Below are 72,089 nucleotides of genomic sequence, written 5' to 3' on the forward strand. Positions count from 1 at the left end.
GGAATCACGTGGTAATCATATGGGAATCACGTGTCAATCACGTGGGAATCACGTGGGAATCATATGTCAATTACGTAGGAATCACGTTAGAGTCACGTGGGAATCACGTGGGAGTCACGTGTCAATCACGTGGGAATCACGTGGGAATCACGTGTCAATCCCGTATGAATCACGTGTGAATCAGGTGGGAATCGAGTGTCAATCACGATGGAATTACGTGTGAATCACGTGGGAATCACATTGGAGTCACGTGGGAAAAACGTGGGTATAACGTGGTAATCACGTAGGAATCACGTGGGAATTACGTGTCAATCACGTGGGAATCTTGTGAGAATCACGTGTCAATCACTAGGGAATCACGTAGTAATCACGTGTCAATCACGTGGGCATCACATGGGTATCACACGGGAATCATTTGGGAATCACGTGTCAATCACGTTGGAATCACGTGGGAATCACTTTTGAATCACGTGGGAATCACGTTTCAATCACGTGGGAAACACGTTTCAATCCCGTGGGAATCAGGTGGGAATCACGTGGGAATCACGTGTCAATCACGTGGGAATCACGTGTCAATCATGTGGGAATCACTTGCGTATCACGTGGGAATCGCGTGTCAATCACGTGGGAATCACGTGGGAATCTCGTGGGAATCACGTGTCAATTACGATGGAATCACGTGGGAATCAAGTGGTAATCATGCGTCAATCACGTGGGAATCACGTGGGAGTCACGTGGGAAGCACATGGGAATCACGTGGTAATCACGTGGGCATCAGGTTGGAATCACGTGTCAATAACGTGGGAACGATGTGGGAATCTCGTGTCAATCACGATGGATTTACGTGTGAATCACGTGGGAATCACGTGACAATCATTTGGGAATCACCTGAGAATCACGTGTTAATCACGTAGGAATCACATGGGAATCACGTGGGAATGACCTGTCAATAACGTGGGAATCACGTGGGAATCACGTGTCAATCACGTGGGAATCACGTTTCAATCACGTGGGAATCACGTGTCAATCATGTGGGAATCACTTGCGAATCACGTTGGAATCATGTGTCAATCACTTGGGAATCACCTGGGAATCACGTGGGAAGCACGTGGGAATCACGTGTCAATCATTTCGGAATCACATGGGAATCACGTGATAATCACGTGGGAATCACGTGTCAATCACGTGGGAATCACGTGAGAATCACGTGGGAATCACGTGGGAATCACGTTTCAATCACTTGGGAATCACGTGGGAATCACGTGGAAATCATGCGTCAATCACGTGGGAAACACGTGGGAGTCACGTGGGAATCACGTGGGAATCAAGTGGGAATCACGTGGGTATCACTTGTCAATCACGTGGGAGTCATGTGGGAGTCACGTGTCAATCATGATGGAATCACGTGGGAATCAAGTGGTGATCATGCGTCAATCACGTGGGAATCACTTGGGAGTCACGTGGGAATCACATGGAAATCACGTGGTAATCATGTGGGAATCACGTTGGAATCACGTGTCAATATCGTGTGAATCATGTGGGAATCACGTGTCAATCACGATGGAATTACATTTGAATCACATGGGAATCACGTGTCAATCACGTGGGAATCATGTGGGAATCACGTGTCAATCACGTGAGCATCAGGTGGGCATCACATGGGAATCATTTGGGAATCACGTGGGAATCACGGGGGAATCACGTGGCAATCACATGTCAATCACGTGGGAATCACGTGGCAATCACGTGGGAATGACATGTCAATCCCATGGGAATCACGTGGAAATAAGGTGGGAATCACGTGGGAATCACATGGGAATCACGTGGGATTCTCGTGGGAATCACGTGTAAATCACGTGTCAATCATGTGAGAATCAAGTGGGAATCACGTGGAAATCACGTGTCAATTACGTGGGAATCAGGTGTCAATCACGTTGGAATCACGTGGGAATCATATGAGAATCACGAGTCAATCACGTGGGAATCACGTGGGAATCACGTGTCAATCACATGGGAATCACTTGGGAATCACGTTGGAATCATGTGTCAGTCACTTGGGAATCACGTGGGAATCACGTGATAATCACGTGGGAATCACGTGTCAATCAAGTGGGAATTACGTGAGAATCACGTGGGAATAACGTGTCAATCATGTGGGAATCACGTGGGAATCATGCGTCAATCACGTGGGAATCATGTGGGAGTCACGTGGGAATCACGTGGGAATCAAGTGGGAATCACGTGGGTATCACGTGTCAATCATGTGGGAGTCATGTGGGAGTCACGTGTCAATCACGATGGAATCACGTGGTAATCAAGTGGTGATCATGCGTCTATCATGTGGGAATCACGTGTCAATCACGAGGGAATCACGTGGGAATCACGTGTTAATCACGTGGGAATCACTTGGGAATCACGTATCAATCACGTGGGAATATCGTTCAAATCACATTTAATCACGTGGAAATTACATGGGAATCTCGTGTCAATCAAGTTGGAATCACGTGGGAATGACGTGTCAATCACGTTGGCATCACGTGGGAATCATTTGGGAATCACGTGTCATTCACGTTGGAATCATATGGGAATCACGTGGGAGTCACGTGGGAATCACGTGTCAATCACGTGGGAATCACGTGGGAATAACGTGGGAATCACGTGTCAATCCCATAGGAATCACGTGGGAATCATGTGGGAATCACGTGTCAATCACGTGGGAATTACGTGAGAATCACGTGGGAATCACGTGTCAATCACGTGGGAATCACGTGGGAATAATGTGGGAATCACGTGTCAATCCCATAGGAATCACGTGGGAATCATGTGGGAATCACGTGTCAATCACGTAGGAATCACGTGTAAATCACGTGGGAATCACGTGGGAATCACGTGGGAATCACGTGTCAATCACGTGGGAATCACGTGGGAATCACGTGACAATCATTTGGGAATCACCTGGGAATCACGTGTTAATCACGTGGGAATCACGTGGGAATCACGTGGGAATCACGTGGGAATGACGTGTCAATCACGTGGGAATCACGTGGGAATCACGTGTCAATCCCATAGGAATCACGTGGGAATCACGTGGGAATCACGTGTCAATCACGTAGGAATCACGTGTAAATCACGTGGGAATCACGAGTGAATCACGTGTCAATCACGTGGTAATCACATGGGAATCATGCGCCAATCACGTGGGAATCACGTGGGAGTCACGTGGGAATCACGTGGGGATCACGTGACAATCACGTGGGAGTCATGTGGGAATCACGTGTCAATCATGATAGAATCACCTGGGAATCAAGTGGAAATCATGCGTCAACCATGTGGGAATCACATGGGAATCACGTGCTAATCACGTGGGAATCACGCTTGAATCACGTGTCAATATCGTGGGAATCATTTCGGAATCGAGTGTCAATCACGATGGAATTACGTGTGAATCACGTGGGAATCACGTGTCAATCACGTGATAATCACGTGGGAATCACGTGGGATTCACGTGGGAATCACGTGCCAATCACGTGTCAATCACGTGAGAATCAAGTGGGAATCACGTGGAAATCTCGTGTCAATCACGTGGGAATCACAAGGGCATCATATGTCAATCACGTTGGAATCACGTGGTAATCATATGGGAATCACGTGTCAATCACGTGGGAATCACATGTCAATTACGTGGGAATCACGTTAGAGTCACGTGGGAATCACGTGGGAGTCACGTGTCAATCACGTGGGAATCACGTGGGAATCATGTGTCAATCCCGTATGAATCACGTGGGAATCACGTGGGAATCACGTGGGAATCACGTGGGAATCATGCGTCAATCACGTGGGAATCACATGGGAGTCACATGGGAATAACGTGGGAATCACGTGGTAATCACGTAGGAATCACGTGGGAATAACGTGTCAATCACGTGGGAATCATGTGGGAATCACATGTCAATCACGAGGGAATCACGTAGTAATCACGTGTCAATCACGTGGGCATCACATGGGTATTACACGGGAATCATTTGGGAATCACATGTCAATCACGTTGGAATCACGTGGGAATCACTTTTGAATCACGTGGGAATCATGTGTCAATCACGTGGGAAACACGTTTCATTCCCGTGGGAATCAGGTGGGAATCAGGTGGGAATCAGGTGGGAATCACGTGGGAATCACGTGGGAATCACGTGGGAATCACGTGGGAATCACGTGTCAATCATGTGGGAATCACTTGGGTATCACGTGGGTATCGCGTGTCAATCACGTTGGAATCACGTGGGAATCTCGTGGGAATCACGTGTCAATCACGATGGAATCACTTGGGAATCAAGTGGTAATCATGCGTCAATCACGTGGGAATCACGTGGGAGTCCCGTGGGAATCACATGGGAATCACGTGGTAATCACGTGGGAATCAGGTTGGAATCACGTGTAAATAACGTGGGAATCATGTGGGAATCACGTGTCAATCACGATGGAATTACGAGTGAATCACGTGGGAATCACGTGACAATCATTTGGGAATCACCTGGGAATCACGTGTTAATCACGTGGGAATCAAGTGGGAATGATGTGTCAATCACATGGGAATCACGTGGGAATCACGTGGGAATCACGTGTCAATCACGTGGGAATCACGTTTCAATCACGTGGGAATCACGTGTCAATCATGAGGGAATCACTTGGGAATCACGTTGGAATCATGTGTCAATCACTTGGGAATCACGTGGGAATCACGTGGGAAGCACGTTGGAATCACGTGTCAATCACTTGGGAATCACATGGGAATCACGTGATAATCACGTGGGAATCACGTGTCAATCACGTGGGAATCACGTGAGAATCACGTGGGAATCACATGGGAATCACGTGTCAATCACTTGGGAATCACGTATGAATCATGTGGGAATCACGTGTCAATCCCGTATGAATCACGTGGGAATCACGTGGGAATCACGTGGGAATCAAGTGGTAATCATGCGTCAATCACGTGGGAATTACGTGGGAGTCCCGTGGGAATCACATGGGAATCACGTGGTAATCACGTGGGAATCAGTTTGGAATCACGTGTAAATAACGTGGGAATCATGTGGGAATCACGTGTCAATCACGATGGAATTACGTGTGAATCACGTGGGAATCACGTGACAATCATTTGGGAATCACCTGGGAATCACGTGATAATCACGTGGGAATCACATGGGAATCACGTGGGAATGACGTGTCAATCACGTGGGAATCACGTGGGAATCACATGGGAATCACGTGTCAATCACGTGGGAATCACGTTTCAATCACGTGGGAATCACATGTCAATCATGAGGGAATCACTTGGGAATCACGTTGGAATCATGTGTCAATCTCGTGGGAATCACGTGAGAATCACGTGGGAATCACATGGGAATCACGTGTCAATCACTTGTGAATCACGTGGGAATCACGTGGAAATCATGCGTCAATCACGTGGGAAACACGTGGGAGTCACGTGGGAATCAAGTGGGAATCAAGTGGGTATCACGTAACAATCACGTGTGAGTCATGTGGGAATCACGTGTCAATCATGATGGAATCACGTGGGAATCAAGTGGTGATCATGCGTCAATCACGTGGGAATCACGTGGGAGTCAGGAGGGAATCACATGGAAATCACGTGGTAATCATGTGGGAATCACGTTGGAATCACGTGTCAATATCGTGTGAATCATGTGGGAATCACGTGTCAATCACTTTGGAATTACGTTTGAATCACGTTGGAATCACGTGTCAATCACGTGGGAATCATGTGGGAATCACGTGTCAATCACGTGAGCATCATGTGGGCATCACGTGGGAATCATTTGGGAATCACGTGGGAATCACGGGGGAATCACGTGGGAATCACATGTCAATCACGTGGGAATCACGTGGCAATCACGTGGGAATGACATGTTAATCCCGTGGGAATCATGTGGGAATAAGTTGGGAATCACGTGTCAATTACGTGGGAATCACATGGGAATCACGTGGGATTCTCGTGGGAATCACGTGTAAATCACGTGTCAATCATGTGAGAATCAAGTGGGAATCACGTGGAAATCACGTGTCAATTACGTGGGAATCAGGTGTCAATCACGTTGGAATCACGTGGGAATCATATGAGAATCACGAGTCAATCACGTGGGAATCACGTGGGAATCACGTGTCAATCACGTGGGAATCACTTGGGAATCACGTTGGAATCATGTGTCAATCACTTGGGAATAACGTGGGAATCACGTGATAATCACGTGGGAATCACGTGTCAATCAAGTGGGAATTACGTGAGAATCACGTGGGAATAACGTGTCAATCATGTGGGAATCACGTGGGAATCATGCGTCAATCACGTGGGAATCATGTGGGAGTCACGTGGGAATCACGTGGGAATCAAGTGGGAATCACGTGGGTATCACGTGTCAATCATGTGGGAGTCATGTGGGAGTCACGTGGGAATCACGTGGGAATCAAGGGGGAATCACGTGGGAATCATGCGTCAATCACGTGGGAATCATGTGGGAGTCACGTGGGAATCACGTGGGAATCAAGTGGGAATCACGTGTCAATCACGTAGGAATCACGTGTTAATCACGTGGGAATCACGTGGGAATCACGTGTCAATCACGTGAGAATCATGTGGGAATCACGTGCGAATCACGTGACAATCATTTGGGAATCACCTGGGAATCACGTGTTATTCACGTGGGAATCACGTGGGAATCACGTAGGAATCACGTGGGAATCACGTGGGAATGACATGTCAATCACGTGGGAATCACGTGGGAATAACGTGGGAATCACTTGTCAATCACGTGGGAATCACGTGGGAATCAAGTGGGAATATCGTTTCAATCACATGGGAATCACGTGTCATTCACGTGGGAGTCATGTGGGAATCACGTGTCAATCATGATGGAATCACGTGGGAATCAAGGGGTAATCATGCGTCAATCACGTGGGAATCACGTGGGAGTCACGTGGGAATCACATGGGAATCACGTGCTAATCACGTGGGAATCACGCTGGAATCACGTGTCAATATCGTGGGAATCATGTGGGAATCGAGTGTCAATTACGATGGAATTACTTGTAAATCACGTGGGAATCACGTGTCAATCACGTGTGAATCATGTGGGAATCACGTGCCAGTCACGTGGGCATTACGTGGGCATCACATGGGAATCATTTGGGAATCACGTGGGAATCACGTGGGAATCACGCTGGAATCACGTGTCAAAATCGCGGGAATCATGTGGGAATCGAGTGTCAATTACGATGGAATTACTTGTGAATCACGTGGGAATGACATATCAATCACGTTGGAATCACGTGGGAATCACGTGTCAATCACGTGTCAGTGATGTGAGAATCAAGTGGGAATCACGTGGAAATCACGTGTCAATCACGTGGGAATCACGTTTCAATCCCGTGGGAATCAGGTGGGAATCACGTGGGAATCACGTGTCAATCATGTGGGAATCACGTGTCAATCATGTGGGAATCACTTGCGTATCACGTGGCAATCAGGTGTCAATCACGTGGGAATCACGTTGGAATCTCGTGGGAATCACGTGTAAATCACGATGGAATCACGTGGGAATCACGTGGGAATCACGTGTCAATCACGTGGGAATCATGTGGGAATCACGTGTCAATCACGTGAGCATCATGTGGGCATCACGTGGGAATCATTTGGGAATCACGTGGAAATCACGGGGGAATCACGTGGCAATCACATGTCAATCACGTGGGAATCACGTGGCAATCACGTGGGAATGACATGTCAATCCCATGGGAATCACGTGGGAATAAGGTGGGAATCACGTGGGAATCACACGGGAATCACGTGGGATTCTCGTGGGAATCACTTGTAAATCACGTGTCAATCATGTGAGAATCAAGTGGGAATCACGTGGAAATCACGTGTCAATTACGAGGGAATCAGGTGTCAATCACGTTGGAATCACGTGGGAATCATATGAGAATCACTAGTCAATCACGTGGGAATCACGTGGGAATCACGTGTCAATCAAGTGGGAATTACGTGAGAATCACGTGGGAATAACGTGTCAATCATGTGGGAGTCACGTGGGAATCATGCGTCAATCACGTGGGAATCATGTGGGAGTCACGTGGGAATCACGTGGGAATCAAGTGGGAATCACGTGGGTATCACGTGTAAATTATGTGGGAGTCATGTGGGAGTCACGTGTCAATCACGATGGAATCACGTGGTAATCAAGTGGTGATCATGCGTCTATCACGTGGGAATCACGTGTCAATCACGTGGGAATCATGTGGGAATCACGTGGGAATCAGGTGGGAATCACGTGACAATCATTTGGGAATCACCTGGGAATTACGTGTTAATCACATGGGAATCACGTGGGAATCACGTATGAATCACGTGGAAATCACGTGGGAATGACGTGTCAATCACGTGGGAATCACGTGGGAATCACGTGGGAATCACGTGTCAATCCCATAGGAATCACGTCGGAATCACGTGGGAATCACGTGTCAATCACTTAGGAATCACGTGTAAATCACGTGGGAATCACGTGTGAATCACGTGTCAATCACGTGGGAATCACGTGGGAATCATGCGCCAATCACGTGGGAATCACGTAGGAGTCACGTGAGAATCACGTGGGAATCACGTGGGAATCACGTGGGGATCACGTGACAATCACATGGGAGTCATGTGGGAATCACGTGTCAATCATAATGGAATCATGTGGGAATCAAGTGGTAATCATGCGTCAACCACGTGGGAATCACATGGGAATCACGTGCTAATCACGTGGGAATCACGCTGGAATCACGTGTCAATAGCGTGGGAATCATATGGGAATCGAGTGTCAATCACGATGGAATTACGTGTGAATCACGTGGGAATCACGTGTCAATCACGTGGGAATCACATGGGCATCATGTGTCAATCACTTTGGAATCACGTGGTAATCATATGGGAATCACGTGGGAATCACGTGGGAATCACGTGGGAATCACGAGTCAATCCCGTATGAATCACGTGTGAATCAGGTGGGAATCGAGTGTCAATCACGATGGAATTACGTGTGAATCACGTGGGAATCACATTGGAGTCACGTGGGAATAACGTGGGTATAACGTGGTAATCACGTAGGAATCACGTGGGAATTACGTGTCAATCACGTGGGAATCATGTGGGAATCACGTGTCAATCACTAGGGAATCACGTAGTAATCACGTGTCAATCACGTGGGCATCACATGGGTATCACATGGGAATCATTTGGGAATCACGTGTCAATCACGTTGGAATCATGTGGGAATCACTTTTGAATCACGTGGGAATCACGTGTCAATCACGTGGGAAACACGTTTCAATCCCGTGGGAATCAGGTGGGAATCACGTGGGAATCACGTGGGAATCACGTGTCAATCACGTGGGAATCACGTGTCAGTCATGTGGGAATCACTTGCGTATCACGTGGGAATCGCGTGTCAATCACGTGGGAATCACGTGGGAATCTCATGGGAATCACGTGTCAATTACGATGGAATCACGTGGGAATCAAGTGGTAATCATGCGTCAATCACGTGGGAATCACGTGAGAGTCACGTGGGAATCACATGGGAATCACGTGGTAATCACGTGGGAATCAGGTTGGAATCACGTGTCAATAACGTGGGAATCATGTGGGAATCTCGTGTCAATCACGATGGAATTACGTGTGAATCACGTGGGAATCACGTGACAATCATTTGGGAATCACCTGAGAATCACGTGTTAATCACGTAGGAATCACATGGGAATCACGTGTGAATGACGTGTCAATCACGTGGGAATCACGTGGGAATCACGTGTCAATCCCATAGGAATCACGTGGGAATCACGTGGGAATCACGTGTCAATCACGTAGGAATCACGTGTAAATCACGTGGGAATCACGTGTGAATCACGTGTCATTCACGTGGGAATCACGTGGGAATCATGCGCCAATCACGTGGGTATCACGTGGGAGTCACGTGAGAATCACGTGGGAATCACGTGGGAATCACGTGGGGATCACGTGACAATCACGTGGGAGTCATGGGGGAATCACGTGTCAATCATAATGGAATCATGTGGGAATCAAGTGGTAATCATGCGTCAACCACGTGGGAATCACATGGGAATCACGTGCTAATCACGTGGGAATCACGCTGGAATCACGTGTCAATATCGTGTGAATCACGTGGGAATCACGTGTCAATCACGTGGGAATCACATGGGCATCATGTGTCAATCACGTTGGAATCACGTGGTAATCATATGGGAATCACGTGTCAATCACGTGGGAATCACGTGGGAATCATATGTCAATTACGTGGGAATCACGTTAGAGTCACGTGGGAATCACGTGGGAGTCACGTGTCAATCCCGTATGAATCACGTGTGAATCAGGTGGGAATCGAGTGTCAATCACGATGGAATTACGTGTGAATCACGTGGGAATCACATGGGAGTCACGTGGGAATAACGTGGGAATAACGTGGTAATCACGTAGGAATCACGTGGGAATAATGTGTCAATCACGTGGGAATCATGTGGGAATCACGTGTCAATCAATAGGGAATCACGTAGTAATCACGTGTCAATCACGTGGGCATCACATGGGTATCACACGGGAATCATTTGGGAATCACGTGTCAATCACGTTGGAATCACGTGGGAATCACTTTTGAATCACGTGGGAATCACGTGTCAATCACGTGGGAAACACGTTTCAATCCCGTGGGAATCAGGTGGGAATCACGTGGGAATCACGTGTCAATGACGTGGGAATCACGTGTCAATCATGTGGGAATCACTTGCGTATCACGTGGGAATCGCGTGTCAATCACGTGGGAATCACGTGGGAATCTCGTGGGAATCACGTGTCAATTACGATGGAATCACGTGGGAATCAAGTGGTAATCATGCGTCAATCACGTGGGAATCACGTGGGAGTCACGTGGGAATCACATGGGAATCACGTGGTAATCACGTGGGAATCAGGTTGGAATCACGTGTCAATAACGTGGGAATCATGTGGGAATCTCGTGTAAATCACGATGGAATTACGTGTGAATCACGTGGGAATCACGTGACAATCATTTGGGAATCACCTGAGAATCACTTGTTAATCACGTAGGAATCACATGGGAATCACGTGGGAATGACCTGTCAATAACGTGGGAATCACGTGGGAATCACGTGTCAATCACGTGGGAATCACGTTTCAATCACGTGGGAATCAAGTGTCAATCATGTGGGAATCACTTGCGTATCACGTTGGAATCATGTGTCAATCACTTGGGAATCACGTGGGAATCACGTGGGAAGCACGTGGGAATCACGTGTCAATCATTTCGGAATCACATGGGAATCACGTGATAATCACGTGGAAATCACGTGTCAATCACGTGGGAATCACGTGAGAATCACGTGGGAATCACGTGGGAATCACGTTTCAATCACTTGGGAATCACGTGGGAATCACGTGGAAATCATGCGTCAATCACGTGGGAAACACGTGGGAGTCACGTGGGAATCACGTGGGAATCAAGTGGGAATCACGTGGGCATCACTTGTCAATCAAGTGGGAGTCATGTGGGAGTCACGTGTCAATCATGATGGAATCACGTGGGAATCAAGTGGTGATCATGCGTCAATCACGTGGGAATCACTTGGGAGTCACGTGGGAATCACATGGAAATCACGTGGTAATCATGTGGGAATCACGTTGGAATCACGTGTCAATATCGTGTGAATCATGTGGGAATCACGTGTCAATCACGATGGAATTACATTTGAATCACATGGGAATCACGTGTCAATCACGTGGGAATCATGTGGGAATCACGTGGGAATGACATGTCAATCCCATGGGAATCACGTGGGAATAAGGTGGGAATCACGTGGGAATCACATGGGAATCACGTGGGATTCTCGTGGGAATCACGTGTAAATCACGTGTCAATCATGTGAGAATCAAGTGGGAATCACGTGGAAATCACGAGTCAATTACGTGGGAATCAGGTGTCAATCACGTTGGAATCACGTGGGAATCATATGAGAATCACGAGTCAATCACGTGGGAATCACGTGGGAATCACGTGTCAATCACGTGGGAATCACTTGGGAATCACGTTGGAATCATGTGTCAATCACTTGGGAATAACGTGGGAATCACGTGATAATCACGTGGGAATCACGTGTCAATCAAGTGGGAATTACGTGAGAATCACGTGGGAATAACGTGTCAATCATGTGGGAATCACGTGGGAATCATGCGTCAATCACGTGGGAATCATGTGGGAGTCACGTGGGAATCACGTGGGAATCAAGTGGGAATCACGTGGGTATCACGTGTCAATCATGTGGGAGTCATGTGGGAGTCACGTGTCAATCACGATGGAATCACGTGGTAATCAAGTGGTGATCATGCGTCTATCACGTGGGAATCACGTGTCAATCACGTGGGAATCATGTGGGAATCACGTGGGAATCACGTGGGAATCACGTGACAATCATTTGGGAATCACCTGGGAATCACGTGTTCATCACATGGGAATCACGTGGGAATCACGTATGAATCACGTGGAAATCACGTGTGAATGACGTGTCAATCACGTGGGAATCACGTGGGAATCACGTGGGAATCACGTGTCAATCCCATAGGAATCACGTGGGAATCACGTGGGAATCACGTGTCAATCACGTAGGAATCACGTGTAAATCACGTGGGAATCACGTGTGAATCACGTGTCATTCACATGGGAATCACGTGGGAATCATGCGCCAATCCCGTGGGTATCACGTGGGAGTCACGTGAGAATCACGTGGGAATCACGTGGGTATCACGTGGGGATCACGTGACAATCACGTGGGAGTCATGTGGGAATCACGTGTCAATCATAATGGAATCATGTGGGAATCAAGTGGTAATCATGCGTCAACCACGTGGGAATCACATGGGAATCACGTGCTAATCACGTGGGAATCACGCTGGAATCACGTGTCAATATCGTGTGAATCACGTGGGAATCACGAGTCAATCACGTGGGAATCACATGGGCATCATGTGTCAATCACGTTGGAATCACGTGGTAATCATATGGGAATCACGTGTCAATCACGTGGGAATCACGTGGGAATCACGTGTCAATCACGTGGGAATCACTTGGGAATCACGTTGGAATCATGTGTCAGTCACTTGGGAATTACGTGGGAATCACGTGATAATCACGTGGGAATCACGTGTCAATCAAGTGGGAATTACGTGAGAATCACGTGGGAATAACGTGTCAATCATGTGGGAGTCACGTGGGAATCATGCGTCAATCACGTGGGAATCATGTGGGAGTCACGTGGGAATCACGTGGGAATCAAGTGGGAATCACGTGGGTATCACGTGTAAATTATGTGGGAGTCATGTGGGAGTCACGTGTCAATCACGATGGAATCACGTGGTAATCAAGTGGTGATCATGCGTCTATCACGTGGGAATCACGTGTCAATCACGTGGGAATCATGTGGGAATCACGTGGGAATCAGGTGGGAATCACGTGACAATCATTTGGGAATCACCTGGGAATTACGTGTTAATCACATGGGAATCACGTGGGAATCACGTATGAATCACGTGGAAATCACGTGGGAATGACGTGTCAATCACGTGGGAATCACGTGGGAATCACGTGGGAATCACGTGTCAATCCCATAGGAATCACGTCGGAATCACGTGGGAATCACGTGTCAATCACTTAGGAATCACGTGTAAATCACGTGGGAATCACGTGTGAATCACGTGTCAATCACGTGGGAATCACGTGGGAATCATGCGCCAATCACGTGGGAATCACGTAGGAGTCACGTGAGAATCACGTGGGAATCACGTGGGAATCACGTGGGGATCACGTGACAATCACATGGGAGTCATGTGGGAATCACGTGTCAATCATAATGGAATCATGTGGGAATCAAGTGGTAATCATGCGTCAACCACGTGGGAATCACATGGGAATCACGTGCTAATCACGTGGGAATCACGCTGGAATCACGTGTCAATAGCGTGGGAATCATGTGGGAATCGAGTGTCAATCACGATGGAATTACGTGTGAATCACGTGGGAATCACGTGTCAATCACGTGGGAATCACATGGGCATCATGTGTCAATCACTTTGGAATCACGTGGTAATCATATGGGAATCACGTGGGAATCACGTGGGAATCACGTGGGAATCACGAGTCAATCCCGTATGAATCACGTGTGAATCAGGTGGGAATCGAGTGTCAATCACGATGGAATTACGTGTGAATCACGTGGGAATCACATTGGAGTCACGTGGGAATAACGTGGGTATAACGTGGTAATCACGTAGGAATCACGTGGGAATTACGTGTCAATCACGTGGGAATCATGTGGGAATCACGTGTCAATCACTAGGGAATCACGTAGTAATCACGTGTCAATCACGTGGGCATCACATGGGTATCACATGGGAATCATTTGGGAATCACGTGTCAATCACGTTGGAATCATGTGGGAATCACTTTTGAATCACGTGGGAATCACGTGTCAATCACGTGGGAAACACGTTTCAATCCCGTGGGAATCAGGTGGGAATCACGTGGGAATCACGTGGGAATCACGTGTCAATCACGTGGGAATCACGTGTCAGTCATGTGGGAATCACTTGCGTATCACGTGGGAATCGCGTGTCAATCACGTGGGAATCACGTGGGAATCTCATGGGAATCACGTGTCAATTACGATGGAATCACGTGGGAATCAAGTGGTAATCATGCGTCAATCACGTGGGAATCACGTGAGAGTCACGTGGGAATCACATGGGAATCACGTGGTAATCACGTGGGAATCAGGTTGGAATCACGTGTCAATAACGTGGGAATCATGTGGGAATCTCGTGTCAATCACGATGGAATTACGTGTGAATCACGTGGGAATCACGTGACAATCATTTGGGAATCACCTGAGAATCACGTGTTAATCACGTAGGAATCACATGGGAATCACGTGTGAATGACGTGTCAATCACGTGGGAATCACGTGGGAATCACGTGTCAATCCCATAGGAATCACGTGGGAATCACGTGGGAATCACGTGTCAATCACGTAGGAATCACGTGTAAATCACGTGGGAATCACGTGTGAATCACGTGTCATTCACGTGGGAATCACGTGGGAATCATGCGCCAATCACGTGGGTATCACGTGGGAGTCACGTGAGAATCACGTGGGAATCACGTGGGAATCACGTGGGGATCACGTGACAATCACGTGGGAGTCATGGGGGAATCACGTGTCAATCATAATGGAATCATGTGGGAATCAAGTGGTAATCATGCGTCAACCACGTGGGAATCACATGGGAATCACGTGCTAATCACGTGGGAATCACGCTGGAATCACGTGTCAATATCGTGTGAATCACGTGGGAATCACGTGTCAATCACGTGGGAATCACATGGGCATCATGTGTCAATCACGTTGGAATCACGTGGTAATCATATGGGAATCACGTGTCAATCACGTGGGAATCACGTGGGAATCATATGTCAATTACGTGGGAATCACGTTAGAGTCACGTGGGAATCACGTGGGAGTCACGTGTCAATCCCGTATGAATCACGTGTGAATCAGGTGGGAATCGAGTGTCAATCACGATGGAATTACGTGTGAATCACGTGGGAATCACATGGGAGTCACGTGGGAATAACGTGGGAATAACGTGGTAATCACGTAGGAATCACGTGGGAATAATGTGTCAATCACGTGGGAATCATGTGGGAATCACGTGTCAATCAATAGGGAATCACGTAGTAATCACGTGTCAATCACGTGGGCATCACATGGGTATCACACGGGAATCATTTGGGAATCACGTGTCAATCACGTTGGAATCACGTGGGAATCACTTTTGAATCACGTGGGAATCACGTGTCAATCACGTGGGAAACACGTTTCAATCCCGTGGGAATCAGGTGGGAATCACGTGGGAATCACGTGTCAATGACGTGGGAATCACGTGTCAATCATGTGGGAATCACTTGCGTATCACGTGGGAATCGCGTGTCAATCACGTGGGAATCACGTGGGAATCTCGTGGGAATCACGTGTCAATTACGATGGAATCACGTGGGAATCAAGTGGTAATCATGCGTCAATCACGTGGGAATCACGTGGGAGTCACGTGGGAATCACATGGGAATCACGTGGTAATCACGTGGGAATCAGGTTGGAATCACGTGTCAATAACGTGGGAATCATGTGGGAATCTCGTGTAAATCACGATGGAATTACGTGTGAATCACGTGGGAATCACGTGACAATCATTTGGGAATCACCTGAGAATCACTTGTTAATCACGTAGGAATCACATGGGAATCACGTGGGAATGACCTGTCAATAACGTGGGAATCACGTGGGAATCACGTGTCAATCACGTGGGAATCACGTTTCAATCACGTGGGAATCAAGTGTCAATCATGTGGGAATCACTTGCGTATCACGTTGGAATCATGTGTCAATCACTTGGGAATCACGTGGGAATCACGTGGGAAGCACGTGGGAATCACGTGTCAATCATTTCGGAATCACATGGGAATCACGTGATAATCACGTGGAAATCACGTGTCAATCACGTGGGAATCACGTGAGAATCACGTGGGAATCACGTGGGAATCACGTTTCAATCACTTGGGAATCACGTGGGAATCACGTGGAAATCATGCGTCAATCACGTGGGAAACACGTGGGAGTCACGTGGGAATCACGTGGGAATCAAGTGGGAATCACGTGGGCATCACTTGTCAATCAAGTGGGAGTCATGTGGGAGTCACGTGTCAATCATGATGGAATCACGTGGGAATCAAGTGGTGATCATGCGTCAATCACGTGGGAATCACTTGGGAGTCACGTGGGAATCACATGGAAATCACGTGGTAATCATGTGGGAATCACGTTGGAATCACGTGTCAATATCGTGTGAATCATGTGGGAATCACGTGTCAATCACGATGGAATTACATTTGAATCACATGGGAATCACGTGTCAATCACGTGGGAATCATGTGGGAATCACGTGGGAATGACATGTCAATCCCATGGGAATCACGTGGGAATAAGGTGGGAATCACGTGGGAATCACATGGGAATCACGTGGGATTCTCGTGGGAATCACGTGTAAATCACGTGTCAATCATGTGAGAATCAAGTGGGAATCACGTGGAAATCACGAGTCAATTACGTGGGAATCAGGTGTCAATCACGTTGGAATCACGTGGGAATCATATGAGAATCACGAGTCAATCACGTGGGAATCACGTGGGAATCACGTGTCAATCACGTGGGAATCACTTGGGAATCACGTTGGAATCATGTGTCAATCACTTGGGAATAACGTGGGAATCACGTGATAATCACGTGGGAATCACGTGTCAATCAAGTGGGAATTACGTGAGAATCACGTGGGAATAACGTGTCAATCATGTGGGAATCACGTGGGAATCATGCGTCAATCACGTGGGAATCATGTGGGAGTCACGTGGGAATCACGTGGGAATCAAGTGGGAATCACGTGGGTATCACGTGTCAATCATGTGGGAGTCATGTGGGAGTCACGTGTCAATCACGATGGAATCACGTGGTAATCAAGTGGTGATCATGCGTCTATCACGTGGGAATCACGTGTCAATCACGTGGGAATCATGTGGGAATCACGTGGGAATCACGTGGGAATCACGTGACAATCATTTGGGAATCACCTGGGAATCACGTGTTCATCACATGGGAATCACGTGGGAATCACGTATGAATCACGTGGAAATCACGTGTGAATGACGTGTCAATCACGTGGGAATCACGTGGGAATCACGTGGGAATCACGTGTCAATCCCATAGGAATCACGTGGGAATCACGTGGGAATCACGTGTCAATCACGTAGGAATCACGTGTAAATCACGTGGGAATCACGTGTGAATCACGTGTCATTCACATGGGAATCACGTGGGAATCATGCGCCAATCCCGTGGGTATCACGTGGGAGTCACGTGAGAATCACGTGGGAATCACGTGGGTATCACGTGGGGATCACGTGACAATCACGTGGGAGTCATGTGGGAATCACGTGTCAATCATAATGGAATCATGTGGGAATCAAGTGGTAATCATGCGTCAACCACGTGGGAATCACATGGGAATCACGTGCTAATCACGTGGGAATCACGCTGGAATCACGTGTCAATATCGTGTGAATCACGTGGGAATCACGAGTCAATCACGTGGGAATCACATGGGCATCATGTGTCAATCACGTTGGAATCACGTGGTAATCATATGGGAATCACGTGTCAATCACGTGGGAATCACGTGGGAATCATATGTCAATTACGTGGGAATCACGTTAGAGTCACGTGGGAATCACGTGGGAGTCATGTGTCAATCCCGTATGAATCACGTGTGAATCAGGTGGGAATCGAGTGTCAATCACGATGGAATTACGTGTGAATCACGTGGGAATCACATGGGAGTCACGTGGGAATAACGTGGGAATAACGTGGTAATCACGTAGGAATCACGTGGGAATAACGTGTCAATCACGTGGGAATCATGTGGGAATCACGTGTCAATCAATAGGGAATCACGTAGTAATCACGTGTCAATCACGTGGGCATCACATGGGTATCACACGGGAATCATTTGGGAATCACGTGTCAATCACGTTGGAATCACGTGGGAATCACTTTTGAATCACGTGGGAATCACGTGTCAATCACGTGGGAAACACGTTTCAATCCCGTGGGAATCAGGTGGGAATCACGTGGGAATCACGTGGGAATCACGTGTCAATGACGTGGGAATCACGTGTCAATCATGTGGGAATCACTTGCGTATCACGTGGGAATCGCGTGTCAATCACGTGGGAATCACGTGGGAATCTCGTGGGAATCACGTGTCAATTACGATGGAATCACGTGGGAATCAAGTGGTAATCATGCGTCAATCACGTGGGAATCACGTGGGAGTCACGTGGGAATCACTTGGGAATCACGTTGGAATCATGTGTCAGTCACTTGGGAATCACGTGGGAATCACGTGATAATCACGTGGGAATCACGTGTCAATCACGTGGGAATCACTTGGGAATCACGTTGGAATCATGTGTCAATCACTTGGGAACAACGTGGGAATCACGTGATAATCACGTGGGAATCACGTGTCAATCAAGTGGGAATTACGTGAGAATCACGTGGGAATAACGTGTCAATCATGTGGGAATCACGTGGGAATCATGCGTCAATCACGTGGGAATCATGTGGGAGTCACGTGGGAATCACGTGGGAATCAAGTAGGAATCACGTGGGTTTCACGTGTCAATCATGTGGGAATCACTTGCGTATCACGTGGAAATCGCGTGTCAATCACGTGGGAATCACGTGGGAATCTCATGGGAATCACGTGTCAATTACGATGGAATCACATGGGAATCAAGTGGTAATCATGCATCAATCACGTGGGAATCACGTGGGAGTCACTTGGGAATCACATGGGAATCACGTGGTAATCACGTGGGAATCAGGTTGGAATCACGTGTAAATAACGTTGGAATCATGTGGGAATCTCGTGTCAATCACGATTGAATTACGTGTGAATCTCGTGGGAATAACGTGACAATCATTTGGGAATCACCTGAGAATCACGTGTTAATCACGTAGGAATCACATGGGAATCACGTGGGAATGACCTGTCAATAACGTGGGAATCACGTGGGAATCACGTGGGAATCACGTGTCAATCACGTGGCAATCACGTTTCAATCACGTGGGAATCACGTGTCAATCATGTGGGAATCACTTGCGAATCACGTTGGAATCATGTGTCAATCACTTGGGAATCACCTGGGAATCACGTGGGAAGCACGTGGGAATCACGTGTCAATCATTTCGGAATCACATGGGAATCACGTGATAATCACGTGGGAATCACGTGTCAATCACGTGGGAATCACGTGAGAATCACGTGGGAATCACGTGGGAATCACGTTTCAATCACTTGGGAATCACGTGGGAATCACGTGGAAATCATGCGTCAATCACGTGGGAAACACGTGGGAGTCACGTGGGAATCACGTGGGAATCAAGTGGGAATCACGTGGGTATCACTTGTCAATCAAGTGGGAGTCATGTGGGAGTCACGTGTCAATCATGATGGAATCACGTGGGAATCAAGTGGTGATCATGCGTCAATCACGTGGGAATCACTTGGGAGTCACGTGGGAATCACATGGAAATCACGTGGTAATCATGTGGGAATCACGTTGGAATCACGTGTCAATATCGTGTGAATCATGTGGGAATCACGTGTCAATCACGATGGAATTACATTTGAATCACATGGGAATCACGTGTCAATCACGTGGGAATCATGTGGGAATCACGTGTCAATCACGTGAGCATCAGGTGGGCATCACATGGGAATCATTTGGGAATCACGTGGGAATCACGGGGGAATCACGTGGCAATCACATGTCAATCACGTGGGAATCACGTGGCAATCACGTGGGAATGACATGTCAATCCCATGGGAATCACGTGGAAATAAGGTGGGAATCACGTGGGAATCACATGGGAATCACGTGGGATTCTCGTGGGAATCACGTGTAAATCACGTGTCAATCATGTGAGAATCAAGTGGGAATCACGTGGAAATCACGTGTCAATTACGTGGGAATCAGGTGTCAATCACGTTGGAATCACGTGGGAATCATATGAGAATCACGAGTCAATCACGTGGGAATCACGTGGGAATCACGTGTCAATCACATGGGAATCACTTGGGAATCACGTTGGAATCATGTGTCAGTCACTTGGGAATCACGTGATAATCACGTGGGAATCACGTGTCAATCAAGTGGGAATTACGTGAGAATCACGTGGGAATAACGTGTCAATCATGTGGGAATCACGTGGGAATCATGCGTCAATCACGTGGGAATCATGTGGGAGTCACGTGGGAATCATGTGGGAATCAAGTGGGAATCACGTGGGTATCACGTGTCAATCATGTGGGAGTCATGTGGGAGTCACGTGTCAATCACGATGGAATCACGTGGTAATCAAGTGGTGATCATGCGTCTATCATGTGGGAATCACGTGTCAATCACAAGGGAATCACATGGGAATCACGTGTTAATCACGTGGGAATCACTTGGGAATCACGTATCAATCACGTGGGAATATCGTTCAAATCACATTTAATCACGTGGAAATTACATGGGAATCTCGTGTCAATCAAGTTGGAATCACGTGGGAATGACGTGTCAATCACGTTGGCATCACGTGGGAATCATTTGGGAATCACGTGTCATTCACGTTGGAATCATATGGGAATCACGTGGGAGTCACGTGGGAATCACGTGTCAGTCACGTGGGAATCACGTGGGAATAACGTGGGAATCACGTGTCAATCCCATAGGAATCACGTGGGAATCATGTGGGAATCACGTGTCAATCACGTGGGAATTACGTGAGAATCACGTGGGAATCACGTGTCAATCACGTGGGAATCACGTGGGAATAATGTGGGAATCACGTGTCAATCCCATAGGAATCACGTGGGAATCATGTGGGAATCACGTGTCAATCACGTAGGAATCACGTGTAAATCACGTGGGAATCACGTGGGAATCACGTGGGAATCACGTGACAATCATTTGGGAATCACCTGGGAATCACGTGTTAATCACGTGGGAATCACGTGTCAATCCCATAGGAATCACGTGGGAATCATGTGGGAATCACGTGTCAATCACGTAGGAATCACGTGTAAATCACGTGGGAATCACGTGAGAATCACGTGGGAATCACGTGTGAATCACGTTTCAATCACTTGGGAATCACGTGGGAATCACGTGGAAATCATGCGTCAATCACGTGGGAAACACGTGGGAGTCACGTGGGAATCACGTGGGAATCAAGTGGGAATCATGTGGGTATCAATTGTCAATCACGTGGGAGTCATGTGGGAGTCACGTGTCAATCATGATGGAATCACGTGGGAATCAAGTGGTGATCATGCGTTAATCACGTGGGAATCACTTGGGAGTCACGTGGGAATCACATGGAAATCACGTGGTAATCATGTGGGAATCACGTTGGAATCACGTATCAATATCGTGTGAATCATGTGGGAATCACGTGTCAATCACGATGGAATTACATTTGAATCACATGGGAATCACGTGTCAATCACGTGGGAATCATGTGGGAATCACGTGTCAATCACGTGAGCATCAGGTGGGCATCACGTGGGAATCATTTGGGAATCACGTGGGAATCACGGGGGAATCACGTGGCAATCACATGTCAATCACGTGGGAATCACGTGGCAATCACGTGGGAATGACATGTCAATCCCATGGGAATCACGTGGGAATAAGGTGGGAATCACGTGGGAATCACATGGGAATCACGTGGGATTCTCGTGGGAATCACGTGTAAATCACGTGTCAATCATGTGAGAATCAAGTGGGAATCACGTGGAAATCACGTGTCAATTACGTGGGAATCAGGTGTCAATCACGTTGGAATCACGTGGGAATCATATGAGAATCACGAGTCAATCACGTGGGAATCACGTGGGAATCACGTGTCAATCACGTGGGAATCACTTGGGAATCACGTTGGAATCCTGTGTCAGTCACTTGGGAATCACGTGGGAATCACGTGATAATCACGTGGGAATCACGTGTCAATCAAGTGGGAATTACGTGAGAATCACGTGGGAATAACGTGTTAATCATGTGGGAATCACGTGGGAATCATGCGTCAATCACGTGGGAATCATGTGGGAGTCACGTGGGAATCACGTGGGAATCAAGTGGGAATCACGTGGGTATCACGTGTCAATCATGTGGGAATCACATGGGCATCATGTGTCAATCACGTTGGAATCACGTGGTAATCATATGGGAATCACGTGTCAATCACGTGGGAATCACATGGGCATCATGTGTCAATCACGTTGGAATCACGTGGTAATCATATGGGAATCACGTGTCAATCACGTGGGAATCACGTGGGAATCATATGTCAATTACGTGGGAATCACGTTAGAGTCACGTGGGAATCACGTGGGAGTCACGTGTCAATCACGTGGGAATCACGTGGGAATCACGTGTCAATCCCGTATGAATCACGTGTGAATCAGGTGGGAATCGAGTGTCAATCACGATGGAATTACGTGTGAATCACGTGGGAATCACATTGGAGTCACGTGGGAATAACGTGGGTATAACGTGGTAATCACGTAGGAATCACGTGGGAATTACGTGTCAATCACGTGGGAATCATGTGGGAATCACGTGTCAATCACTAGGGAATCACGTAGTAATCACGTGTCAATCACGTGGGCATCACATGGGTATCACACGGGAATCATTTGGGAATCACGTGTCAATCACGTTGGAATCACGTGGGAATCACTTTTGAATCACGTGGGAATCACGTGTCAATCACGTGGGAAACACGTTTCAATCCCGTGGGAATCAGGTGGGAATCACGTGGGAATCACGTGGGAATCACGTGTCAATCATGTGGGAATCAGGTGTCAATCATGTGGGAATCACTTGCGTATCACGTGGAAATCGCGTGTCAATCACGTGGGAATCACGTGGGAATCTCGTGGGAATCACGTGTCAATTACGATGGAATCACATGGGAATCAAGTGGTAATCATGCGTCAATCACGTGGGAATCACGTGGGAGTCACTTGGGAATCACATGGGAATCACGTGGTAATCACGTGGGAATCAGGTTGGAATCACGTGTAAATAACGTTGGAATCATGTGGGAATCTCGTGTCAATCACAATGGAATTACGTGTGAATCACGTGGGAATAACGTGACAATCATTTGGGAATCACCTGAGAATCACGTGTTAATCACGTAGGAATCACATGGGAATCACGTGGGAATGACCTGTCAATAACGTGGGAATCACGTGGGAATCACGTGGGAATCACGTGTCAATCACGTGGGAATCACGTTTCAATCACGTGGGAATCACGTGTCAATCATGTGGGAATCACTTGCGAATCACGTTGGAATCATGTGTCAATCACTTGGGAATCACCTGGGAATCACGTGGGAAGCACGTGGGAATCACGTGTCAATCATTTCGGAATCACATGGGAATCACGTGATAATCACGTGGGAATCACGTGTCAATCACGTGGGAATCACGTGAGAATCACGTGGGAATCACGTGGGAATCACGTTTCAATCACTTGGGAATCACGTGGGAATCACGTGGAAATCATGCGTCAATCACGTGGGAAACACGTGGGAGTCACGTGGGAATCACGTGGGAATCAAGTGGGAATCACGTGGGTATCACTTGTCAATCAAGTGGGAGTCATGTGGGAGTCACGTGTCAATCATGATGGAATCACGTGGGAATCAAGTGGTGATCATGCGTCAATCACGTGGGAATCACTTGGGAGTCACGTGGGAATCACATGGAAATCACGTGGTAATCATGTGGGAATCACGTTGGAATCACGTGTCAATATCGTGTGAATCATGTGGGAATCACGTGTCAATCACGATGGAATTACATTTGAATCACATGGGAATCACGTGTCAATCACGTGGGAATCATGTGGGAATCACGTGTCAATCACGTGAGCATCAGGTGGGCATCACATGGGAATCATTTGGGAATCACGTGGGAATCACGGGGGAATCACGTGGCAATCACATGTCAATCACGTGGGAATCACGTGGCAATCACGTGGGAATGACATGTCAATCCCATGGGAATCACGTGGAAATAAGGTGGGAATCACGTGGGAATCACATGGGAATCACGTGGGATTCTCGTGGGAATCACGTGTAAATCACGTGTCAATCATGTGAGAATCAAGTGGGAATCACGTGGAAATCACGTGTCAATTACGTGGGAATCAGGTGTCAATCACGTTGGAATCACGTGGGAATCATATGAGAATCACGAGTCAATCACGTGGGAATCACGTGGGAATCACGTGTCAATCACATGGGAATCACTTGGGAATCACGTTGGAATCATGTGTCAGTCACTTGGGAATCACGTGGGAATCACGTGATAATCACGTGGGAATCACGTGTCAATCAAGTGGGAATTACGTGAGAATCACGTGGGAATAACGTGTCAATCATGTGGGAATCACGTGGGAATCATGCGTCAATCACGTGGGAATCATGTGGGAGTCACGTGGGAATCATGTGGGAATCAAGTGGGAATCACGTGGGTATCACGTGTCAATCATGTGGGAGTCATGTGGGAGTCACGTGTCAATCACGATGGAATCACGTGGTAATCAAGTGGTGATCATGCGTCTATCATGTGGGAATCACGTGTCAATCACGAGGGAATCACGTGGGAATCACGTGTTAATCACGTGGGAATCACTTGGGAATCACGTATCAATCACGTGGGAATATGGTTCAAATCACATTTAATCACGTGGAAATTACATGGGAATCTCGTGTCAATCAAGTTGGAATCACGTGGGAATGACGTGTCAATCACGTTGGCATCACGTGGGAATCATTTGGGAATCACGTGTCATTCACGTTGGAATCATATGGGAATCACGTGGGAGTCACGTGGGAATCACGTGTCAATCACGTGGGAATCACGTGGGAATAACGTGGGAATCACGTGTCAATCCCATAGGAATCACGTGGGAATCATGTGGGAATCACGTGTCAATCACGTGGGAATTACGTGAGAATCACGTGGGAATCACGTGTCAATCACGTGGGAATCACGTGGGAATAATGTGGGAATCACGTGTCAATCCCATAGGAATCACGTGGGAATCATGTGGGAATCACGTGTCAATCACGTAGGAATCACGTGTAAATCACGTGGGAATCACGTGGGAATCACGTGGGAATCACGTGTCAATCACGTGGGAATCACGTGGGAATCACGTGACAATCATTTGGGAATCACCTGGGAATCACGTGTTAATCACGTGGGAATCACGTGGGAATCACGTATGAATCACGTGGGAATCACGTGGGAATGACGTGTCAATCACGTGGGTATCACGTGGGAATCACGTGTCAATCACGTAGGAATCACGTGTAAATCACGTGGGAATCACGAGTGAATCACGTGTCAATCACGTGGGAATCACATGGGAATCATGCGCCAATCACGTGGGAATCACGTGGGAGTCACGTGGGAATCACGTGGGGATCACGTGACAATCACGTGGGAGTCATGTGGGAATCACGTGTCAATCATGATAGAATCACCTGGGAATCAAGTGGAAATCATGCGTCAACCATGTGGGAATCACATGGGAATCACGTGCTAATCACGTGGGAATCACGCTTGAATCACGTGTGAATATCGTGGGAATCATTTGGGAATCGAGTGTCAATCACGATGGAATTACGTGTGAATCACGTGGGAATCACGTGTCAATCACGTGATAATCACGTGGGAATCACGTGGGATTCACGTGGGAATCACGTGCCAATCACGTGTCAATCACGTGAGAATCAAGTGGGAATCACGTGGAAATCTCGTGTCAATCACGTGGGAATCACAAGGGCATCATATGTCAATCACGTTGGAATCACGTGGTAATCATATGGGAATCACGTGTCAATCACGTGGGAATCACATGTCAATTACGTGGGAATCACGTTAGAGTCACGTGGGAAGCACGTGGGAGTCACGTGTCAATCACGTGGGAATCACGTGGGAATCACGTGGGAATCACGTGGGAATCACGTGGGAATCATGCGTCAATCACGTGGGAATCACATGGGAGTCACATGGGAATAACGTGGGAATCACGTGGTATCACGTAGGAATCACGTGGGAATAACGTGTCAATCACGTGGGAATCATGTGGGAATCACATGTCAATCACGAGGGAATCACGTAGTAATCACGTGTCAATCACGTGGGCATCACATGGGTATCACACGGGAATCATTTGGGAATCACGTGTCAATCACGTTGGAATCACGTGGGAATCACTTTTGAATCACGTGGGAATCATGTGTCAATCACGTGGGAAACACGTTTCATTCCCGTGGGAATCAGGTGGGAATCAGGTGGGAATCAGGTGGGAATCAGGTGGGAATCAGGTGGGAATCACGTGGGAATCACGTGTCAATCATGTGGGAATCACTTGGGTATCACGTGGGTATCGCGTGTCAATCACGTTGGAATCACGTGGGAATCTCGTGGGAATCACGTGTCAATCACGATGGAATCACGTGGGAATCAAGTGGTAATCATGCGTCAATCACGTGGGAATCACGTGGGAGTCCCGTGGGAATCACATGGGAATCACGTGGTAATCACGTGGGAATCAGGTTGGAATCACGTGTAAATAACGTGGGAATCATGTGGGAATCACGTGTCAATCACGATGGAATTACGAGTGAATCACGTGGGAATCACGTGACAATCATTTGGGAATCACCTGGGAATCACGTGTTAATCACGTGGGAATCACATGGGAATCAAGTGGGAATGATGTGTCAATCACATGGGAATCACGTGGGAATCACGTGGGAATCACGTGTCAATCACGTGGGAATCACGTTTCAATCACGTGGGAATCACGTGTCAATCATGAGGGAATCACTTGGGAATCACGTTGGAATCATGTGTCAATCACTTGGGAATCACGTGGGAATCACGTGGGAAGCACGTTGGAATCACGTGTCAATCACTTGGGAATCACATGGGAATCACGTGATAATCACGTGGGAATCACGTGTCAATCACGTGGGAATCACGTGAGAATCACGTGGGAATCACATGGGAATCACGTGTCAATCACTTGGGAATCACGTATGAATCACGTGGGAATCACGTGTCAATCCCGTATGAATCACGTGGGAATCACGTGGGAATCACGTGGGAATCAAGTGGTAATCATGCGTCAATCACGTGGGAATTACGTGGGAGTCCCGTGGGAATCACATGGGAATCACGTGGTAATCACGTGGGAATCAGTTTGGAATCACGTGTAAATAACGTGGGAATCATGTGGGAATCACGTGTCAATCACGATGGAATTACGTGTGAATCACGTGGGAATCACGTGACAATCATTTGGGAATCACCTGGGAATCACGTGATAATCACGTGGGAATCACATGGGAATCACATGGGAATGACGTGTCAATCACGTGGGAATCACGTGGGAATCACATGGGAATCACGTGTCAATCACGTGGGAATCACGTTTCAATCACGTGGGAATCACATGTCAATCATGAGGGAATCACTTGGGAATCACGTTGGAATCATGTGTCAATCTCGTGGGAATCACGTGAGAATCACGTGGGAATCACATGGGAATCACGTGTCAATCACTTGTGAATCACGTGGGAATCACGTGGAAATCATGCGTCAATCACGTGGGAAACACGTGGGAGTCACGTGGTAATCAAGTGGGAAGCAAGTGGGTATCACGTAACAATCACGTGTGAGTCATGTGGGAATCACGTGTCAATCATGATGGAATCACGTGGGAATCAAGTGGTGATCATGCGTCAATCACGTGGGAATCACGTGGGAGTCAGGAGGGAATCACATGGAAATCACGTGGTAATCATGTGGGAATCACGTTGGAATCACGTGTCAATATCGTGTGAATCATGTGGGAATCACGTGTCAATCACGATGGAATTACGTTTGAATCACGTTGGAATCACGTGTCAATCACGTGGGAATCATGTGGGAATCACGTGTCAATCACGTGAGCATCATGTGGGCATCACGTGGGAATCATTTGGGAATCACGTGGGAATCACGGGGGAATCACGTGGGAATCACATGTCAATCACGTGGGAATCACGTGGCAATCACGTGGGAATGACATGTCAATCCCGTGGGAATCATGTGGGAATAAGTTGGGAATCACGTGTCAATCACGTGGGAATCACATGGGAATCACGTGGGATTCTCGTGGGAATCACGTGTAAATCACGTGTCAATCATGTGAGAATCAAGTGGGAATCACGTGGAAATCACGTGTCAATTACGTGGGAATCAGGTGTCAATCACGTTGGAATCACGTGGGAATCATATGAGAGTCACGAGTCAATCACGTGGGAATCACGTGGGAATCACGTGTCAATCACGTGGGAATCACTTGGGAATCACGTTGGAATCATGTGTCAATCACTTGGGAATAACGTGGGAATCACGTGATAATCACGTGGGAATCACGTGTCAATCAAGTGGGAATTACGTGAGAATCACGTGGGAATAACGTGTCAATCATGTGGGAATCACGTGGGAATCATGCGTCAATCACGTGGGAATCATGTGGGAGTCACGTGGGAATCACGTGGGAATCAAGTGGGAATCACGTGGGTATCACGTGTCAATCATGTGGGAGTCATGTGGGAGTCACGTGGGAATCACGTGGGAATCAAGTGGGAATCACGTGGGAATCATGCGTCAATCACGTGGGAATCATGTGGGAGTCACGTGGGAATCACGTGGGAATCAAGTGGGAATCACGTGTCAATCACGTAGGAATCATGTGTTAATCACGTGGGAATCACGTGGGAATCACGTGTCAATCACGTGAGAATCATGTGGGAATCACGTGCGAATCACGTGACAATCATTTGGGAATCACCTGGGAATCACGTGTTATTCACGTGGGAATCACGTGGGAATCACGTAGGAATCACGTGGGAATCACGTGGGAATGACATGTCAATCACGTGGGAATCACGTGGGAATAACGTGGGAATCACTTGTCAATCACGTGGGAATCACGTGGGAATCAAGTGGGAATATCGTGTCAATCACATGGGAATCACGTGTCATTCACGTGGGAGTCATGTGGGAATCACGTGTCAATCATGATGGAATCACGTGGGAATCAAGGGGTAATCATGCGTCAATCACGTGGGAATCACGTGGGAGTCACGTGGGAATCACATGGGAATCACGTGCTAATCACGTGGGAATCACGCTGGAATCACGTGTCAATATCGTGGGAATCATGTGGGAATCGAGTGTCAATTACGATGGAATTACTTGTGAATCACGTGGGAATCACGTGTCAATCACGTGTGAATCATGTGGGAATCACGTGTCAATCACGTGGGCATTACGTGGGCATCACATGGGAATCATTTGGGAATCACGTGGGAATCACGTGGGAATCACGCTGGAATCACGTGTCAAAATCGCGGGAATCATGTGGGAATCGAGTGTCAATTACGATGGAATTACTTGTGAATCACGTGGGAATGACATATCAATCACGTTGGAATCACGTGGGAATCACATGTCAATCACGTGTCAGTGATGTGAGAATCAAGTGGGAATCACGTGGAAATCACGTGTCAATCACGTGGGAATCACGTTTCAATCCTGTGGGAATCAGGTGGGAATCACGTGGGAATCACGTGTCAATCATGTGAGAATCAAGTGGGAATCACGTGGAAATCACGTGTCAATTACGAGGGAATCAGGTGTCAATCACGTTGGAATCACGTGGGAATCATATGAGAATCACGAGTCAATCACGTGGGAATCACGTGGGAATCACGTGTCAATCACGTGGGAATCACTTGGGAATCACGTTGGAATCATGTGTCAGTCACTTGGGAATAACGTGGGAATCACGTGATAATCACGTGGGAATCACGTGTCAATCAAGTGGGAATTATGTGAGAATCACGTGGGAATAACGTGTCAATCATGTGGGAATCACGTGGGAATCATGCGTCAATCACGTGGGAATCATGTGGGAGTCACGTGGGAATCACGTGGGAATCAAGTGGGAATCACGTTGGTATCACGTGTAAATTATGTGGGAGTCATGTGGGAGTCACGTGTCAATCACGATGGAATCACGTGGTAATCAAGTGGTGATCATGCGTCTATCACGTGGGAATCACGTGTCAATCACGTGGGAATCATGTGGGAATCACGTGGGAATCAGGTGGGAATCACGTGACAATCATTTGGGAATCACCTGGGAATTACGTGTTAATCACATGGGAATCACGTGGGAATCACGTATGAATCACGTGGAAATCACGTGGGAATGACGTGTCAATCACGTGGGAATCACGTGGGAATCACGTGGGAATCACGTGTCAATCCCATAGGAATCACGTCGGAATCACGTGGGAATCACGTGTCAATCACTTAGGAATCACGTGTAAATCACGTGGGAATCACGTGTGAATCACGTGTCAATCACGTGGGAATCACGTGGGAATCATGCGCCAATCACGTGGGAATCACGTGGGAGTCACGTGAGAATCACGTGGGAATCACGTGGGAATCACGTGGGGATCACGTGACAATCACGTGGGAGTCATGTGGGAATCACGTGTCAATCATAATGGAATCATGTGGGAATCAAGTGGTAATCATGCGTCAACCACGTGGGAATCACATGGGAATCACGTGCTAATCACGTGGGAATCACGCTGGAATCACGTGTCAATAGCGTGGGAATCATGTGGGAATCGAGTGTCAATCACGATGGAATTACGTGTGAATCACGTGGGAATCACGTGTCAATCACGTGGGAATCACATGGGCATCATGTGTCAATCACTTTGGAATCACGTGATAATCATATGGGAATCACGTGGGAATCACGTGGGAATCACGTGGGAATCACGTGTCAATCCCGTATGAATCACGTGTGAATCAGGTGGGAATCGAGTGTCAATCACGATGGAATTATGTGTGAATCACGTGGGAATCACATTGGAGTCACGTGGGAATAACGTGGGAATAACGTGGTAATCACGTAGGAATCACGTGGGAATTACGTGTCAATCACGTGGGAATCATGTGGGAATCACGTGTCAATCACTAGGGAATCACGTAGTAATCACGTGTCAATCACGTGGGCATCACATGGGTATCACACGGGAATCATTTGGGAATCACGTGTCAATCACGTTGGAATCATGTGGGAATCACTTTTGAATCACGTGGGAATCACGTGTCAATCACGTGGGAAACACGTTTCAATCCCGTGGGAATCAGGTGGGAATCACGTGGGAATCACGTGGGAATCACGTGTCAATCACGTGGGAATCACGTGTCAGTCATGTGGGAATCACTTGCGTATCACGTGGGAATCGCGTGTCAATCACGTGGGAATCACGTGGGAATCTCATGGGAATCACGTGTCAATTACGATGGAATCACGTGGGAATCAAGTGGTAATCATGCGTCAATCACGTGGGAATCACGTGGGAGTCACGTGGGAATCACATGGGAATCACGTGGTAATCACGTGGGAATCAGGTTGGAATCACGTGTCAATAACGTGGGAATCATGTGGGAATCTCGTGTAAATCACGATGGAATTACGTGTGAATCACGTGGGAATCACGTGACAATCATTTGGGAATCACCTGAGAATCACGTGTTAATCACGTAGGAATCACATGGGAATCACGTGGGAATGACCTGTCAATAACGTGGGAATCACGTGGGAATCACGTGTCAATCACGTGGGAATCACGTTTCAATCACGTGGGAATCACGTGTCAATCATGTGGGAATCACTTGCGAATCACGTTGGAATCATGTGTCAATCACTTGGGAATCACGTGGGAATCACGTGGGAAGCACGTGGGAATCACGTGTCAATCATTTCGGAATCACATGGGAATCACGTGATAATCACGTGGGAATCACGTGTCAATCACGTGGGAATCACGTGAGAATCACGTGGGAATCACGTGGGAATCACGTTTCAATCACTTGGGAATCACGTGGGAATCACGTGGAAATCATGCGTCAATCACGTGGGAAACACGTGGGAGTCACGTGGGAATCACTTGGGAATCAAGTGGGAATCACGTGGGTATCACTTGTCAATCACGTGGGAGTCATGTGGGAGTCACGTGTCAATCATGATGGAATCACGTGGGAATCAAGTGGTGATCATGCGTCAATCACGTGGGAATCACTTGGGAGTCACGTGGGAATCACATGGAAATCACGTGGTAATCATGTGGGAATCACGTTGGAATCACCTGTCAATATCGTGTGAATCATGTGGGAATCACGTGTCAATCACGATGGAATTACATTTGAATCACATGGGAATCACGTGTCAATCACGTGGGAATCATGTGGGAATCACGTGTCAATCACGTGAGCATCAGGTGGGCATCACGTGGGAATCATTTGGGAATCACGTGGGAATCACGGGGGAATCACGTGGCAATCACATGTCAATCACGTGGGAATCACGTGGCAATCACGTGGGAATGACATGTCAATCCCATGGGAATCACGTGGGAATAAGGTGGGAATCACGAGGGAATCACATGGGAATCACGTGGGATTCTCGTGGGAATCACGTGTAAATCACGTGTCAATCATGTGAGAATCAAGTGGGAATCACGTGGAAATCACGTGTCAATTACGTGGGAATCAGTTGTCAATCACGTGGGAATCACTTGGGAATCACGTTGGAATCATGTGTCAGTCACTTGGGAATCACGTGGGAATCACGTGATAATCACGTGGGAATCACGTGTCAATCAAGTGGGAATTAAGTGAGAATCACGAGGGAATAACGTGTCAATCATGTGGGAATCACGTGGGAATCATGCGTCAATCACGTGAGAATCATGTGGGAGTCACGTGGGAAACACGTGGGAATCAAGTGGGAATCACGTGGGTATCACGTGTCAATCATGTGGGAGTCATGTGGGAGTCACGTGTCAATCACGATGGAATCACGTGGTAATCAAGTGGTGATCATGCGTCTATCATGTGGGAATCACGTGTCAATCACGAGGGAATCACGTGGGAATCACGTGGGAATCACTTGGGAATCACGTATCAATCACGTGGGAATATCGTTCGAATCACATTTAATCACGTGGAAATTACATGGGAATCTCGTGTCAATCAAGTTGGAATCACGAGGGAATGACGTGTCAATCACGTTGGCACCACGTGGGAATCATTTGGGAATCACGTGTCATTCACGTTGGAATCATATGGGAATCACGTGGGAGTCACGAGGGAACCACGTGTCAATCACGTGGGAATCACGTGGGAATAATGTGGGAATCACGTGTCAATCACGTGGGAATTACGTGAGAATCACGTGGGAATCACGTGTCAATCACGTGGGAATCACGTGGGAATAACGTGGGAATCACGTGTCAATCCCATGGGAATCACGTGGGAATCATGTGGGAATCACGTGTCAATCACGTAGGAATCACGTGTAAATCACGTGGGAATCACGTGGGAATCACGTGGGAATCACGTGACAATCATTTGGGAATCACGTGGGTATCTCGTGTCAATCACGTGGGAGTCATGTGGGAGTCACGTGTCAATCACGATGGAATCACGTGGGAATCACGTATGAATCACGTGGGAATCACGTGGGAATGACGTGTCAATCACGTGGGAATCACGTGGGAGTCACGTGGGAATCACGAGGGAATCAAGTGGGAATCACGTGGGTATCTCGTGTCAATCACGTGGGAGTCATGTGGGAGTCACGTGTCAATCACGATGGAATCACGTGGGAATCAAGTGGTAATCACGCGTTAATCACGTGGGAAAATAGTGTCAATCATGAGGTAATCACGTGGGAATCACGTGTCAATCACGTGGGAATCAGGTGGGAATCACGTGGGAATCATGCATCAATCACGTGTGAATCACATGGGAGTCATGTGGGAATAACGTGGGAATAACATGGTAATCACGTGGGAATCAAGTGGGAATCACGTGTCAATCACGTGGGATTCATGTGGGAATCACGTGTCAATCACGATGGAATCACGTGGTAATCATGTGGGAATTACATGTCAATCACGTGGGAATCACGTGTCAATCACGTGGGAATCACGTGTCAATCACTTGGGAATCAGTTGGGAATAACGTAGGAATCAGGTATCATTCACGTGAGAATCACGTGGGAATCACGTATCAATCACGTTGGAATCACGTGGGAATCATGTGGGAATTACATGTCAATCACGTGGGAATCACGTGTCAATCACGTGGGAATCACGTGTCAATCACGTGGGAATCACGTGGGAAACACGTGGGAATCACGTGTCAATCACGTGGAAATCATGTGGGAATCACGTGAGAAATACGTGGGAGTCACGTGTCAATCACGTGGAAATCACGTGGGAATCACGTAGGAATCACGTGTCCACCACGTGGGAATCACGTGGGAATCATGCGTCAATCATGTGGGAATCACGTTGCAGTCACCTGGGAATGTCGTGGAAATCAGGTGGTAATCACATGGGAATCACGTGGGAATCACGTGTCAATCACGGGGGAATCACGTGGGAATCACGTGAGAATGTCGTGTCATTCACGTGAGATTCAATGTCAATCACGTTGGAATCACTTGGGAATCACGTGGGTATCATGGGTCAATCACGTGGAAACACGTGGGAATCATTTGGGAATCACGTGTCAATCACATGGGAATCTCGTGGGAATCACGTGTCAATCACGTGGGAATCACTTGGCAATCACGTATCAATCACGTGGGAATCACATGGGAATCTCGTGTGAATCTAGTTGGAATCACGTGGGAATGACGTGTCAATCACGTGGGAATCACGTGGGAATCACGTGTCAATCCCATAGGAATCACGTGGGAATCACGTGTCAATCACGTTGGAATCATATGGGAATCACGTGGGAATCACGTGGGAATAACGTGTAAATCACGTGGGAATCACATGTCAATCACATAGGAATCACGTGGGAATCACGTGGGAATCACGTGTCAATCACGTAGGAATCACGTTTAAATCACGTGGGAATCAATTGGGAATCACGTGTCAATCACGTGGGAATCATGTGGGAATCACGTGGGAATCACGTGTCAATCCCATAGGCATCACGTGGGAATCACGTGGGAATCACGTGTCAATCACGTAGGAATCACGTGTAAATCACTTGGGAATCACGTGCGAATCACGTGACAATCATTTGGGAATCACCTGGGAATCACGTGTTATTCACCTGGGAATCACGTGGGAATCACGTAGGAATCACGTGGGAATCACATGGGAATGACGTGTCAATCACGTGGGAATTACGTGGGAATAACGTGGGAATCACGTGTCAATCACGTGGGAATCACGTGGGAATCAAGTGGGAATATCGCGTCAATCACGTGGGAATCACGTGTCATTCACGTGGGAGTCATGTAGGAATCACGTGTCAATCATGATGGAATCACGTGGGAATCAAGGGGTAATCATGCGTCAATCACGTGGGAATCACGTGGGCGTCACGTGGGAATCACATGGGAATCACGTGCTAATCACGTGGGAATCACGCTGGAGTCTCGTGTCAATATCGTGGGAATCATGTGGGAATCGAGTGTCAATTACGATGGAATTACTAGTGAATCACGTGGGAATCACGTGTCAATCACGTGGGAATCATGTGGGAATCACATGTCAATCACGTGGCCATCATGTGTGCATCACGTAGGAATCATTTGGGAATCACGTGGGAATCACGTGGGAATCACGTGGGAGTCACGTGGGAATCACGTGGGAATCACGTGTCAATCACGTGGGTATCACGTGTCAATCACGTAGGAATCACTTGGGAATCACATTGGAATCATGTGTCAATCACTTGGGAATCACGTGGGAATCACGTGGGAAGCACATGGGAATCACGTGTCAATCACTTGGGAATCACATGGGAATCACGTGATAATCAGGTGGGAATCACGTGTCAATCACGTGGGAATCACGTGAGAATCACGTGGGAATCACGTGGGAATCACCTGTCAATCACTTGGGAATCACGTGGGAATCACGTGGAAATCATGCATCAATCATGTGGGAATCACGTGGGAGTCAGGTGGGAATCATGGGGGAATCAAGTGGGAATCACGTGGGTATCACGTGTCAATCACGTGGGAGTCATGTGTCAATCACGATGGAATCACGTGGGAATCAAGTGGTGATCATGCATCAATCACGTGGGAATCACGTGGTAGTCACGTGACAATCATTTGGGAATCACCTGGGAATCACGTGTTAATCACGTGGGAATCACGTGGGAATCACGTATGAATCACGTGGGAATCACGTGGGAATGACGTGTCAATCACGTGGGAATCACGTGGGAATCACGTGTTAATCACGTGGGAATCACGTGGGAATCACGTATGAATCACGTGGGAATCACGTGGGAATGACGTGTCAATCACGTGGGAATCACGTGGGAATCACGTGTCAATCCCATAGGAATCACGTGGGAATCACGTGGGAATCACGTGTCAATCACGTAGGAATCACGTGTAAATCACGTGGGAATCACGAGTGAATCACGTGTCAATCACGTGGGAATCACGTGGGAATCATGCGCCAATCACGTGGGAATCACGTGGGAGTCACGTGGGAATCACGTGGGGATCACGTGACAATCACGTGGGAGTCATGTGGGAATCACGTGTCAATCATGATAGAATCACCTGGGAATCAAGTGGAAATCATGCGTCAACCATGTGGGAATCACATGGGAATCACGTGCTAATCACGTGGGAATCACGCTTGAATCACGTGTCAATATCATGGGAATCATTTGGGAATCGAGTGTCAATCACGATGGAATTACGTGTGAATCACGTGGGAATCACGTGTCAATCACGTGATAATCACGTGGGAATCACGTGGGATTCACGTGGGAATCACGTGCCAATCACGTGTCAATCACGTGAGAATCAAGTGGGAATCACGTTGGAATCACGTGTCAATCACGTGGGAATCACAAGGGCATCATATGTCAATCACGTTGGAATCACGTGGTAATCATATGGGAATCACGTGTCAATCACGTGGGAATCACATGTCAATTACGTGGGAATCACGTTAGAGTCACGTGGGAATCACGTGGGAGTCACGTGTCAATCACGTGGGAATCACGTGGGAATCATGTGTCAATCCCGTATGAATCACGTGGGAATCACGTGGGAATCACGTGGGAATCACGTGGGAATCATGCGTCAATCACGTGGGAATCACATGGGAGTCACATGGGAATAACGTGGGAATCACGTGGTAATCACGTAGGAATCACGTGGGAATAATGTGTCAATCACGTGGGAATCATGTGGGAATCACATGTCAATCACGAGGGAATCACGTAGTAATCACGTGTGAATCACGTGGGCATCACATGGGTATCACACGGGAATCATTTGGGAATCACGTGTCAATCACGTTGCAATCACGTGGGAATCACTTTTGAATCACGTGGGAATCATGTGTCAATCACGTGGGAAACAGGTTTCATTCCCGTGGGAATCAGGTGGGAATCAGGTGGGAATCAGGTGGGAATCAGGTGGGAATCACGTGGGAATCACGTGGGAATCACGTGGGACTCACGTGTCAATCATGTGGTAATCACTTGGGTATCACGTGGGAATCGCGTGTCAATCACGTTGGAATCACGTGGGAATCTCGTGGGAATCACGTGTCAATCACTATGGAATCACGTGGGAATCAAGTGGTAATCATGCGTCAATCACGTGGGAATCACGTGGGAGTCCCGTGGGAATCACATGGGAATCACGTGGTAATCACGTGGGAATCAGGTTGGAATCACGTGTAAATAACGTGGGAATCATGTGAGAATCACGTGTCAATCACGATGGAATTACGAGTGAATCACGTGGGAATCACGTGACAATCATTTGGGAATCACCTGGGAATCACGTGTTAATCACGTGGGAATCACATGGGAATCAAGTGGGAATGATGTGTCAATCACGTGGGAATCACGTGGGAATCATGTGAGAATCACGTGTCAATCACGATGGAATTACGAGTGAATCACGTGGGAATCACGTGACAATCATTTGGGAATCACCTGGGAATCACGTGTTAATCACGTGGGAATCACATGGGAATCAAGTGGGAATGATGTGTCAATCACTTGGGAATCACGTGGGAATCACGAGGGAAGCACGTTGGAATCACGTGTCAATCACTTGGGAATCACATGGGAATCACGTGATAATCACATGGGAATCACGTGTCAATCACGTGGGAATCACGTGAGAATCACGTGGGAATCACATGGGAATCACGTGTCAATCACTTGGGAATCACGTATGAATCACGTGGGAATCACGTGTCAATCCCGTATGAATCACGTGGGAATCACGTGGGAATCACGTGGGAATCAAGTGGTAATCATGCGTCAATCACGTGGGAATTACGTGGGAGTCCCGTGGGAATCACATGGGAATCACGTGGTAATCACGTGGGAATCAGTTTGGAATCACGTGTAAATAACGTGGGAATCATGTGGGAATCACGTGTCAATCACGATGGAATTACGTGTGAATCACGTGGGAATCACGTGACAATCATTTGGGAATCACCTGGGAATCACGTGATAATCACGTGGGAATCACATGGGAATCACGTGGGAATGACGTGTCAATCACGTGGGAATCACGTGGGAATCACATGGGAATCACGTGTTAATCACGTGGGAATCACGTTTCAATCACGTGGGAATCACATGTCAATCATGAGGGAATCACTTGGGAATCATGTTGGAATCATGTGTCAATCTCGTGGGAATCACGTGAGAATCACGTGGGAATCACATGGGAATCACGTGTCAATCACTTGGGAATCACGTGGGAATCACGTGGAAATCATGCGTCAATCACGTGGGAAACACGTGGGAGTCACGTGGGAATCAAGTGGGAATCAAGTGGGTATCACGTGACAATCACGTGTGAGTCATGTGGGAATCACGTGTCAATCATGATGGAATCACGTGGGAATCAAGTGGTGATCATGCGTCAATCACGTGGGAATCACGTGGGAATCTCGTGGGAATCACGTGTCAATTACGATGGAATCACGTGGGAATCAAGTGGTAATCATGCGTCAATCACGTGGGAATCACGTGGGAGTCACGTGGGAATCACATGGGAATCACGTGGTAATCACGTGGGAATCAGGTTGGAATCACGTGTCAATAACGTGGGAATCATGTGGGAATCTCGTGTCAATCACGATGGAATTACGTGTGAATCACGTGGGAATCACGTGACAATCATTTGCGAATCACCTGAGAATCACGTGTTAATCACGTAGGAATCACATGGGAATCACGTTGGAATGACCTGTCAATAACGTGGGAATCACGTGGGAATCACGTGTCAATCACGTGGGAATCACGTTTCAATCACGTGGGAATCACGTGTCAATCATGTGGGAATCACTTGCGAATCACGTTGGAATCATGTGTCAATCACTTGGGAATCACCTGGGAATCACGTGGGAAGCACGTGGGAATCACGTGTCAATCATTTCGGAATCACATGGGAATCACGTGATAATCACGTGGGAACCACGTGTCAATCACGTGGGAATCACGTGAGAATCACGTGGGAATCACGTGGGAATCACGTTTCAATCACTTGGGAATCACGTGGGAATCACGTGGAAATCATGCGTCAATCACGTGTGAATCACGTGGAAATCATGCGTCAATCACGTGGGAAACACGTGGGAGTCACGTGGGAATCACGTGGGAATCAAGTGGGAATCACGTGGGTATCACTTGTCAATCACGTGGGAGTCATGTGGGAGTCACGTGTCAATCATGATGGAATCACGTGGGAATCAAGTGGTGATCATGCGTCAATCACGTGGGAATCACTTGGGAGTCACGTGGGAATCACATGGAAATCACGTGGTAATCATGTGGGAATCACGTTGGAATCACGTGTCAATATCGTGTGAATCATGTGGGAATCACGTGTCAATCACGATGGAGTTACATTTGAATCACATGGGAATCACGTGTCAATCACGTGGGAATCATGTGGGAATCACGTGTCAATCACGTGAGTATCATGTGGGCATCACGTGGGAATCATTTGGGAATCACGTGGGAATCACGGGGGAATCACGTGGCAATCACATGTCAATCACGTGGGAATCACCTGGCAATCACGTGGGAATGACATGTCAATCCCATGGGAATCACGTGGGAATAAGGTGGGAATCACGTGGGAATCACATGGGAATCACGTGTAAATCACGTGTCAATCATGTGAGAATCAAGTGGGAATCACGTGGGTATCACTTGTCAATCATGTCGGAGTCATGTGGGAGTCACGTGTCAATCACGATGGAATCACGTGGGAATCAACTGGTGATCATGCGTCAATCACGTGGGAATCACGTGGTAGTCACGTGGGATTCACATGGGAATCACGTGGTAATCATGTGGGAATAACGTTGGAATCACGTGTCAATATCGTGGGAATCATATGGGAATCACTTGTCAATCACGATGGAATCCTGTGGGAATCAAGTGGTAATCATGCGTCAATCACGTAGGAATCACTTGTCAATCACGTGGGCATCACATGGGTATCACACAGGAATCATTTGGGAATCACTTGTCAATCACGTTGGAATCACGTCGGAATCACTTTTGAATCACGTGGGAATCACGTGTCAATCACGTGGGAATCACGTGTCAATCACGTGGGTATCACGTGGGAGTCACGTGGGAATCACATGGGAATCACGTGGTAATCACGTGGGAATCAGGTTGGACTCACGTGTCAATAACGTGGGAATCATGTGGGAATCACGTGTCAATCACGAAGGAATTACATGTGAATCACGTGGGAATCACGTGGGAATCACGTGACAATCATTTGGGAATCACCTGGGAATCACGTGTTAATCAGGTGGGAATCACATGGGAATCATGTGGGAATGACGTGTCAATCACGTAGGAATCACGTGGGAATCACGTGTCAATCACGTGGGAATCACGTGTCAATCACGTGGGCATCACGTGTCAATCACGTGTGAATCACTTGGGAATAACATTGAAATCATGTGTCAATCACTTGGGAATAACGTGGGAATCACGTGGGAAGCACGTGGGAATCACGTGTCAGTCACTTGGGAATCACATGGGAATCACGTGATAATCACGTGGGAATCACGTGTCAATCACGTGGGAATTACGTGAGAATCACGTGGGAATCACGTGGGAATCATGCGTCGATCACGTGGGAATCACGTGGGAGTCACGTGGGAATCACGAGGGAATCAAGTGGGAATCACGTGGGTATCTCGTGTCAATCACGTGGGAGTCATGTGGGAGTCACGTGTCAATCACGATGGAATCACGTGGGAATCAAGTGGTGATCACGCGTTAATCACGTGGGAATCTAGTGTCAATCACGAGGTAATCACGTGGGAATCACGTGTCAATCACGTGGGAATCAGGTGGGAATCACGTGGGAATCATGCATCAATCACGTGTGAATCACATGGGAGTCATGTGGGAATAACGTGGGAATAACATGGTAATCACGTGGGAATCAAGTGGGAATCACGTGTCAATCACGTGGGATTCATGTGGGAATCACGTGTCAATCACGATGGAATCACGTGGTAATCATGTGGGAATTACATGTCAATCACGTGGGAATCACGTGTCAATCACGTGGGAATCACGTGTCAATCACTTGGGAATCAGTTGGGAATAACGTAGGAATCAGGTATCATTCACGTGAGAATCACGTGGGAATCACGTATCAATCACGTTGGAATCACGTGGGAATCATGTGGGAATTACATGTCAATCACGTGGGAATCACGTGTCAATCACGTGGGAATCACGTGTCAATCACGTGGGAATCACGTGGGAAACACGTGGGAATCACGTGTCAATCACGTGGAAATCATGTGGGAATCACGTGAGAAATACGTGGGAGTCACGTGTCAATCACGTGGAAATCACGTGGGAATCACGTAGGAATCACGTGTCCACCACGTGGGAATCACGTGGGAATCATGCGTCAATCATGTGGGAATCACGTTGCAGTCACCTGGGAATGTCGTGGAAATCAGGTGGTAATCACATGGGAATCACGTGGGAATCACGTGTCAATCACGGGGGAATCACGTGGGAATCACGTGAGAATGTCGTGTCATTCACGTGAGATTCAATGTCAATCACGTTGGAATCACTTGGGAATCACGTGGGTATCATGGGTCAATCACGTGGAAACACGTGGGAATCATTTGGGAATCACGTGTCAATCACATGGGAATCTCGTGGGAATCACGTGTCAATCACGTGGGAATCACTTGGCAATCACGTATCAATCACGTGGGAATCACATGGGAATCTCGTGTGAATCTAGTTGGAATCACGTGGGAATGACGTGTCAATCACGTGGGAATCACGTGGGAATCACGTGTCAATCCCATAGGAATCACGTGGGAATCACGTGTCAATCACGTTGGAATCATATGGGAATCACGTGGGAATCACGTGGGAATAACGTGTAAATCACGTGGGAATCACATGTCAATCACATAGGAATCACGTGGGAATCACGTGGGAATCACGTGTCAATCACGTAGGAATCACGTGTAAATCACGTGGGAATCAATTGGGAATCACGTGTCAATCACGTGGGAATCATGTGGGAATCACGTGGGAATCACGTGTCAATCCCATAGGCATCACGTGGGAATCACGTGGGAATCACGTGTCAATCACGTAGGAATCACGTGTAAATCACTTGGGAATCACGTGCGAATCACGTGACAATCATTTGGGAATCACCTGGGAATCACGTGTTATTCACGTGGGAATCACGTGGGAATCACGTAGGAATCACGTGGGAATCACATGGGAATGACGTGTCAATCACGTGGGAATTACGTGGGAATAACGTGGGAATCACGTGTCAATCACGTGGGAATCACGTGGGAATCAAGTGGGAATATCGCGTCAATCACGTGGGAATCACGTGTCATTCACGTGGGAGTCATGTAGGAATCACGTGTCAATCATGATGGAATCACGTGGGAATCAAGGGGTAATCATGCGTCAATCACGTGGGAATCACGTGGGCGTCACGTGGGAATCACATGGGAATCACGTGCTAATCACGTGGGAATCACGCTGGAGTCTCGTGTCAATATCGTGGGAATCATGTGGGAATCGAGTGTCAATTACGATGGAATTACTAGTGAATCACGTGGGAATCACGTGTCAATCACGTGGGAATCATGTGGGAATCACATGTCAATCACGTGGGCATCATGTGTGCATCACGTAGGAATCATTTGGGAATCACGTGGGAATCACGTGGGAATCACGTGGGAGTCACGTGGGAATCACGTGGGAATCACGTGTCAATCACGTGGGTATCACGTGTCAATCACGTAGGAATCACTTGGGAATCACATTGGAATCATGTGTCAATCACTTGGGAATCACGTGGGAATCACGTGGGAAGCACATGGGAATCACGTGTCAATCACTTGGGAATCACATGGGAATCACGTGATAATCAGGTGGGAATCACGTGTCAATCACGTGGGAATCACGTGAGAATCACGTGGGAATCACGTGGGAATCACCTGTCAATCACTTGGGAATCACGTGGGAATCACGTGGAAATCATGCATCAATCATGTGGGAATCACGTGGGAGTCAGGTGGGAATCATGGGGGAATCAAGTGGGAATCACGTGGGTATCACGTGTCAATCACGTGGGAGTCATGTGTCAATCACGATGGAATCACGTGGGAATCAAGTGGTGATCATGCATCAATCACGTGGGAATCACGTGGTAGTCACGTGGGAATCACATGGGAATCACGTGGTAATCATGTGGGAATCACGTTGGAATCACGTGTCAATATCGTGGGAATCATGTGGGAATCACGTGTCAATCACGATGGAATTACGTGTGAATCACGTGGGAATCACGTGTCAATCACGTGGCAATCATGTGGGAATCACGTGTCAATCACGTGAGCATCATGTGGGCATCACGTGGGAATCATTTGGGAATCACGTGGGAATCACGGGGGAATCACGTGGGAATCACGTGGCAATCACGTGGGAATGACATGTCAATCCCGTGGGAATCACGTGGGAATAAGGTGGGAATCACGTGTCAATCACGTGGGAATCACATGGGAATCACGTGGGATTCTCGTGGGAATCACGTGTCAATCATGTGGGAATCACTTGCGTATCACGTGGAAATCGCGTGTCAATCACGTGGGAATCACGTGGGAATCTCGTGGGAATCACGTGTCAATTACAATGGAATCACATGGGAATCAAGTGGTAATCATGCGTCAATCACGTGGGAATCACGTGGGAGTCACTTGGGAATCACATGGGAATCACGTGGTAATCACGTGGGAATCAGGTTGGAATCACGTGTAAATAACGTTGGAATCATGTGGGAATCTCGTGTCAATCACGATGGAATTACGTGTGAATCACGTGGGAATAACGTGACAATCATTTGGGAATCACCTGAGAATCACGTGTTAATCACGTAGGAATCACATGGGAATCACGTGGGAATGACCTGTCAATAACGTGGGAATCACGTGGGAATCACGTGGGAATCACGTGTCAATCACGTGGGAATCACGTTTCAATCACGTGGGAATCACGTGTCAATCATGTGGGAATCACTTGCGAATCACGTTGGAATCATGTGTCAATCACTTGGGAATCACCTGGGAATCACGTGGGAAGCACGTGGGAATCACGTGTCAATCATTTCGGAATCACATGGGAATCACGTGATAATCACGTGGGAATCACGTGTCAATCACGTGGGAATCACGTGAGAATCACGTGGGAATCACGTGGGAATCACGTTTCAATCACTTGGGAATCACGTGGGAATCACGTGGAAATCATGCGTCAATCACGTGGGAAACACGTGGGAGTCACGTGGGAATCACGTGGGAATCAAGTGGGAATCACGTGGGTATCACTTGTCAATCAAGTGGGAGTCATGTGGGAGTCACGTGTCAATCATGATGGAATCACGTGGGAATCAAGTGGTGATCATGCGTCAATCACGTGGGAATCACTTGGGAGTCACGTGGGAATCACATGGAAATCACGTGGTAATCATGTGGGAATCACGTTGGAATCACGTGTCAATATCGTGTGAATCATGTGGGAATCACGTGTCAATCACGATGGAATTACATTTGAATCACATGGGAATCACGTGTCAATCACGTGGGAATCATGTGGGAATCACGTGTCAATCACGTGAGCATCAGGTGGGCATCACATGGGAATCATTTGGGAATCACGTGGGAATCACGGGGGAATCACGTGGCAATCACATGTCAATCACGTGGGAATCACGTGGCAATCACGTGGGAATGACATGTCAATCCCATGGGAATCACGTGGAAATAAGGTGGGAATCACGTGGGAATCACATGGGAATCACGTGGGATTCTCGTGGGAATCACGTGTAAATCACGTGTCTATCATGTGAGAATCAAGTGGGAATCACGTGGAAATCACGTGTCAATTACGTGGGAATCAGGTGTCAATCACGTTGGAATCACGTGGGAATCATATGAGAATCACGAGTCAATCACGTGGGAATCACGTGGGAATCACGTGTCAATCACATGGGAATCACTTGGGAATCACGTTGGAATCATGTGTCAGTCACTTGGGAATCACGTGGGAATCACGTGATAATCACGTGGGAATCACGTGTCAATCAAGTGGGAATTACGTGAGAATCACGTGGGAATAACGTGTCAATCATGTGGGAATCACGTGGGAATCATGCGTCAATCATGTGGGAATCATGTGGGAGTCACGTGGGAATCATGTGGGAATCAAGTGGGAATCACGTGGGTATCACGTGTCAATCATGTGGGAGTCATGTGGGAGTCACGTGTCAATCACGATGGAATCACGTGGTAATCAAGTGGTGATCATGCGTCTATCATGTGGGAATCACGTGTCAATCACGAGGGAATCACGTGGGAATCACGTGTTAATCACGTGGGAATCACTTGGGAATCACGTATCAATCACGTGGGAATATGGTTCAAATCACATTTAATCACGTGGAAATTACATGGGAATCTCGTGTCAATCAAGTTGGAATCACGTGGGAATGACGTGTCAATCACGTTGGCATCACGTGGGAATCATTTGGGAATCACGTGTCATTCACGTTGGAATCATATGGGAATCACGTGGGAGTCACGTGGGAATCACGTGTCAATCACGTGGGAATCACGTGGGAATAACGTGGGAATCACGTGTCAATCCCATAGGAATCACGTGGGAATCATGTGGGAATCACGTGTCAATCACGTGGGAATTACGTGAGAATCACGTGGGAATCACGTGTCAATCACGTGGGAATCACGTGGGAATAATGTGGGAATCACGTGTCAATCCCATAGGAATCACGTGGAAATCATGTGGGAATCACGTGTCAATCACGTAGGAATCACGTGTAAATCACGTGGGAATCACGTGGGAATCACGTGGGAATCACGTGTCAATCACGTGGGAATCACGTGGGAATCACGTGACAATCATTTGGGAATCACCTGGGAATCACGTGTTAATCACGTGGGAATCACGTGGGAATCACGTATGAATCACGTGGGAATCACGTGGGAATGACGTGTCAATCACGTGGGAATCACGTGGGAATCACGTGTCAATCCCATAGGAATCACGTGGGAATCACGTGGGAATCACGTGTCAATCACGTAGGAATCACGTGTAAATCACGTGGGAATCACGAGTGAATCACGTGTCAATCACGTGGGAATCACATGGGAATCATGCGCCAATCACGTGGGAATCACGTGGGAGTCACGTGGGAATCACGTGGGGATCACGTGACAATCACGTGGGAGTCATGTGGGAATCACGTGTCAATCATGATAGAATCACCTGGGAATCAAGTGGAAATCATGCGTCAACCATGTGGGAATCACATGGGAATCACGTGCTAATCACGTGGGAATCACGCTTGAATCACGTGTCAATATCGTGGGAATCATTTGGGAATCGAGTGTCAATCACGATGGAATTACGTGTGAATCACGTGGGAATCACGTGTCAATCACGTGATAATCACGTGGGAATCACGTGGGATTCACGTGGGAATCACGTGCCAATCACGTGTCAATCACGTGAGAATCAAGTGGGAATCACGTGGAAATCTCGTGTCAATCACGTGGGAATCACAAGGGCATCATATGTCAATCACGTTGGAATCACGTGGTAATCATATGGGAATCACGTGTCAATCACGTGGGAATCACATGTCAATTACGTGGGAATCACGTTAGAGTCACGTGGGAATCACGTGGGAGTCACGTGTCAATCACGTGGGAATCACGTGGGAATCATGTGTCAATCCCATATGAATCACGTGGGAATCACGTGGGAATCACGTGGGAATCACGTGGGAATCATGCGTCAATCACGTGGGAATCACATGGGAGTCACATGGGAATAACGTGGGAATCACGTGGTATCACGTAGGAATCACGTGGGAATAACGTGTCAATCACGTGGGAATCATGTGGGAATCACATGTCAATCACGAGGGAATCACGTAGTAATCACGTGTCAATCACGTGGGCATCACATGGGTATCACACGGGAATCATTTGGGAATCACGTGTCAATCACGTTGGAATCACGTGGGAATCACTTTTGAATCACGTGGGAATCATGTGTCAATCACGTGGGAAACACGTTTCATTCCCGTGGGAATCAGGTGGGAATCAGGTGGGAATCAGGTGGGAATCAGGTGGGAATCAGGTGGGAATCAGGTGGGAATCACGTGGGAATCACGTGTCAATCATGTGGGAATCACTTGGGTATCACGTGGGTATCGCGTGTCAATCACGTTGGAATCACGTGGGAATCTCGTGGGAATCACGTGTCAATCACGATGGAACCACGTGGGAATCAAGTGGTAATCATGCGTCAATCACGTGGGAATTACGTGGGAGTCCCGTGGGAATCACATGGGAATCACGTGGTAATCACGTGGGAATCAGGTTGGAATCACGTGTAAATAACGTGGGAATCATGTGGGAATCACGTGTCAATCACGATGGAATTACGAGTGAATCACGTGGGAATCACGTGACAATCATTTGGGAATCACCTGGGAATCACGTGTTAATCACGTGGGAATCACATGGGAATCAAGTGGGAATGATGTGTCAATCACATGGGAATCACGTGGGAATCACGTGGGAATCACGTGTCAATCACGTGGGAATCACGTTTCAATCACGTGGGAATCACGTGTCAATCATGTGGGAATCACTTGCGAATCACGTTGGAATCATGTGTCAATCACTTGGGAATCACCTGGGAATCACGTGGGAAGCACGTGGGAATCACGTGTCAATCATTTCGGAATCACATGGGAATCACGTGATAATCACGTGGGAATCACGTGTCAATCACGTGGGAATCACGTGAGAATCACGTGGGAATCACGTGGGAATCACGTTTCAATCACTTGGGAATCACGTGGGAATCACGTGGAAATCATGCGTCAATCACGTGGGAAACACGTGGGAGTCACGTGGGAATCACGTGGGAATCAAGTGGGAATCACGTGGGTATCACTTGTCAATCAAGTGGGAGTCATGTGGGAGTCACGTGTCAATCATGATGGAATCACGTGGGAATCAAGTGGTGATCATGCGTCAATCACGTGGGAATCACTTGGGAGTCACGTGGGAATCACATGGAAATCACGTGGTAATCATGTGGGAATCACGTTGGAATCACGTGTCAATATCGTGTGAATCATGTGGGAATCACGTGTCAATCACGATGGAATTACATTTGAATCACATGGGAATCACGTGTCAATCACGTGGGAATCATGTGGGAATCACGTGTCAATCACGTGAGCATCAGGTGGGCATCACATGGGAATCATTTGGGAATCACGTGGGAATCACGGGGGAATCACGTGGCAATCACATGTCAATCACGTGGGAATCACGTGGCAATCACGTGGGAATGACATGTCAATCCCATGGGAATCACGTGGAAATAAGGTGGGAATCACGTGGGAATCACATGGGAATCACGTGGGATTCTCGTGGGAATCACGTGTAAATCACGTGTCTATCATGTGAGAATCAAGTGGGAATCACGTGGAAATCACGTGTCAATTACGTGGGAATCAGGTGTCAATCACGTTGGAATCACGTGGGAATCATATGAGAATCACGAGTCAATCACGTGGGAATCACGTGGGAATCACGTGTCAATCACATGGGAATCACTTGGGAATCACGTTGGAATCATGTGTCAGTCACTTGGGAATCACGTGGGAATCACGTGATAATCACGTGGGAATCACGTGTCAATCAAGTGGGAATTACGTGAGAATCACGTGGGAATAACGTGTCAATCATGTGGGAATCACGTGGGAATCATGCGTCAATCACGTGGGAATCATGTGGGAGTCACGTGGGAATCATGTGGGAATCAAGTGGGAATCACGTGGGTATCACGTGTCAATCATGTGGGAGTCATGTGGGAGTCACGTGTCAATCACGATGGAATCACGTGGTAATCAAGTGGTGATCATGCGTCTATCATGTGGGAATCACGTGTCAATCACGAGGGAATCACGTGGGAATCACGTGTTAATCACGTGGGAATCACTTGGGAATCACGTATCAATCACGTGGGAATATGGTTCAAATCACATTTAATCACGTGGAAATTACATGGGAATCTCGTGTCAATCAAGTTGGAATCACGTGGGAATGACGTGTCAATCACGTTGGCATCACGTGGGAATCATTTGGGAATCACGTGTCATTCACGTTGGAATCATATGGGAATCACGTGGGAGTCACGTGGGAATCACGTGTCAATCACGTGGGAATCACGTGGGAATAACGTGGGAATCACGTGTCAATCCCATAGGAATCACGTGGGAATCATGTGGGAATCACGTGTCAATCACGTGGGAATTACGTGAGAATCACGTGGGAATCACGTGTCAATCACGTGGGAATCACGTGGGAATAATGTGGGAATCACGTGTCAATCCCATAGGAATCACGTGGAAATCATGTGGGAATCACGTGTCAATCACGTAGGAATCACGTGTAAATCACGTGGGAATCACGTGGGAATCACGTGGGAATCACGTGTCAATCACGTGGGAATCACGTGGGAATCACGTGACAATCATTTGGGAATCACCTGGGAATCACGTGTTAATCACGTGGGAATCACGTGGGAATCACGTATGAATCACGTGGGAATCACGTGGGAATGACGTGTCAATCACGTGGGAATCACGTGGGAATCACGTGTCAATCCCATAGGAATCACGTGGGAATCACGTGGGAATCACGTGTCAATCACGTAGGAATCACGTGTAAATCACGTGGGAATCACGAGTGAATCACGTGTCAATCACGTGGGAATCACATGGGAATCATGCGCCAATCACGTGGGAATCACGTGGGAGTCACGTGGGAATCACGTGGGGATCACGTGACAATCACGTGGGAGTCATGTGGGAATCACGTGTCAATCATGATAGAATCACCTGGGAATCAAGTGGAAATCATGCGTCAACCATGTGGGAATCACATGGGAATCACGTGCTAATCACGTGGGAATCACGCTTGAATCACGTGTCAATATCGTGGGAATCATTTGGGAATCGAGTGTCAATCACGATGGAATTACGTGTGAATCACGTGGGAATCACGTGTCAATCACGTGATAATCACGTGGGAATCACGTGGGATTCACGTGGGAATCACGTGCCAATCACGTGTCAATCACGTGAGAATCAAGTGGGAATCACGTGGAAATCTCGTGTCAATCACGTGGGAATCACAAGGGCATCATATGTCAATCACGTTGGAATCACGTGGTAATCATATGGGAATCACGTGTCAATCACGTGGGAATCACATGTCAATTACGTGGGAATCACGTTAGAGTCACGTGGGAATCACGTGGGAGTCACGTGTCAATCACGTGGGAATCACGTGGGAATCATGTGTCAATCCCATATGAATCACGTGGGAATCACGTGGGAATCACGTGGGAATCACGTGGGAATCATGCGTCAATCACGTGGGAATCACATGGGAGTCACATGGGAATAACGTGGGAATCACGTGGTATCACGTAGGAATCACGCGGGAATAACGTGTCAATCACGTGGGAATCATGTGGGAATCACATGTCAATCACGATGGAATCACGTAGTAATCACGTGTCAATCACGTGGGCATCACATGGGTATCACACGGGAATCATTTGGGAATCACGTGTCAATCACGTTGGAATCACGTGGGAATCACTTTTGAATCACGTGGGAATCATGTGTCAATCACGTGGGAAACACGTTTCATTCCCGTGGGAATCAGGTGGGAATCAGGTGGGAATCAGGTGGGAATCAGGTGGGAATCAGGTGGGAATCAGGTGGGAATCACGTGGGAATCACGTGTCAATCATGTGGGAATCACTTGGGTATCACGTGGGTATCGCGTGTCAATCACGTTGGAATCACGTGGGAATCTCGTGGGAATCACGTGTCAATCACGATGGAATCACGTGGGAATCAAGTGGTAATCATGCGTCAATCACGTGGGAATTACGTGGGAGTCCCGTGGGAATCACATGGGAATCACGTGGTAATCACGTGGGAATCAGGTTGGAATCACGTGTAAATAACGTGGGAATCATGTGGGAATCACGTGTCAATCACGATGGAATTACGAGTGAATCACGTGGGAATCACGTGACAATCATTTGGGAATCACCTGGGAATCACGTGTTAATCACGTGGGAATCACATGGGAATCAAGTGGGAATGATGTGTCAATCACATGGGAATCACGTGGGAATCACGTGGGAATCACGTGTCAATCACGTGGGAATCACGTTTCAATCACGTGGGAATCACGTGTCAATCATGAGGGAATCACTTGGGAATCACGTTGGAATCATGTGTCAATCACTTGGGAATCACGTGGGAATCACGTGGGAAGCACGTTGGAATCACGTGTCAATCACTTGGGAATCACATGGGAATCACGTGATAATCACGTGGGAATCACGTGTCAATCACGTGGGAATCACGTGAGAATCACGTGGGAATCACATGGGAATCACGTGTCAATCACTTGGGAATCACGTATGAATCACGTGGGAATCACGTGTCAATCCCGTATGAATCACGTGGGAATCACGTGGGAATCAAGTGGTAATCATGCGTCAATCACGTGGGAATTACGTGGGAGTCCCGTGGGAATCACATGGGAATCACGTGGTAATCACGTGGGAATCAGTTTGGAATCACGTGTAAATAACGTGGGAATCATGTGGGAATCACGTGTCAATCACGATGGAATTACGTGTGAATCAGGTGGGAATCACGTGACAATCATTTGGGAATCACCTGGGAATCACGTGATAATCACGTGGGAATCACATGGGAATCACATGGGAATGACGTGTCAATCACGTGGGAATCACGTGGGAATCACATGGGAATCACGTGTCAATCACGTGGGAATCACGTTTCAATCACGTGGGAATCACATGTCAATCATGAGGGAATCACTTGGGAATCACGTTGGAATCATGTGTCAATCTCGTGGGAATCACGTGAGAATCACGTGGGAATCACATGGGAATCACGTGTCAATCACTTGTGAATCACGTGGGAATCACGTGGAAATCATGCGTCAATCACGTGGGAAACACGTGGGAGTCACGTGGGAATCAAGTGGGAAGCAAGTGGGTATCACGTAACAATCACGTGTGAGTCATGTGGGAATCACGTGTCAATCATGATGGAATCACGTGGGAATCAAGTGGTGATCATGCGTCAATCACGTGGGAATCACGTGGGAGTCAGGAGGGAATCACATGGAAATCACGTGGTAATCATGTGGGAATCACGTTGGAATCACGTGTCAATATCGTGTGAATCATGTGGGAATCACGTGTCAATCACGATGGAATTACGTTTGAATCACGTTGGAATCACGTGTCAATCACGTGGGAATCATGTGGGAATCACGTGTCAATCACGTGAGCATCATGTGGGCATCACGTGGGAATCATTTGGGAATCACGTGGGAATCACGGGGGAATCACGTGGGAATCACATGTCAATCACGTGGGAATCACGTGGCAATCACGTGGGAATGACATGTCAATCCCGTGGGAATCATGTGGGAATAAGTTGGGAATCACGTGTCAATCACGTGGGAATCACATGGGAATCACGTGGGATTCTCGTGGGAATCACGTGTAAATCACGTGTCAATCATGTGAGAATCAAGTGGGAATCACGTGGAAATCACGTGTCAATTACGTGGGAATCAGGTGTCAATCACGTTGGAATTACGTGGGAATCATATGAGAATCACGAGTCAATCACGTGGGAATCACGTGGGAATCACGTGTCAATCACGTGGGAATCACTTGGGAATCACGTTGGAATCATGTGTCAATCACTTGGGAATAACGTGGGAATCACGTGATAATCACGTGGGAATCACGTGTCAATCAAGTGGGAATTACGTGAGAATCACGTGGGAATAACGTGTCAATCATGTGGGAATCACGTGGGAATCATGCGTCAATCACGTGGGAATCATGTGGGAGTCACGTGGGAATCACGTGGGAATCAAGTGGGAATCACGTGGGTATCACGTGTCAATCATGTGGGAGTCATGTGGGAGTCACGTGGGAATCACGTGGGAATCAAGTGGGAATCACGTGGGAATCATGCGTCAATCACGTGGGAATCATGTGGGAGTCACGTGGGAATCACGTGGGAATCAAGTGGGAATCACGTGTCAATCACGTAGGAATCATGTGTTAATCACGTGGGAATCACGTGGGAATCACGTGTCAATCACGTGAGAATCATGTGGGAATCACGTGCGAATCACGTGACAATCATTTGGGAATCACCTGGGAATCACGTGTTATTCACGTGGGAATCACGTGGGAATCACGTAGGAATCACGTGGGAATCACGTGGGAATGACATGTCAATCACGTGGGAATCACGTGGGAATAACGTGGGAATCACTTGTCAATCACGTGGGAATCACGTGGGAATCAAGTGGGAATATCGTGTCAATCACATGGGAATCACGTGTCATTCACGTGGGAGTCATGTGGGAATCACGTGTCAATCATGATGGAATCACGTGGGAATCAAGGGGTAATCATGCGTCAATCACGTGGGAATCACGTGGGAGTCACGTGGGAATCACATGGGAATCACGTGCTAATCACGTGGGAATCACGCTGGAATCACGTGTCAATATCGTGGGAATCATGTGGGAATCGAGTGTCAATTACGATGGAATTACTTGTAAATCACGTGGGAATCACGTGTCAATCACGTGTGAATCATGTGGGAATCACGTGTCAATCACGTGGGCATTACGTGGGCATAACATGGGAATCATTTGGGAATCACGTGGGAATCACGTGGGAATCACGCTGGAATCACGTGTCAAAATCGCGGGAATCATGTGGGAATCGAGTGTCAATTACGATGGAATTACTTGTGAATCACGTGGGAATGACATACCAATCACGTTGGAATCACGTGGGAATCACGTGTCAATCACGTGTCAGTGATGTGAGAATCAAGTGGGAATCACGTGGAAATCACGTGTCAATCACGTGGGAATCACGTTTCAATCCCGTGGGAATCAGGTGGGAATCACGTGGGAATCACGTGTCAATCATGTGAGAATCAAGTGGGAATCAGGTGGAAATCACGTGTCAATTACGAGGGAATCAGGTGTCAATCACGTTGGAATCACGTGGGAATCATATGAGAATCACGAGTCAATCACGTGGGAATCACGTGGGAATCACGTGTCAATCACGTGGGAATCACTTGGGAATCACGTTGGAATCATGTGTCAGTCACTTGGGAATAACGTGGGAATCACGTGATAATCACGTGGGAATCACGTGTCAATCAAGTGGGAATTATGTGAGAATCACGTGGGAATAACGTGTCAATCATGTGGGAATCACGTGGGAATCATGCGTCAATCACGTGGGAATCATGTGGGAGTCACGTGGGAATCACGTGGGAATCAAGTGGGAATCACGTGGGTATCACGTGTAAATTATGTGGGAGTCATGTGGGAGTCACGTGTCAATCACGATGGAATCACGTGGTAATCAAGTGGTGATCATGCGTCTATCACGTGGGAATCACGTGTCAATCACGTGGGAATCATGTGGGAATCACGTGGGAATCAGGTGGGAATCACGTGACAATCATTTGGGAATCACCTGGGAATTACGTGTTAATCACATGGGAATCACGTGGGAATCACGTATGAATCACGTGGAAATCACGTGGGAATGACGTGTCAATCACGTGGGAATCACGTGGGAATCACGTGGGAATCACGTGTCAATCCCATAGGAATCACGTCGGAATCACGTGGGAATCACGTGTCAATCACGTAGGAATCACGTGTAAATCACGTGGGAATCACGTGTGAATCACGTGTCAATCACGTGGGAATCACGTGGGAATCATGCGCCAATCACGTGGGAATCACGTGGGTGTCACGTGAGAATCACGTGGGAATCACGTGGGAATCACGTGGGGATCACGTGACAATCACGTGGGAGTCATGTGGGAATCACGTGTCAATCATAATGGAATCATGTGGGAATCAAGTGGTAATCATGCGTCAACCACGTGGGAATCACATGGGAATCACGTGCTAATCACGTGGGAATCACGCTGGAATCACGTGTCAATAGCGTGGGAATCATGTGGGAATCGAGTGTCAATCACGATGGAATTACGTGTGAATCACGTGGGAATCACGTGTCAATCACGTGGGAATCACATGGGCATCATGTGTCAATCACTTTGGAATCACGTGGTAATCATATGGGAATCACGTGGGAATCACGTGGGAATCACGTGGGAATCACGTGTCAATCCCGTATGAATCACGTGTGAATCAGGTGGGAATCGAGTGTCAATCACGATGGAATTACGTGTGAATCACGTGGGAATCACATTGGAGTCACGTGGGAATAACGTGGGTATAACGTAGTAATCACGTAGGAATCACGTGGGAATTACGTGTCAATCACGTGGGAATCATGTGGGAATCACGTGTCAATCACTAGGGAATCACGTAGTAATCACGTGTCAATCACGTGGGCATCACATGGGTATCACACGGGAATCATTTGGGAATCACGTGTCAATCACGTTGGAATCATGTGGGAATCACTTTTGAATCACGTGGGAATCACGTGTCAATCACGTGGGAAACACGTTTCAATCCCGTGGGAATCAGGTGGGAATCACGTGGGAATCACGTGGGAATCACGTGTCAATCACGTGGGAATCACGTGTCAGTCATGTGGGAATCACTTGCGTATCACGTGGGAATCGCGTGTCAATCACGTGGGAATCACGTGGGAATCTCATGGGAATCACGTGTCAATTACGATGGAATCACGTGGGAATCAAGTGGTAATCATGCGTCAATCACGTGGGAATCACGTGGGAGTCACGTGGGAATCACATGGGAATCACGTGGTAATCACGTGGGAATCAGGTTGGAATCACGTGTCAATAACGTGGGAATCATGTGGGAATCTCGTGTCAATCACGATGGAATTACGTGTGAATCACGTGGGAATCACGTGACAATCATTTGGGAATCACCTGAGAATCACGTGTTAATCACGTAGGAATCACATGGGAATCACGTGGGAATGACCTGTCAATAACGTGGGAATCACGTGGGAATCACGTGTCAATCACGTGGGAATCACGTTTCAATCACGTGGGAATCACGTGTCAATCATGTGGGAATCACTTGCGAATCACGTTGGAATCATGTGTCAATCACTTGGGAATCACGTGGGAATCACGTGGGAAGCACGTGGGAATCACGTGTCAATCATTTCGGAATCACATGGGAATCACGTGATAATCACGTGGGAATCACGTGTCAATCACGTGGGAATCACGTGAGAATCACGTGGGAATCACGTGGGAATCACGTTTCAATCACTTGGGAATCACGTGGGAATCACGTGGAAATCATGCGTCAATCACGTGGGAAACACGTGGGAGTCACGTGGGAATCACTTGGGAATCAAGTGGGAATCACGTGGGTATCACTTGTCAATCACGTGGGAGTCATGTGGGAGTCACGTGTCAATCATGATGGAATCACGTGGGAATCAAGTGGTGATCATGCGTCAATCACGTGGGAATCACTTGGGAGTCACGTGGGAATCACATGGAAATCACGTGGTAATCATGTGGGAATCACGTTGGAATCACCTGTCAATATCGTGTGAATCATGTGGGAATCACGTGTCAATCACGATGGAATTACATTTGAATCACATGGGAATCACGTGTCAATCACGTGGGAATCATGTGGGAATCACGTGTCAATCACGTGAGCATCAGGTGGGCATCACGTGGGAATCATTTGGGAATCACGTGGGAATCACGGGGGAATCACGTGGCAATCACATGTCAATCACGTGGGAATCACGTGGCAATCACGTGGGAATGACATGTCAATCCCATGGGAATCACGTGGGAATAAGGTGGGAATCACGTGGGAATCACATGGGAATCATGTGGGATTCTCGTGGGAATCACGTGTAAATCACGTGTCAATCATGTGAGAATCAAGTGGGAATCACGTGGAAATCACATGTCAATTACGTGGGAATCAGGTGTCAATCACGTTGGAATCACGTGGGAATCATATGAGAATCACGAGTCAATCACGTGGGAATCACGTGGGAATCACGTGTCAATCACGTGGGAATCACTTGGGAATCACGTTGGAATCATGTGTCAGTCACTTGGGAATCACGTGGGAATCACGTGATAATCACGTGGGAATCACGTGTCAATCAAGTGGGAATTAAGTGAGAATCACGAGGGAATAACGTGTCAATCATGTGGGAATCACGTGGGAATCATGCGTCAATCACGTGAGAATCATGTGGGAGTCACGTGGGAAACACGTGGGAATCAAGTGGGAATCACGTGGGTATCACGTGTCAATCATGTGGGAGTCATGTGGGAGTCACGTGTCAATCACGACGGAATCACGTGGTAATCAAGTGGTGATCATGCGTCTATCATGTGGGAATCACGTGTCAATCACGAGGGAATCACGTGGGAATCACGTGGGAATCACTTGGGAATCACGTATCAATCACGTGGGAATATCGTTCGAATCACATTTAATCACGTGGAAATTACATGGGAATCTCGTGTCAATCAAGTTGGAATCACGAGGGAATGACGTGTCAATCACGTTGGCATCACGTGGGAATCATTTGGGAATCACGTGTCATTCACGTTGGAATCATATGGGAATCACGTGGGAGTCACGTGGGAACCACGTGTCAATCACGTGGGAATCACGTGGGAATAATGTGGGAATCACGTGTCAATCCCATAGGAATCACGTGGGAATCATGTAGGAATCACGTGTCAATCACGTGGGAATTACGTGAGAATCACGTGGGAATCACGTGTCAATCACGTGGGAATCACGTGGGAATAACGTGGGAATCACGTGTCAATCCCATGGGAATCACGTGGGAATCATGTGGGAATCACGTGTCAATCACGTAGGAATCACGTGTAAATCACGTGGGAATCACGTGGGAATCACGTGACAATCATTTGGGAATCACCTGGGAATCACGTGTTAATCACGTGGGAATCACGTGGGAATCACGTATGAATCACGTGGGAATCACGTGGGAATGACGTGTCAATCACGTGGGAATCACGTGGGAATCACGTGTCAATCCCATAGGAATCACGTGGGAATCACGTGGGAATCACGTGTCAATCACGTAGGAATCACGTGTAAATCACGTGGGAATCACGAGTGAATCACGTGTCAATCACGTGGGAATCACGTGGGAATCATGCGCCAATCCCGTGGGAATCACGTGGGAGTCACGTGGGAATCACGTGGGGATCACGTGACAATCACGTGGGAGTCATGTGGGAATCACGTGTCAATCATGATAGAATCACCTGGGAATCAAGTGGAAATCATGCGTCAACCATGTGGGAATCACATGGGAATCACGTGCTAATCACGTGGGAATCACGCTTGAATCACGTGTCAATATCATGGGAATCATTTGGGAATCGAGTGTCAATCACGATGGAATTACGTGTGAATCACGTGGGAATCATGTGTCAATCACGTGATAATCACGTGGGAATCACGTGGGATTCACGTGGGAATCACGTGCCAATCACGTGTCAATCACGTGAGAATCAAGTGGGAATCACGTTGGAATCACGTGTCAATCACGTGGGAATCACAAGGGCATCATATGTCAATCACGTTGGAATCATGTGGTAATCATATGGGAATCACGTGTCAATCACGTGGGAATCACATGTCAATTACGTGGGAATCACGTTAGAGTCACGTGGGAATCACGTGGGAGTCACGTGTCAATCACGTGGGAATCACGTGGGAATCATGTGTCAATCCCGTATGAATCACGTGGGAATCACGTGGGAATCACGTGGGAATCACGTGGGAATCATGCGTCAATCACGTGGGAATCACATGGGAGTCACATGGGAATAACGTGGGAATCACGTGGTAATCACGTAGGAATCACGTGGGAATAATGTGTCAATCACGTGGGAATCATGTGGGAATCACATGTCAATCACGAGGGAATCACGTAGTAATCACGTGTGAATCACGTGGGCATCACATGGGTATCACACGGGAATCATTTGGGAATCACGTGTCAATCACGTTGCAATCACGTGGGAATCACTTTTGAATCACGTGGGAATCATGTGTCAATCACGTGGGAAACAGGTTTCATTCCCGTGGGAATCAGGTGGGAATCAGGTGGGAATCAGGTGGGAATCAGGTGGGAATCACGTGGGAATCACGTGGGAATCACGTGGGACTCACGTGTCAATCATGTGGTAATCACTTGGGTATCACGTGGGAATCGCGTGTCAATCACATTGGAATCACGTGGGAATCTCGTGGGAATCACGTGTCAATCACGATGGAATCACGTGGGAATCAAGTGGTAATCATGCGTCAATCACGTGGGAATCACGTGGGAGTCCCGTGGGAATCACATGGGAATCACGTGGTAATCACGTGGGAATCAGGTTGGAATCACGTGTAAATAACGTGGGAATCATGTGAGAATCACGTGTCAATCACGATGGAATTACGAGTGAATCACGTGGGAATCACGTGACAATCATTTGGGAATCACCTGGGAATCACGTGTTAATCACGTGGGAATCACATGGGAATCAAGTGGGAATGATGTGTCAATCACGTGGGAATCACGTGGGAATCATGTGAGAATCACGTGTCAATCACGATGGAATTACGAGTGAATCACGTGGGAATCACGTGACAATCATTTGGGAATCACCTGGGTATCACGTGTTAATCACGTGGGAATCCCATGGGAATCAAGTGGGAATGATGTGTCAATCACTTGGGAATCACGTGGGAATCACGAGGGAAGCACGTTGGAATCACGTGTCAATCACTTGGGAATCACATGGGAATCACGTGATAATCACGTGGGAATCACGTGTCAATCACGTGGGAATCACGTGAGAATCACGTGGGAATCACATGGGAATCACGTGTCAATCACTTGGGAATCACGTATGAATCACGTGGGAATCACGTGTCAATCCCGTATGAATCACGTGGGAATCACGTGGGAATCACGTGGGAATCAAGTGGTAATCATGCGTCAATCACGTGGGAATTACGTGGGAGTCCCGTGGGAATCACATGGGAATCACGTGGTAATCACGTGGGAATCAGTTTGGAATCACGTGTAAATAACGTGGGAATCATGTGGGAATCACGTGTCAATCACGATGGAATTACGTGTGAATCACGTGGGAATCACGTGACAATCATTTGGGAATCACCTGGGAATCACGTGATAATCACGTGGGAATCACATGGGAATCACGTGGGAATGACGTGTCAATCACGTGGGAATCACGTGGGAATCACATGGGAATCACGTGTTAATCACGTGGGAATCACGTTTCAATCACGTGGGAATCACATGTCAATCATGAGGGAATCACTTGGGAATCATGTTGGAATCATGTGTCAATCTCGTGGGAATCACGTGAGAATCACGTGGGAATCACATGGGAATCACGTGTCAATCACTTGGGAATCACGTGGGAATCACGTGGAAATCATGCGTCAATCACGTGGGAAACACGTGGGAGTCACGTGGGAATCAAGTGGGAATCAAGTGGGTATCACGTGACAATCACGTGTGAGTCATGTGGGAATCACGTGTCAATCATGATGGAATCACGTGGGAATCAAGTGGTGATCATGCGTCAATCACGTGGGAATCACGTGGGAATCTCGTGGGAATCACGTGTCAATTACGATGGAATCACGTGGGAATCAAGTGGTAATCATGCGTCAATCACGTGGGAATCACGTGGGAGTCACGTGGGAATCACATGGGAATCACGTGGTAATCACGTGGGAATCAGGTTGGAATCACGTGTCAATAACGTGGGAATCATGTGGGAATCTCGTGTCAATCACGATGGAATTACGTGTGAATCACGTGGGAATCACGTGACAATCATTTGGGAATCACCTGAGAATCACGTGTTAATCACGTAGGAATCACATGGGAATCACGTTGGAATGACCTGTCAATAACGTGGGAATCACGTGGGAATCACGTGTCAATCACGTGGGAATCACGTTTCAATCACGTGGGAATCGCGTGTCAATCATGTGGGAATCACTTGCGAATCACGTTGGAATCATGTGTCAATCACTTGGGAATCACGTGGGAATCACGTGGGAAGCACGTGGGAATCACGTGTCAATCATTTTGGAATCACATGGGAATCACGTGATAATCACGTGGGAATCACGTGTCAATCACGTGGGAATCACGTGAGAATCACGTGGGAATCACGTGGGAATCACGTTTCAATCACTTGGGAATCACGTGGGAATCACGTGGAAATCATGCGTCAATCACGTGGGAATCACGTGGAAATCATGCGTCAATCACGTGGGAAACACGTGGGAGTCACGTGGGAATCACGTGGGAATCAAGTGGGAATCACGTGGGTATCACTTGTCAATCACGTGGGAGTCATGTGGGAGTCACGTGTCAATCATGATGGAATCACGTGGGAATCAAGTGGTGATCATGCGTCAATCACGTGGGAATCACTTGGGAGTCACGTGGGAATCACATGGAAATCACGTGGTAATCATGTGGGAATCACGTTGGAATCACGTGTCAATATCGTGTGAATCATGTGGGAATCACGTGTCAATCACGATGGAATTACATTTGAATCACATGGGAATCACGTGTCAATCACGTGGGAAACATGTGGGAATCACGTGTCAATCACGTGAGTATCATGTGGGCATCACGTGGGAATCATTTGGGAATCACGTGGGAATCACGGGGGAATCACGTGGCAATCACATGTCAATCACGTGGGAATCACCTGGCAATCACGTGGGAATGACATGTCATTCCCATGGGAATCACGTGGGAATAAGGTGGGAATCACGTGGGAATCACATGGGAATCACGTGTAAATCACGTGTCAATCATGTGAGAATCAAGTGGGAATCACGTGGGTATCACTTGTCAATCATGTCGGAGTCATGTGGGAGTCACGTGTCAATCACGATGGAATCACGTGGGAATCAACTGGTGATCATGCGTCAATCACGTGGGAATCACGTGGTAGTCACGTGAGATTCACATGGGAATCACGTGGTAATCATGTGGGAATAACGTTGGAATCACGTGTCAATATCGTGGGAATCATATGGGAATCACTTGTCAATCACGATGGAATCCTGTGGGAATCAAGTGGTAATCATGCGTCAATCACGTAGGAATCACTTGTCAATCACGTGGGCATCACATGGGTATCACACAGGAATCATTTGGGAATCACTTGTCAATCACGTTGGAATCACGTCGGAATCACTTTTGAATCACGTGGGAATCACGTGTCAATCACGTGGGAATCACGTGTCAATCACGTGGGTATCACGTGGGAGTCACGTGGGAATCACATGGGAATCACGTGGTAATCACGTGGGAATCAGGTTGGACTCACGTGTCAATAACGTGGGAATCATGTGGGAATCACGTGTCAATCACGAAGGAATTACATGTGAATCACGTGGGAATCACGTGGGAATCACGTGACAATCATTTGGGAATCACCTGGGAATCACGTGTTAATCAGGTGGGAATCACATGGGAATCATGTGGGAATGACGTGTCAATCACGTAGGAATCACGTGGGAATCACGTGTCAATCACGTGGGAATCACGTGTCAATCACGTGGGCATCACGTGTCAATCACGTGTGAATCACTTGGGAATAACATTGAAATCATGTGTCAATCACTTGGGAATAACGTGGGAATCACGTGGGAAGCACGTGGGAATCACGTGTCAGTCACTTGGGAATCACATGGGAATCACGTGATAATCACGTGGGAATCACGTGTCAATCACGTGGGAATTACGTGAGAATCACGTGGGAATCACGTGGGAATCATGCGTCGATCACGTGGGAATCACGTGGGAGTCACGTGGGAATCACGAGGGAATCAAGTGGGAATCACGTGGGTATCTCGTGTCAATCACGTGGGAGTCATGTGGGAGTCACGTGTCAATCACGATGGAATCACGTGGGAATCAAGTGGTGATCACGCGTTAATCACGTGGGAATCTAGTGTCAATCACGAGGTAATCACGTGGGAATCACGTGTCAATCACGTGGGAATCAGGTGGGAATCACGTGGGAATCATGCATCAATCACGTGTGAATCACATGGGAGTCATGTGGGAATAACGTGGGAATAACATGGTAATCACGTGGGAATCAAGTGGGAATCACGTGTCAATCACGTGGGATTCATGTGGGAATCACGTGTCAATCACGATGGAATCACGTGGTAATCATGTGGGAATTACATGTCAATCACGTGGGAATCACGTGTCAATCACGTGGGAATCACGTGTCAATCACTTGGGAATCAGTTGGGAATAACCTAGGAATCAGGTATCATTCACGTGAGAATCACGTGGGAATCACGTATCAATCACGTTGGAATCACGTGGGAATCATGTGGGAATTACATGTCAATCACGTGGGAATCACGTGTCAATCACGTGGGAATCACGTGTCAATCACGTGGGAATCACGTGGGAAACACGTGGGAATCACGTGTCAATCACGTGGAAATCATGTGGGAATCACGTGAGAAATACGTGGGAGTCACGTGTCAATCACGTGGAAATCACGTGGGAATCACGTAGGAATCACGTGTCCACCACGTGGGAATCACGTGGGAATCATGCGTCAATCATGTGGGAATCACGTTGCAGTCACCTGGGAATGTCGTGGAAATCAGGTGGTAATCACATGGGAATCACGTGGGAATCACGTGTCAATCACGGGGGAATCACGTGGGAATCACGTGAGAATGTCGTGTCATTCACGTGAGATTCAATGTCAATCACGTTGGAATCACTTGGGAATCACGTGGGTATCATGGGTCAATCACGTGGAAACACGTGGGAATCATTTGGGAATCACGTGTCAATCACATGGGAATCTCGTGGGAATCACGTGTCAATCACGTGGGAATCACTTGGCAATCACGTATCAATCACGTGGGAATCACATGGGAATCTCGGGTGAATCTAGTTGGAATCACGTGGGAATGACGTGTCAATCACGTGGGAATCACGTGGGAATCACGTGTCAATCCCATAGGAATCACGTGGGAATCACGTGTCAATCACGTTGGAATCATATGGGAATCACGTGGGAATCAGGTGGGAATAACGTGTAAATCACGTGGGAATCACATGTCAATCACATAGGAATCACGTGGGAATCACGTGGGAATCACGTGTCAATCACGTAGGAATCACGTGTAAATCACGTGGGAATCAATTGGGAATCACGTGTCAATCACGTGGGAATCATGTGGGAATCACGTGGGAATCACGTGTCAATCCCATAGGCATCACGTGGGAATCACGTGGGAATCACGTGTCAATCACGTAGGAATCACGTGTAAATCACTTGGGAATCACGTGCGAATCACGTGACAATCATTTGGGAATCACCTGGGAATCACGTGTTATTCACGTGGGAATCACGTGGGAATCACGTAGGAATCACGTGGGAATCACATGGGAATGACGTGTCAATCACGTGGGAATTACGTGGGAATAACGTGGGAATCACGTGTCAATCACGTGGGAATCACGTGGGAATCAAGTGGGAATATCGCGTCAATCACGTGGGAATCACGTGTCATTCACGTGGGAGTCATGTAAGAATCACGTGTCAATCATGATGGAATCACGTGGGAATCAAGGGGTAATCATGCGTCAATCACGTGGGAATCACGTGGGCGTCACGTGGGAATCACATGGGAATCACGTGCTAATCACGTGGGAATCACGCTGGAGTCTCGTGTCAATATCGTGGGAATCATGTGGGAATCGAGTGTCAATTACGATGGAATTACTAGTGAATCACGTGGGAATCACGTGTCAATCACGTGGGAATCATGTGGGAATCACATGTCAATCACGTGGGCATCATGTGTGCATCACGTAGGAATCATTTGGGAATCACGTGGGAATCACGTGGGAATCACGTGGGAGTCACGTGGGAATCACGTGGGAATCACGTGTCAATCACGTGGGTATCACGTGTCAATCACGTAGGAATCACTTGGGAATCACATTGGAATCATGTGTCAATCACTTGGGAATCACGTGGGAATCACGTGGGAAGCACATGGGAATCACGTGTCAATCACTTGGGAATCACATGGGAATCACGTGATAATCAGGTGGGAATCACGTGTCAATCACGTGGGAATCACGTGAGAATCACGTGGGAATCACGTGGGAATCACCTGTCAATCACTTGGGAATCACGTGGGAATCACGTGGAAATCATGCATCAATCATGTGGGAATCACGTGGGAGTCAGGTGGGAATCATGGGGGAATCAAGTGGGAATCACGTGGGTATCACGTGTCAATCACGTGGGAGTCATGTGTCAATCACGATGGAATCACGTGGGAATCAAGTGGTGATCATGCATCAATCACGTGGGAATCACGTGGTAGTCACGTGGGAATCACATGGGAATCACGTGGTAATCATGTGGGAATCACGTTGGAATCACGTGTCAATATCGTGGGAATCATGTGGGAATCACGTGTCAATCACGATGGAATTACGTGTGAATCACGTGGGAATCACGTGTCAATCACGTGGCAATCATGTGGGAATCACGTGTCAATCACGTGAGCATCATGTGGGCATCACGTGGGAATCATTTGGGAATCACGTGGGAATCACGGGGGAATCACGTGGGAATCACGTGGCAATCACGTGGGAATGACATGTCAATCCCGTGGGAATCACGTGGGAATAAGGTGGGAATCACGTGTCAATCACGTGGGAATCACATGGGAATCACGTGGGATTCTCGTGGGAATCACGTGTCAATCATGTGAGAATCAAGTGGGAATCACATGGAAATCATGTGTCAATCACGTGGGAATACCGTGGGAATCACGTGTCAATCACGTTGGAATCACGTGGGAATCATATGAGAATCACGAGACAATCATGTGGGAATCACGTGGGAATCACATGTCAATTACGTGGGAATCACGTTGGAGTCACGTGGTAATCACGTGGGAATCACGTGTCATTCACGTGGAAATCACGTGGGAATCACGTGTAAATCCCGTAAGAATCACGTGGAAATCACTTGGGAATCACGTGGGAATCACGTGGGAATCACGTGTCAATCACGTGGGAATCACGTGGGGATATTGCGTCAATCACGTGTGAATCACATGGGAGTCACGTGTCAATAACGTGGGAATCATGTGGGAATCACGTGTCAATCATGAAGGAATTACATGTGAATGACGTGGGAATCACGTGGGAATCACGTGACAATCATTTGGGAATCACCTGGGAATCACGTGTTAATCATGTGGGTATCACATGGGAATCACGTGGGAATGACGTGTCAATCACGTAGGAATCACGTGGAAATCACGTGTCAATCACGTGGGAATCACGTGTCAATCACGTGGGCATCACGTGTCAATCACGTGGGAATCACTTGGGAATCACGTTGGAATCATGTGTCAATCACTTGGGAATAACGTGGGAATCATGTGAGAAGCACGTGGGAATCACGTGTCAGTCACTTGGGAATCACATGGGAATCACGTGATAATCACGTGGGAATCACGTGTCAATCACGTGGGAATTACGTGAGAATCACATGGGAATCACGTGGGAATCATGCGTCGATCACGTGGGAATCACGTGGGAGTCACGTGGGAATCACGTGGGAATCAAGTGGGAATCACGTGGGTATCTCATGTCAATCACGTGGGAGTCATGTGGGAGTCACGTGTCAATCACGATGGAATCACGTGGGAATCAAGTGGTGATCACGCGTTAATCACGTGGGAATCTAGTGTCAATCACGAGGTAATCACGTGGGAATCATGCATCAATCACGTGTGAATCACATGGGAGTCATGTGGGAATAATGTGGGAATAACATGGTAATCACGTGGGAATCAAGTGGGAATCACGTGTCAATCACGTGGGATTCATGTGGGAATCACGTGTCAATCACGATGGAATCACGTGGTAATCACGTTGGAATCACGTGTCAATCACTTGGGAATCAGTTGGGAATAACGTAGGAATCAAGTATCATTCACGTGAGAATCATGTGGGAATCACGTATCAATCACGTTGGAATCACGTGGGAATCATGTGGGAATTACATGTCAATCACGTGGGAATCACGTGTCAATCACGTGGGAATCACGTGTCAATCACGTGGGAATCACGTGGGAAACACATGGGAATCACGTGTCAATCACGTGGAAATCATGTGGGAATCACGTGAGAAATACGTGGGAGTCACGTGTCAATCACGTGGGAATCACGTGGGAATCACGTAGGAATCACGTGTCAACCATGTGGGAATCACGTGGGTATCATGCGTCAATCATGTGGGAATCACGTTGCAGTCACCTGGGAATGTCGGGGAAATCAGGTGGTAATCACATGGGAATCACGTGGGAATCACGTGTCAAACACGGGGGAATCACGTGGGAATCACGTGAGAATGTCGTGTCATTCACATGAGATTCAATGTCAATCACGTTGGAATCACTTGGGAATCACGTGGGTATCATGGGTCAATCACGTGGAAACACGTGGGAATCATTTGTGAATCACGTGTCAATCACATGGGAATCTCGTGGGAATCACGTGTCAATCACGTGGGAATCACTTGGCAATCACGTATCAATCACGTGGGAATCACATGGGAATCTCGTGTGAATCTAGTTGGAATCACGTGGGAATGACGTGTCAATCACGTGGGAATCACGTGGGAATCACGTGTCAATCCCATAGGAATCACGTGGGAATCACGTGTCAATCACGTTGGAATCATATGGGAATCACGTGGGAATCACGTGGGAATAACGTGTAAATCACGTGGGAATCACATGTCAATCACATAGGAATCACGTGGGTATCACGTGGGAATCACGTGTCAATCACGTAGGAATCACGTGTAAATCACGTGGGAATCAATTGGGAATCACGTGTCAATCACGTGGGAATCATGTGGGAATCACGTGGGAATCACGTGTCAATCCCATAGGCATCACGTGGGAATCACGTGGGAATCACGTGTCAATCACGTAGGAATCACGTGTAAATCACTTGGGAATCACGTGCGAATCACGTGACAATCATTTGGGAATCACCTGGGAATCACGGGTTATTCACGTGGGAATCACGTGGGAATCACGTAGGAATCACGTGGGAATCACATGGGAATGACGTGTCAATCACGTGGGAATTACGTGGGAATAACGTGGGAATCACGTGTCAATCACGTGGGAATCACGTGGGAATCAAGTGGGAATATCGCGTCAATCACGTGGGAATCACGTGTCATTCACGTGGGAGTCATGTAGGAATCACGTGTCAATCATGATGGAATCACGTGGGAATCAAGGGGTAATCATGCGTCAATCACGTGGGAATCACGTGGGCGTCACGTGGGAATCACATGGGAATCACGTGCTAATCACGTGGGAATCACGCTGGAGTCACGTGTCAATATCGTGGGAATCATGTGGGAATCGAGTGTCAATTACGATGGAATTACTAGTGAATCACGTGGGAATCACGTGTCAATCACGTGGGAATCATGTGGGAATCACATGTCAATCACGTGGGCATCATGTGTGCATCACGTGGGAATCATTTGGGAATCACGTGGGAATCACGTGGGAATCACGTGGGAGTCACGTGGGAATCACGTGGGAATCACGTGTCAATCACGTGGGTATCACGTGTCAATCACGTAGGAATCACTTGAGAATCACATTGGAATCATGTGTCAATCACTTGGGAATCACGTGGGAATCACGTGGGAAGCACATGGGAATCACGTGTCAATCACTTGGGAATCACATGGGAATCACGTGATAATCAGGTGGGAATCACGTGTCAATCACGTGGGAATCACGTGAGAATCACGTGGGAATCACGTGGGAATCACCTGTCAATCACTTGGGAATCACGTGGGAATCACGTGGAAATCATGCATCAATCATGTGGGAATCACGTGGGAGTCAGGTTGGAATCATGGGGGAATCAAGTGGGAATCACGTGGGTATCACGTGTCAATCACGTGGGAGTCATGTGTCAATCACGATGGAATCACGTGGGAATCAAGTGGTGATCATGCATCAATCACGTGGGAATCACGTGGTAGTCACGTGGGAATCACATGGGAATCACGTGGTAATCATGTGGGAATCACGTTGGAATCACGTGTCAATATCGTGGGAATCATGTGGGAATCACGTGTCAATCACGATGGAATTACGTGTGAATCACGTGGGAATCACGTGTCAATCACGTGGCAATCATGTGGGAATCACGTGTCAATCACGTGAGCATCATGTGGGCATCACGTGGGAAGCATTTGGGAATCACGTGGGAATCACGGGGGAATCACGTGGGAATCACGTGGCAATCACGTGGGAATGACATGTCAATCCCGTGGGAATCACGTGGGAATAAGGTGGGAATCACGTGTCAATCTCGTGGGAATCACATGGGAATCACGTGGGATTCTCGTGGGAATCACGTGTCAATCACGTGTCAATCATGTGAGAATCAAGTGGGAATCACATGGAAATCATGTGTCAATCACGTGGGAATACCGTGGGAATCACGTGTCAATCACGTTGGAATCACGTGGGAATCATATGAGAATCACGAGACAATCATGTGGGAATCACGTGGGAATCACATGTCAATTACGTGGGAATCACGTTGGAGTCACGTGGTAATCACGTGGGAATCACGTGTCATTCACGTGGAAATCACGTGGGAATCACGTGTAAATCCCGTGGGAATCACGTGGAAATCACTTGGGAATCACGTGGGAATCACGTGGGAATCACGTGTCAATCACGTGGGAATCACGTGGGGATATTGCGTCAATCACGTGTGAATCACATGGGAGTCACGTGGGAATAACGTGGGAATCACGTGGTAATCACGTAGGAATCACGTGGGAATAACGTGTCAATCACGATGGAATCACGTAGGAATCACGTGTCAATCACGTGGGCATCACATGGGTATCACACGGGAATCATTTGGGAATCACTTGCCAATCACGTTGGAATCACGTGGGAATCAAGTGGGAATATCGTGTCAATCACATGGGAATCACGTGGGAATAAGGTGGGAATCACGTGTGAATCACATGGGAATCACGTGGGATTCTCGTGGGAATCACGTGTTAATCACGTGTCAATCATGTGAGAATCAAGTGGGAATCACGTGGAAATCACGTGTCAATTACGTGGGAATCAGGTGTCAATCACGTTGG

This window comes from Muntiacus reevesi, chromosome 14 (assembly GCF_963930625.1).
Source record: "Muntiacus reevesi chromosome 14, mMunRee1.1, whole genome shotgun sequence".
In the NCBI taxonomy this organism is placed as follows: Eukaryota; Metazoa; Chordata; class Mammalia; order Artiodactyla; family Cervidae; genus Muntiacus; species Muntiacus reevesi.